Source organism: Triticum aestivum, chromosome 7B (assembly GCF_018294505.1).
Source record: "Triticum aestivum cultivar Chinese Spring chromosome 7B, IWGSC CS RefSeq v2.1, whole genome shotgun sequence".
In the NCBI taxonomy this organism is placed as follows: Eukaryota; Viridiplantae; Streptophyta; class Magnoliopsida; order Poales; family Poaceae; genus Triticum; species Triticum aestivum.
In genome coordinates this window covers 653,078,157-653,140,760 of record NC_057813.1, presented here as the reverse complement: position 1 = coordinate 653,140,760, position 62,604 = coordinate 653,078,157, and the positions used below count along the sequence as shown (strand labels likewise).

At 44.6% G+C, this 62,604-nt stretch overlaps 2 protein-coding genes across 2 annotated transcripts; both read right to left on the bottom strand.

The window, feature by feature from the left end:
• Positions 1–20,533: 20,533 nt before the first annotated feature.
• LOC123159556 (uncharacterized) lies at positions 20,534–21,759 on the bottom strand. The gene has a single exon (XM_044577388.1). The coding sequence runs from the start codon at positions 21,630–21,632 to the stop codon at positions 20,700–20,702; it is 933 nt and encodes a 310-aa protein (XP_044433323.1). The 5' UTR covers positions 21,633–21,759; the 3' UTR covers positions 20,534–20,699.
• A 14,071-nt stretch (positions 21,760–35,830) lies between these two features.
• On the bottom strand, positions 35,831–37,165 carry LOC123163093 (uncharacterized). The gene has a single exon (XM_044580851.1). The coding sequence runs from the start codon at positions 37,038–37,040 to the stop codon at positions 36,105–36,107; it is 936 nt and encodes a 311-aa protein (XP_044436786.1). The 5' UTR covers positions 37,041–37,165; the 3' UTR covers positions 35,831–36,104.
• Between the last annotated feature and the right edge of the window lie 25,439 nt (positions 37,166–62,604).

The window sequence follows — 62,604 nt, the reverse complement described above, 5'->3', positions numbered from 1 at the left end:
AGGAAGATAACTATTCAGATGGGGATTCAGAAGGAGCCGACCACGCCTGTTTACCACCTGAGGTGTTTGCTCTAACCTGGCATGCCGATGTTGGTCATATCATGCATATGGCGCCTTGCATTGCTTACATTATCCATCTTATATGTCATCAGCTTAGTTGAGATTTGCTTTGTGTGAATGCCACATGTTTGGCTTCTATATCATACTCCCACCATTCCTAAATATTTATCTTTTTAGAGATTTCAACAAGTGACTACATACGGAACAAAATGACTGAATCTACACTCTAAAATATGTCTATATACATCCGTATGTGGTAGTCCATTTGAAATATCTAAAAAGACAAATATTTAGGAACGGAGGGAGTATATGGGAATTATGCAATGCCATCTTCTTTAGCCAAGCATCATATACGTGAATCATGCAATGCCATCCTGTTTAGCCAGTCATCGTATATGTGAATTGTATCGTGCCATATTTTTTCCATAATGTATTCCATTTGTCAACAATGTTTATACATTCATCTACTCTTCCTGTGCATCATCCATTTGAGTCGGTCATGGGAAAATCTGGAGTGAAAACAAGGTCTTCTGAGCAGTCAGTGCTACCTGTCGATGCAGATTTCTTGCTAGTTATAGATAGCTCCTCAGAGGAGGATTCAGAGACAGATGACCAGTCATATCCCCCCCCCAGAGGTGCATGCTCTAACTTGGCTGGGTTATATTGCTCATATCATGCATATGGTGTCTTGCATTGCCATGCCATCTGCTTAGATTAGACATGCTTTGTGTGAATGCCTCGTGTTTGCTTTCTATATCAGATATGTGAATTATGCAACGCCATGTTTTTCAGCCAGTTATCATATATGTGAATTATGCACTGCCATGTAGCCAGGCATCATATATGTGAATTATCTCATGCCATCTTTTTTTCATTACGTATTCCATTTGTCGACAATCTGTGTATATTGAACTACTCTTCATGTGTAACAGCCATTTGAGCCGGTTATGGAAAAATCTAGAGTGAAAACAAGGTCTTTAGAGCAGGCAATGGTACCTGTTGAAGCATATATCTCGATGGTTACAGGGAGCTCCTCACAGGAGGATTCAGAGACAGATGACCAGTCCTATATCCCACCTAAGGTGTATGCTCTAAGTTGCAATGTTTTATATTTCTCATATGATCCATATGGTGTCTTGCATTGCTTAGTTTAGACATCATATGCACAATATTGAATTCCATCTGCTTAGTTTAGATATCATGCATGTGAGTGCCAGCTGCTTAGTATATGAATCAATTATGTCAATTATATCATGCCATCTTGTATACTTAGACAACATGTATGTGAATTATTTCATCACAACCTATTTTAGAAAGACATCATATAGTTGTGTCATGTCATCCTATTTAGGTACTCATCATATGTTGAATTATGCCATTATATCCTGTTAAGTTATCCATCATATATCTGAAACTGTTTCATTATATCATGTTTAGTTAGGCATCATATATGTGAAATTGTGTCATGCTGTCTTGTTTGGTTAGAAAACATATATGTGAATTACCACATTTGTCTATCATACAATGTCTGTACATTCAATTTCTTTTCTTGTTTATCAGCCATTTGAATTGGAGGGGTGATGGCAGTATCTAAGGGAGCAAAAACCCGTTCTTCACAAAAGACAGTGCTACCCGTCGATGCAGATAGAACCATGGTTGTATTGGCCCACAAACTAGCCCCACCACACATAATCGAGACTGTTCCAGATTGCACACTTACACCATTGGGCAGAGAACCAGCTACAACCCATCTAACCACAACCCCAGCGGATAGTAACCCACTTCTAGTTGACAAAGCACCATGTCCACCACAGAGTACCCCCACACGAGCAGTTTGTAAAGCTACCGCAGTGCCCAAAGCATGAAGACCACCACAGCTAACCCAAACTCCACGTTTAAAGCAGAAGAGCAACTTTTCTTAGGTCAGATTCCGTAGCTATGGTCCATACTCCTTTATTGTTGCATCATTGTATTTACTCATAACAACTACTTTCGAATTTGAAGGATCCAAGTGAAACTCCAATGGCGCAACAGGTATGTTTTAAACCTATTTCTTTAACTGGATTTCTGCTCTAACTTCTTGCTCTATGTTGATTTCTGTTTAAATTGTATAAATAGTTATGTTCTCATGTGATGCACATTACAAGTGTTGCCAATGTTGTGTAGTTTCTCACACTTATATTCTGTCTATGCTGCTTTGTCTTAAAAATATATGAGTTGAACTGTGTCTCTATCTTGATTAGGCAACATAAACTAGAATGATATGGACAATACAGTGACCATAGTACATATGTATATGTTTGTTTCATGCTATTATCCTGTCCACCTTATGTAGGACCTTGAGAAGAGGTGTCTAGAGGGGGGTGATTAGACACTAAGTACCAAAGTTGCAGTTTTAAGCAAATTTAAGTTTAAGTGGAGATTAGGCACAAGTTTAACATTCACAACACATAGCAAGCAAGCATGCAAAGAGTATATGAGCAGCGGAAAGTAAAGCATGCAACTTGCAAGAATGTAAAGGGAAGGGTTTTGGAGGATTCAAATGCAGTTAGAGACACGGATGTTTTTGGCGTGGTTCCGATAGGTGGTGCTATCGTACATCCACGTTGATGGAGACTTCAACCCACGAAGGGTAACGGTTGTGCGAGTCCACGGAGGGCTCCACCCAAGAAGGGTCCACGAAGAAGCAACCTTGTCTATCCCACCATGGCCGTCGCCCACGAAGGACTTGCCTCACTAGCGGTAGATCTTCACGAAGTAGGCGATCTCCTTGCCCTTACAAACTCCTTGGTTCAACTCCACAATCTTGTCGGAGGCTCCCAAGTGACACCTAGCCAATCTAGGAGACACCACTCTCCAAGAAGTAACAAATGGTGCGTTGATGATGAACTCCTTGCTCTTGTGCTTCAAATGATAGTCTCCCCAACACTCAACTCTCTCTCATAGGATTTGGATCTGGTGGAAAGAAGATTTGAGTGGAAAGCAACTTGGGGAAGGCTAGAGATCAAGATTCATATGGTAGAAATGGAACATCTTGGCCTCAACACATGAGCAGGTAGTTCTCTCTCAGAACTGGTAAGTTGGAAGTGTAGGTTTGTTCTGATGGCTCTCTCCACGAATGAAGAGGAGGTGGAGGGGTATATATAGCCTCCACACAAAATCTAACCGTTACACACAATTTACCAATCTCGGTGGGACTGAATCAACAAACTCGGTCAGACCGATTTAGTAAACCTAGTGACCGTTAGGATTTTCGGTGGGACCGAAATGCAACTCGGTAGGACCGATATGGTTAGGGTTAGGGCATAACATAATCTCGCTGAGACCGATTACACAAACTCGGTGGGACCGATTTTGGTAATTAGCAAACCAAAGAGTTGGTCAGGCAAACTTGGTGGGACCGATTACTCATACTCGGTGGGACCAATTTTGGTAATAAGTTAACCAGAGAGTTTGCATTGTAATCTCGGTAGGACTGATTGCTCAAACTCGGTAAGACCGATTTTGATAATGGACATACACAGAGAGATTACAATCCCATCTTGGTGAGACCGAGATCCCTATCGGTGAGATCGATTTGCCTAGGGTTTGTGGCAGTGGCTATGACATCTGAACTCGGTGGCGCCGGATAGAAAGAATCGGTGTGACCGATTTGGGCTTTAGGTTTAGGTCATATGTGGATGTGAGAAAGTAGTTGAGGGTTTTGGAGCATATCACTAAGCACATGAAGCAAGAGGCTCATTAAGCAACACCTCATCCCTCCTTTATATTATTGGCTTTTCCTATAGACTCAATGTGATCTTGGATCACTGAAGTATAAAATGAAGAGTCTTGAGCTTGAAGCTTTAGCCAATCCCTTGTCCTTAGCATCTTGAAGGAGTTCCACATCCTGTAATCCATGCCACTTCATTGTTGAACTTGTCTGAAATATACTAGATAAAAGTGTTAGTCCAACAAGAGATATGTTGACATTAATTACCAAAACCACCTAGGGAGCACTTGTGCTTTCAATCTCCCCCTTTTTGGTAATTTATGACAACATACATCAAAGCTTTAGCTAAGGATATAAAAAATAGCAAGTAAAGCTTTGGAAAGACATGTAACAAGCATAGGCTCCCCCTACATGTATGCGATCATGTGAAATATAGAATATAGAAGCATGTGAGAGCATAACCATGGCAGAGTAAGCAATGTGTTACATGTATCTTGGCCATATGCATCAGAGCAAAGAATATCAAAGAAAATACCTTCATGCTCATGAGTCCTTCTTGCAAACAGTATGTACATCAGCAAGAAATCCTCATACACATGATTGCGATGCATATACTTACCTTGTAGTCTTGAGTTGGCTTAGGATGGAATGAACCTGCACAAACAAGGTTAGATAACACAGGTACATCCACTAACTAGGGCAAACAGAAGAAACCACAAGAATACCAAGACTGGGATGACATGAAGAGAGTGAGTACTAAGTACCACATTGGATTAGACATGTCCCCAAGAGTAAAGATATGCAATGAATTTACATGATTTCTTTCCCTTAGATGTCTTGCTCCCCCTTAATCTAGCATGGGATACTGGGAGAAGATAGGGAACAGAAAATCAGAGCTGAAAGAATATGAATGAACAAAGCTAGTGCAAACTAATGCAAATAAGCACATATGAACATGTCTTTTACCCTCAATAAGACATGTGATATCTCTCCTCTTGAACACCAAGCATCTAGGATCCTTGAGAAATACTTTCTACTTGAGTATTTTCTCCCCCTGGAGATCTCTCTCTCCCCCTGTGGAAGTGATATTCTCTGATGTGATCTCTCTCTAAATGATAAGCTTTGATGTGATCTCTCTCTCCCCCTTTGACATCAATTTCCAAGAAGGGCTTCTGGAATTTGTCGTGAATGGGTTTGATCCTTGAGTCACAGCACAAAGCATTTGTAAAAATGTGATGCTTGTAGAGGACAGGATTCATTGAGTGGAGTTGGAACAGACGAAACACAGAATAAGTGGCGAACTATTTTTCCTGTGGTGAAATCAGTGGCACCGAGTTGTATGCTTCGGTTGTACCGAAAGAATTCGGTTGGACCAAAAATAACTAATCGGTGGAACCGAGTTCATCGCAGAGAAAACACTTGTCACCTCAGCTCACTAGACTAATAGGTTCTCACAAAGATTTGCAAGGAATTAACTAAATGATATGCAATGAATTGGATGCATAAAATGCAGAGCAAACAAAAAGAAAAGAAAGAAACCTAGATGAAGTTTTTTTAGGAAAGGGGAAACAAATATGCATGAGAAAAATGCAAAAAACACAGAGACGAACACAAGAGAACTTCATCTAGAGATGGTCGGCGACAAAGTCACCTATGTTAGAGTATATTGACTTAGGAGTCAAGTGAGGTCACTTGATCATAGGTCATACTCATTGTTTAAGCTCAAAATGGGGTTACCATTTTTCGTTTAAGCATCTTGATGTATTCTCATCTTGTCGAGTTGCTTTAGCTCATGACTCGGAGTAAAGCTTCTCTAAGATGGAATAACATACCTTGGTTGGTGGTGTTGATCATGTAGTTGAACTTGTGTGGGTTACTCAAGGTTGATGTAGCTAAGAGTTGGGAGAACCACTTGGAATTTGAGTCCATCTACCTACATGGGTTAGTTCTTGCAAGGAAGAGCACTTGTGTATCCAAAAATGACAATCATGAAGCTCAACATAGAATTTGTCAAAGGATATGTTTGAATGGTTTCGTGCTTCCTTGTCTTCAACCACCTTTGTATAGAGACTTGGTGATGTAGAGATTTCTCAAGATGTGAGTTGGTTACAATCTCATTGAATTTGATTCAACCAAGTACCTACATGGGTTAGATAACATGCAAGAAGCAAATATGTCCAAGATATAAGATTTTCATCATAAGAGAAATATCAAGGATTAGTCATAAGATCATGTCTTGCATGTATCCAATGGAGTTACTACTCCAAGTTTGAAGCATCAATGATGTTCAATTCTCCTCTTAACCTGCAAAACACTTTCTCATCAAGAGGTTTAGTGAATATATCCGCTAATTTCTTTTCGGTGCGAACATGCTTAAGATCAATGTCACCATTAGCAACATGATCTCGAATGAAATGATGACGAACTTCAATATGCTTAGTTCGAGAATGTTGCACAGGATTATGTCCAATTTTGATAGCACTTTCATTGTCACAAAGCAATGGAACATGTTTCACATATATCCCATAATCTTTAAGAGTTTGGGTCATCCAAAGTAACTGAGCACAACATGAACCAGCGGCAATGTATTCCGCTTCGGCGGTGGATAAGGATACTGAGTTTTGTTTCTTGGAGGACCAAGACACAAGAGATCTACCAAGAAATTGACAAGTACCCGAAGTGGACTTTCTATCAATCTTGTCTCCGGCATAGTCCGAGTCGGAGTAGCCAACAAGATCGAAAGAGGCCCTCTTAGGATACCAAATGCCAAAATTTGGTGTATGAATTAAGTATCTCACTATCCTTTTCACAGCCTTAAGATGACATTCTTTAGGAGCAGCTTGATATCTTGCACACATGCACACACTTAGCATAATATCGGGACGTGAAGCACATAGGTATAACAATGAACCAATCATAGAGCGATAAACCTTTTGATCAACTGGTTCACCATCTTTGGTCAAATCAAGATGTCCACTAGTAGGCATGGGTGTAGACATACCTTTGCACTCTTGCATATTGAACTTCTTGAATAAGTCCTTAGTGTACTTCGTTTGAGAGACAAAAGTACCTTCCTTAGTTTGCTTGATTTGCAAGCCAAGAAAGAATTTGAGTTCACTCATCATTGACATCTCAAACTTCTCCGACATTAGCTTTCCAAACTTCTCACTAAAATGAGGGTTAGTTGATCCAAATATGATATCATCAACATAAATTTGGCATACAAATAATTCTCCATTAACCCTTTTAGTAAAAAGAGTAGAATCAATTTTCCCAATTTCAAATCCCTTTCCAAGAAGAAACTTAGTTAAGCATTTGTACCAAGCTCTAGGAGCTTGTTTAAGACCATAAAGAGCTTTGTGAAGTTTGTAAACATGATTTGGTTTCTTAGGATTGACAAAGCCGGGAGGTTGTTTAACATAAACTTCCTCCTCTATTTCATCATTTAGAAAAGCACTTTTAATGTCCATTTGGTACAATGTGATATCATGGTGATTAGCATAGGCAAGTAAGATGCGAATAGACTCAAGTCTAGCAACGGGAGCATAAGTCTCACCATAGTCCATACCTTCGAATTGTGTGTAGCCTTGGGCGACGAGACATGCTTTGTTGTGAACTACTTGTCCATCTTCATCTTGCTTGTTGCGAAACACCCATTTGGTACCGATGATGTTGTGGTTGTTGTCGGGCTTCTCAACCAATGTCCAAACTTGGTTTCTCTCAAAGTTGTGTAGCTCTTCATGCATAGCATTTATCCAATCCAGATCTTCCAATGCTTCTTCGACCTTCATAGGTTCAATGCTAGAGATGAAAGAATAGTTTTCACAAAAGTTAGCTAAATGAGTTTTAGAGCGAGTGATTCTCCCGGTTTGAATATCATTGTAGATTTGCTCGACGGGATGGTCTTTAGCAATTCTTGCTCGAACTCGTGAAAGCTTTTGCTTGGTTTCTTGGTTGAACATATTCTTCATCTTCTTCATCTTCTTCTTCTTCTTCTTCTTGATTGTTGGCGTTGTCGTTCTCTTGTCGTGGTGGAGAAGGAGGTTGTTGACGTTCTTGATGGACTTCCTCGTTTTCTTCATCTTGGTGTGTCCCACTTGTGGATGCTTCCGTATCAACTCTTTGTTCACCTTGTCATGAAGTAGAAGCTTCCACTTGGACGGACGAGGTACTCTCCTTCACCTCCGTTGGACGAACCTTGCCAATAGACAAGTCTTGGATTGCTTCCGAAGGATCTTTGTCTCCTACATCAATTGGCAATTGCTCTACTTGCGAGCCGTTAGATTCATCAAACTTCACATCTACCGTCTCTTCAACCTTTCGGGTGAAATTGTTGTAGACACGGTATGTGTGAGAGTTTGACCCATAACCTAGTAGGAAACCTTCATGAGACTTAGAAGCAAATTTAGAACGATGATGCTTATCAAGAATGTAGCACTTTGAGCCGAATACTCGAAAGTATCCAACTTGGGGTTTGTTACCAGTGAGGAGCTCGTATGCCGTATGGCCGAGTAGCTTGTGAAGATACAGGCGATTTGTTGCATGACAAGCTGTCTCAACCGCTTCAGCCCAAAAGTGCTTCGGTGTCTTGTACTCATCAAGCATCATTCTCGCCATTTCGATGAGCATCCGGTTCTTCCTCTCAACAACTCCATTTTGTTGAGGTGTGTACGTAGCCGAGAACTTGTGTGAAATCCCTTCTTCGTCAAGAAAGGTGTCCACATTTGCGTTCTTGAACTCTGTTCCGTTGTCGCTGTGAACCTTCTTGATCTTAAGTTCAAAATGATTTTGGGCCTTCCTAGCGAAGTTTTTGAAGATCTTTTGGACTTGCGATTTATCATCGAGAAAGAACACCCACGTAAATCTTGAAAAATCATCAACTATAACTAGACCAAAAGAATTTCCACCGAGACTCTTGTAAGAGTTGGGACCAAAAAGATCCATGTGCAGTAGCTCAAGTGGCCTCCTTGTGGTCATGATGTTCTTCACGGGATGCCTTCCTCCAACCTGTTTACCTGCTTGACAAGCACTGCAAAGTCTATCCTTATCAAATATGACATCATTAACACCAAGGATATGATTCCCTTTAATAAGCTTGTCAAGGTTTCTCATGCCAACGTGACCTAGTTGTCTATGCCATAACCATCCTTTTGAGGATTTAGCAATGAAGCAAGTTTTAGGTTGAGCCTTTTTAGTGAAATCAACAATGTATAAATCACCTCTACGTATGCCGGTAAAGACCATTTTATGATTGTCTCGATGAAACACTTGGCAATCTACTTCAGTAAATAGGACATTGAAACCGAAATCAGCAAGTCTAGATACTGAAAGTAAGTTGTAGCCAAGAGATTCAATGAGCATAACATTCTGAATGGAGTTGTCATGTGATATGGCCACCTTACCCTTTGAGTTGTCACCGAAAGTGACATACTTTCGAGGACTATCATTTTCAGCAAGCTCACGAAACATGTCTTTATCTCCGGTCATGTGATCGGTACATCCACTGTCAAGGACCCATTCCTTTCCTCCTGCCATATATCCCCGAAGATTTGCCATAAGACCAAAATGTCTCATTGCATCATCAAGATCAAAGTCATCATCATCATCCACATCATAGTATCCATGTTCAACATTGTCATGTGGTGGATCAATTCCTAGTGAGAGTGATTCATTAGTATGACTTTGACAATAATCTCCTCTATGAATTCTAGTATCTTCGGAAATGATATTGCTAATAATTCCAACATTTCCTTTGGCACGCATAAGATTAGTAAGTTCAAATAGACGATCACCAAACATAGGATCATTGGAATTCATCTTAGTCAAGACAATAGACTTATGAAGAATTTCATCTAGATTTTTCAAAGAATAATCAGGAAATCGTTCCTCAAGAAATTTCCATATAGTGTAAGCACACTCAAGAGTAGGCGGTTTTATAATCAAGTTTCTAGGCAAGCCTCTAGTGATAAGAGTAACAGTTCTAACATTCCTAATCATGTCAATAGACTCATCAAGGGTAGGATGCATAGGATCAACATAAGGTGCACAAGGACTAGCAATGTACTTGTTCAAATGATATTGATTGAAAATTACAAGCATCTCATTTTTTCACTCCTGGAAATACTCTCCATCAAGTATAGGCACTCTATGTCTAAGACTCCCCAAAGTACACTCATCCATCTTCCTCCAATGGTGATTAAACCAAAGAAATGAAGACCAATGCTCTGATACCACTTGTAGGACCTTGAGAAGAGGTGTCTAGAGGGGGTGATTAGACACTAAGTACCAAAGTTGCAGTTTTTAGCAAATTTAAGTTTAAGTGGAGTTTAGGCACAAGTTTAACATTCACAACACATAGCAAGCAAGCATGCAAAGAGTATATGAGCAGCGGAAAGTAAAGCATGCAACTTGCAAGAATGTAAAGGGAAGGGTTTTGGAGGATTCAAACGCAGTTGGAGACACGGATGTTTTTGGCGTGGTTCCGATAGGTGGTGCTATCGTACATCCACGTTGATGGAGACTTCAACCCACGAAGGGTAACGGTTGCGCGAGTCCACGGAGGGCTCCACCCAAGAAGGTTCCACGAAGAAGCAACCTTGTCTATCCCACCATGGCCGTCGCCCACGAAGGACTTGCCTCACTAGCGGTAGATCTTCACGAAGTAGGCAATCTCCTTGCCCTTACAAACTCCTTGGTTCAACTCCACAATCTTTGTCGGAGGCTCCCAAGTGACACCTAGCCAATCTAGGAGACACCACTCTCCAAGAAGTAACAAATGGTGTGTTGATGATGAACTCCTTGCTCTTGTGCTTCAAATGATAGTCTCCCCAACACTCAACTCTCTCCCATAGGATTTGGATCTGGTGGAAAGAAGATTTGAGTGGAAAGCAACTTGGGGAAGGCTAGAGATCAAGATTCATATGGTAGGAATGGAACATCTTGGCCTCAACACATGAGTAGGTAGTTCTCTCTCAGAACTGGTAAGTTGGAAGTGTAGGTTTGTTCTGGTGGCTCTCTCCACGAATGAAGAGGAGGTGGAGGGGTATATATAGCCTCCACACAAAATCTAACCATTACACACAATTTACCAATCTCGGTGGGACCGAATCAACAAAGTCGGTCAGACCGATTTAGTAAACATAGTGACCGTTAGGATTTTCGGTGGGACCGAAATGCAACTCGGTAGGACCGATATGGTTAGGGTTAGGGCATAACGTAATCTCGGTGAGACCGATTACACAAACTCGGTGGGACCGATTTTGGTAATTAGCTAACCAGAGAGTTGGTCAGGCAAACTCGGTGGGACCGATTACTCAAACTTGGTGGGACCAATTTTGGTAATAAGTTAACCAGAGAGTTTGCATTGTAATCTCGGTAGGACCGATTGCTCAAACTCGGTAAGACCGATTTTGATAATGGACATACACAGAGAGATTACAATCCCATCTCGGTGAGACCGATTTGCCTAGGGTTTGTGGCAGTGGCTATGACATCTGAACTCGGTGGCGCTGGATAGAAAGAATCGGTGTGACCGATTTGGGCTTTAGGTTTAGGTCATATGTGGATGTGAGAAAGTAGTTGAGGGTTTTGGAGCATATCACTAAGCACATGAAGCAAGAGGCTCATTAAGCAACACCTCATCCCTCCTTGATAGTATTGGCTTTTCCTATAGACTCAATGTGATCTTGGATCACTGAAGTATAAAATGAAGAGTCTTGAGCTTGAAGCTTTAGCTAATCCCTTGTCCTTAGCATCTTGAAGGAGTTCCACATCCTTTAGTCCATGCCACTTCATTGTTGAACTTGTCTGAAATATACTAGATAAAAGTGTTAGTCCAACAAGAGATATGTTGATATTAATTACCAAAACCACCTAGAGAGCACTTGTGCTTTTACCTTACTACTGAACCGGTTTACCAAAATGAGTTTCATATACTACAAGCTAAACATGTGATGTGTCTGCTTGTTTCTCTTGTAGTGTGCAAACAGAATGTTGGAGAAGAGCACCCCGCTATGCAATGGTACAGAAAGTAATGTATATAAGGTTCAAGATAGTGAGACAACCCTGTTGGTCTCCAAGAAAGGTGATAAAAATGATCTTGTAGACAGTGAGAAAACCCCACAGTCTTGTGTTGATATAGTGTTCGAGTTACTAGCCAGTACCGCTGGCACAAGCTCTTCGAACTCGCTGCCTGAATCACTTCGGCTTCTTCAGTCTCAGCTACAAGCTGAAAGGCATCAGTCAGCTGTGTTGTGGCAAGAAGCCGAAGGACTGAGGAAGTCCCTGCAGAATTCAGATGCGTACTTTCTTGTGCAACAACAAGCGCTGGAGGATTTAAGCGCCAAACAAGAGAAAGTTAATAACCTTGCTAAGCATCTTGCCAGCATTATGGGTACCCAGGATATTGTTTCTTGAGCTCTTCTGAAGTGGTTTCAGTTCTGGACTTGTTTTGCTGCTGCGTTTATATGCTGCTTTGTTCCCTATATTTGCACTGGAGGCGAACTTTGATGCCCAGTGGATGTAATATGTGTAATAGCAGTGATAGCCTAGCATAAGTTGCTTGCTTATTTATTTCCTTGTTGTCTTGTTTATTTGTTTGTTTGTAGTCAGTGCAGTTCTTTTTCCGCGGTTTGCTAGTTTCCGCAATAACCTATTTTTTAAAACTAGGCCACAATAACCATGGGCTACATATTTAGTGTAGTGGCACTGGGCCTCCTACCGGCCGTAGAAACAATGGGCCTTCTACGGGCCCTAGAAACAATGGGCCTTCTACGGGCCATAGACACAATGGGCCTTCTACGGGTCGTATCATCAATGGGCCTTATATGGGTCGGACGATCGATCGGCCAAATATGGGCCAATAATAGACCGCATTATGGTCGTAAACGGGCTAGAGTTGGAATCGTCCGTTCATGGGCCGACCATAACGGGCCGTCATTAATAGGTTGTATTTGATGATGCAATGAAAATAGCCCAAGGTATTAACGGGCCACAAACGGGCCGACTGTAACAACGGGCTGAATTTGGCCCACAAGCAGAAAATGACAGTAACTGGCCGTAAGTAACCGAATGCTGGAAATGAGCCCAAGAAGAATAAATGGGCCCTGAGAAGGCCGAAAGATAACATGGGCTGCAAACGGCCCAATGGAATAATGGGCCGTTAATGGGTATAAAGTGATACATTGTTCATTACGGGCCAGTTTCAGCACGGGCCATTAATGGGCCAAGAGTTACAAAGGGCCTCTTATGGCCGAAAGTCGTCATGGGCCATACATGGGCCGGAAGTTAAAACTGGCTGGAATCATATTGGACGGCCCAGATGACGCTACTGGGCCTAATTCGGATAGGCCGTAATGGGCCATGTGTTTGCGGGTTGTAAATGGGCTATATGCGAACAGGCCGTTAAGAGGCTTTCCGTGGGCTGGCCCGCCACCTTATGACCAAGTCAAACGGGTCGGCCTTTTCACAGGAATGGGCCTCTGTTGGGCCGTGCCACATGTCGACGTATCATAGGCGCCTTTTGTCCAATGAGTGGATGACATCTGTCCCAATGATGAGCCGACACGTGTTTCCTCCAGCCAATGATGATTTTACACGTGGAAAATCCCCATTGGTCGGGGCTCTTAACGGGTTATCGGATCCAAAACTCGACCCGATAGCTTAACAGCGTTCCGTTACAGTGGATGCCACGTGTCGGTCACCCTTGACGAAAGCACTTCTGTGACGCGCGATTTATCGTCATGGAAGTGGACACTTCCGTGATGATAATTTTGGTAATGTCATGGAACACTTCTACGACAACACAAGTATGACTATCTTGATTCTATCATAAAATCGTCATGGATGTACATGCATCACAGAAAACGTGACCTACTGTGACAAACACGTATCATCACAGAAGTGTATTTTTTTGTAGTGAGTGGTTATGTTTTTACACTTGGTGGTGGCGTTGTTTCCTAGAAGTCTTACAAGCAGACCATCTTAACGAGGTCACGTATGGAAGCAGAACTCACAGCATTAGACACTGCCACTGTTGAAGCAGAGTGGCTTCGTGAGCTATTGATGGACTTACCTATGGTTGAAAAACCAATACCCCCTATCCTGATGAACTGTGATAATCAAAATGTGATCGTCAAGATAAACAGTTCTAAGGATAATATGAAGTCCTCAAGGCATGTGAAGAGGAGACTAAAATCTGTTAGAAAACTGAGGAACTTTGGAGTTATTACGTTGGATTATATCCAAACGTCAAAAAACTTGGTAGATCCCTCCACAAAGGGTCTATCACATAATGTGATAGATAACGCATCGATGGAGATGGGTTTGAGACCCACCGCATGAGTTGTCCATAGTGGTAACCTACTCTATGTGATCGGAGATCCCGTGAAGTAGAAGTGGGAGACAAGCTGTTGATCAGCTGAGAGGAGAGTATCCCTATTTTAATTATCCCACTCCGTAAAGATGCAATACTCTCTTGATCTGCATGGCAGGTTGATATTTATGTTAATATGTTCCAAGTGGCTTATTTGAGTAAGCAGAGATGTTTTCCTGCGGAGCATCTCCTGAGGAACACACCTATATGAATTTGACTGTTAACATCGCAGTCTGTGAGAATTGGGTGTTCTCTAATAAATTCATGAAAGGCCCTGGAGTATGACGTATACGCTCCACCCGTGGGGAAGCCTTGCAGCAGCCCAGTATCGGTCAAGAATTTGTGTGAAACTAGTCTCGCAGAAAAGGCATAGTCCACTATTCAAGTTGTGATCTAGTGTATCATAAATCTCTGCATGGAAGTTCAACATTACAGTCTCCACTGAGCAGCGGTATATAAACAATATTTTGCAACTAAATGATGAGATGTGCCAATGAGACTCTGTGGGGATTGTTGGAATTTTGCTAGTAGGCCTTTGGCCAAAAGCCCAACTAAAATTCTGAAATTCTCTTGGCCCATTCATGCACACATGTGAGTGGAGTGAGTGAGACTAAAGTTTAGTCCCACGACAGAAGTTGAGTGAGAGTTGCACCTCTTTATAAGGTGAGCTCTTCTACCATTTGTATGAGCATGAGAAGAGGAGACCTACACGCACGCTCCTCCTCCTCGCTCGCCTCGCAACGCCATGCCTCGTCACGACGCGCCGTGGGTTGCGGGATTGAGCCGAGCCGAGGACAAAGCTATGCATGTTGTCTATATTTTTGCTGCTCGGGAAAATTAATGAGTAATTAATTAATAATTAACAGACGCATTAATTACTGAACCGTTTTCGATTCTTTTGGATCGTGACTTAGACGTGGGGTTTACTCCCACGACCTACCTGGCCCGCACTATATAGTCAGGCAGATGTCTACCCTAGCCGCCGCCACTTTGTATGGTTTCGCACCACCGTTCCAGATCATTGCGCCGCTACGCAAGTTTTCTCCATCCCTCCTTTCGGCGTGCACCGCGAGAAGGGACATCAGGCCTCCGGAACCCCGCCTCTCGTGATCCTGTATGGGAGAGGGGCGATCGTGTTTTTGGGGACTGCACTCGCGCGACTGCTGGCAGCGACGACTTCGCCAATGACGACTTCTTCCCCAACAACGGCAACCTCGTCCTCAACGACATGGGCGACAATACCAACATCGGCGGTGCTGCTTCCGCTGCACCGTATGTGATTCTATCCTTTCTGTTCGAGATCATGGTAGAATTTATGTTTCTAGTATGTGCCCTAGATGTGATTTGTTCATCTACTATGCTAGTTCGCATGATTAGTTTAATTTCTGCTAGTGCCGTTATGATTTATCTTCTGTTTATTCAGATTAAAACTCTTAGTAATTTGCTCATATTTCCAACAGTACCTCGACTACTCCATCACCAACTTCCTGGCCGCCGTGCTCATCGCCCTCACATTTGGCCAGATCAGTGGCGACACGCCGGAGACACCCAATTTGGATTGAGGAGATGAACAACTCACTGGTGGGTGATGCTCACACGGGTTCTTGGATCCAACACGATGGTGGGGCTGGCGATCGTGACATTCGCGGGGGTGTGCCACTCGCTGTTCGCGCCGGCGTTCAGCCTAGCGGCCAACGACCAGTGGAACACGCTCCGCGACGGCGTGCCGCACCTGGTGGACTACAATCCTAACGCAGAGTCACAGGGAAAGCATCGCCTTCTGCCACCGCCCGGCGTCCAAGCCCCAAGTCCAAGTCGCATGCGCATCCCACATGTGGATGGATGACTACCGCTTGTATATATAAGAGAAGATCGTGGCATGGTGAGGAAGGAGGGGCATGGTTCATGTACAAAGGAAAGGTTAGGCCGTGCCGCGGATCGCTGAGGTGGCGCAACCAAGACCCTCCCTCACATCGCTGACGGCCATCCCTAGGCACACATTCATTTCATTTACCACATGAAAGGGAGTTAAGTGACACCGGTTTCTCATGGGCATGTCATTCAATTGTGTATATATTTTTATTTCCTTCATTTGCGCTCTCTAAATACTTGTCATTTCTCTGGTAGGTTAGAGAGTACCATGGATATAACATCATTTTGAAAATTCGGATTTTGCTAATCCATGTGTACTGAACCTGCTTTTGAAGCTATCATGTATCATTTTTGTGAAGGTAATGCCACTTAAATGCTAAAACTTTGCACAATATAGCTGACTAATCTAGATTAATGAATACTACTTGAGTTTTGTGAGGAGGCGCCCATAGGGATTGTCATCAATTATAAAAACCAAACATGGGGGCATCATGCACTGATCTCTCTTTCTCCACCTCATCTTTGCTTTTGATCTCTAGGTGGGGCTGTGCGTTTGATTGGATTTTGTGGGTGCCCTGGTTGGGGGAAGGAAGGTGCATCTATTTTTGTTTTTTTTTCAATTCTCCCTTTTGGATTGAGTTGTTGCTAGCTTCGAGGAAGTTCCTTTACTTAGAAGAAATGCTAGTTTGAAATATATGGTCATTGGGATTCAAAAAATGTGGCAAATAGCAAAGTCACTCCTTTGTACTTGTATTGTTTTATTTTACTCAAGTGCCTTCATACAAGATATTAAGTATTTTTTAGTTTTAGCCCATTCCTTACTAAAACACAACAGTACTATAAACTTGCATGTACCAGTGCTTCATGTTGTTGTACTCTGAATCTGACGAAATAATATCACGTACAGACAAGAAAGTGGAAGGGGCGCTTACCTACCTTAGGCTACCTGTGCTACATATGGCTGTAATGAATATTTTATATGGCTACATCCAAGAGAGCAAGTTGTCCTATTGTTATAGCATACGCCCATATTGATATGCATGAATGAGACTAAGGATCAAATATGACAGCTAAATGTGCGGAGACAAGATAAGTGTGCACATGCCCGCCTCAGGAGGCGCCCCAACCTCTAGTAGTAACATAGAAGGGAATGCTAATTCGATCATTCTTGCTCTTCTGTATATGATCGTTGAGTGACATCTACCCCTAATAATAAAGACGCTATTGCTTCTGACGTTACGTCATTAAAATTGCCCCCAAACTTCTAAAATATTACCCACCAATGCCATCAATAAGTGACAAAAAACATTTTGCAGGGAATCCCGCCTGGGCCGGCCCAAACATAGAAACCTACTATACTACGCTCTGCGCGTTGGAGAAGACACAACGCGTCCGTTTGGCCGGCCCATTTGCGGGCCCTTGTTTTTTAGTATCGCTTTCATTTTTATTTTTCTGTTCTGTTTTTGTTTTCTTCTCCTTTAAATAGTTTTGAACTTCAAAAAACATTTGAACTTCAGGAAAACTGAGAATTTTGAAATAAAATGTTCAAGCAAACATAAAATGTTTGTGAATTCAAAAAATGCTGATTTTTCTAAAAATGTTTGCATTTTTGAAAAAATTGTTGGTAAAATAAAAAATAGTCCATGATTTTGGAAAAAAAAACTTCGTGTATTAAAAATTATAAATGAAATTGAACAAAAGTTTGCTAATACAAAAAATGTTCATGCATTTTCAAAAATGTCCTAAATTTTTTAAACAGTTGGTGAATTAGAAAAGAGTTTATTGATTCATAAAATGTTTGCTCATTCTGAAAATATTCATGTATTTCAAAAAATATTCTTGAATTTTTTTTAAATATACAATTTCAAAAAAGATGTTCGTCTATTCTAGAATTGTTCACCGATTCAAAAGAAAATGCTTAAAAATCATTTGCAGTATAAAAAATGTTCACAATTTAAAACAACTGTTTGTAAATAGAAAAATTTGTTCAACATTTTTAAAAATGTTCCCGAATTTGTAAAAATGTTCACGAATGATCGATGGTGTGTATTTAAACAGTAATGCTTCTAAGTCTTGGTGACTATATACCTGCGTGATTTTTGGAGAATTAACTGCCGGGGTGGATCGGAATATTGTAATATGTTTAAAAATTGTTTCTTGAAATTTAGAATAATTCTTTGAATTGCCAAGTTTTTTGACAACCACGATATTTTGTCGAAAATTTGAACATTGCTTCAATTCGTGAATAAATTAAAAAAAACATTTTTCTTGCATATGTGAACACATTTTTTAAATCATGCGATGAGATGTGAACAAAATGTGATCATCGCCATAGGAGATTATGAATTTTTTTCTCCCATTGCAGCGCATGGTTCCTTTTGCTAGTCTTTCCCTAATAATAAAGCACGGATTGGGTTCGTCGGGTTCACCGTCGCGTCAATTTTTGAAAACAGTCCCTGAAGTCTTTGATAATTAACCCGTGCTCCAGATTAAAGTTAGTAAGCAAAGAAAATGATTCGCTCACACGCGAATGGACGGACGCAACGCCCAGTCTCCGCCTACCTCAATCCCGACTACAGGTCATCGTCCCCAACCCACCACGAGGACGAAGATGCCGAACTCAGGCGGTGGCGCTGGTCCTAGCCTCCACGGGGATCGGATCGTCCTCCGGCGACCTCGCTTCCTCTTCCTCAACACCTCAGCCGCCTGGGCCACGGGAGATAGTAGCTCCGCGCCCCTACACCTGCCCGATCCTCCTACTGCTCCTCACGCTGCTTTTCCCCTCCCCCGCCCGCGCCAGTGCTACCTCACTGTCCCCGCTCGCGGCCACCACCAATGCCTCCTCCCACGCCTACGCATTCGCGGGCCGCGAGCCGGTGCCTCCCCGTCGGCGGCGAGGTCTGGCCGGATCCGCACAACCCACAATATTAGTAGAGAAAAGGAATAGCTTGATTATTCTATGACTTTGTCGTGGATAGGTAATTTGCATCAGAGGTCTATAGGATATCCGCCATTAGTTTCCCATTAGAAAATTGAGTTACTAAAGTAAGGAAGATGTCCAAAGAGAGGTAATTGATGGCATGATATCCATCTGAAGATCCTCATCACTGAAGTAGTACTCCACCAGTCCACCTGCAGTTTTGGAACATAAACACGGCATCAAAGTGCTACATGGCACCAAATAAAGAGTTCAGGTCAGGGTGTTATACTGCAGCTAAGCAATATAGTTTGAATTTCTAAGTTTGAGGAGGATTTCGGTGTTTCTAAAGAAAGGAACAAGGATCGGTGCTATAAGATTGCTGAAAGACTCATAGACATGTATCATGAATCGGGTGCAGTATGCTTTATACAAGTCTTTTCCTTATTGACTAAACCTTAGTAAATGACTATTTCCAGTTTTCTCATGTAACCTGAATTGCTGCTGGTTTAGATTTCAGTTCAGCAAGCTGTGACACACATGGTCTGCCTCCATGTCGTCCTACCTGCTTCAGGGCCCTCTACTTCTTCCCCCTAGATTGCTATTATGATTAACAAATCTGACGAGGGCAATTTAATTGGTGACCTCCACCTCTCCACTTCCCCTGTAAGGACCTCCTTGATCTTGTACCTAGCCAAATCCAAATCCTAGCAAATACACTTCAGAGCAAGGTACTATTGTAGACCTCCTTCCAATCCATGTGCAGGCATTGTCTCATTGCTATTAATACACTTCAGAGCAAGGTATCAGAAATAGTACGTGCATGTTGCATAGAGATGTTATGTGGCATGCATGAATTCTAATTTAAGCTTAAAGTTAGGCATGTCTAATCTCACACACCACAGAATTTCTTTACTGTTCACTACATCTTTTATCTCCAATTTGGATAGAGTCCAAGTGATAACTCTTTAGTCTGATTTATCTTGAAAAGTTTGCTAGAGGCTATAGATGACCTTGTGGGTTTTCTTCAATAATTTTTTTGGAGTGCAACAGTATGAACTTGTTTCCCCATCAGGGCCTGTATTTTCTTTTATTTGATAGATTCTATAGTCATGTACTTCCATTTCATGTTTCCATGTTTGCCATTATATGTGGCTTTCTTGCTGAACTCTATTTGGATGAACTTTTGTTGTTGTGTGATGTGGCTACATGGATATGTCTGACCTGGTTTGAGATGTTCTTTTATGCTGACTCAAGCACTCAGCTACGTGTGGTCAGTGATGACAATCGACAGAATCTCTGTTAAAAAGTATTTGTAATTACTAGCAGCATTCCATAATTTGTACAGGGTTGTCCTGTTGCCGCAACCTAGGAAGGACAAACAGGGTCAGTCGTCACCACAGATAAAAATATTGTCGAGCCCTACTTTTTGCAAGTTGCCTTTTTTCTGCTTCTTTTAGAGGAAAGACAACAATTTCAGTCATTACAGTCCTGTTGCACGAACACTACTAGATCGCGGTGCGTTGAGATCGTAATTGCTACACTCAAAGGTTACATTGACCTTATTTCTAATGTTTGCAAAAAATTATATGAAAAAATGTTACATAATGGCACGTGGAGCAATTTATACTTAATATTTTGTCCGGTACAACGCACGGGCATTTGTACTAGTAGTACCATATATGCCTAGTAGTACAATGATAATGATCGCACAGCTAGGAAGCACCACAAAGTATATGACTCATTATACGGTGCCGGCCGATCGATCAGACATTTGCCTCACCGGAAGGTATCTTGGCATAGCCATCAAAAGCTAGGACCACCTCCTTGCTCTCCATGGCCTCATAGCAGTACACAGTGGCCGCCGCCATGTAGAACAGCTCCACCGTAGCAGACAGAAGAGCATACCCAAACAGCAGGCACAGCCCCACCGCCATGCTCTTCTTGGCGTACACGAGCGCTAGCGCGTACACCGGGCTCACAGCGGTCGACAGGAGGACCATCACCGCCGCCAGCAGGGCGCCCTCCTTCCTGCTCACCCGCGTCATGAGCCGCCACGCCCGCAGGAGCGCGCGCACGCCGCGGCACCCCCCGTCGGCCACCGACACGGCGACGCCCACCACGGCCACCACCCCGAAGTACATGAAGGCCAGGAAGGCGAGGACGAAGAGCGCGCCTTGCACGGAGAGCGCCCCCGCGTGGCGCATGACGGTGGCGAGGTAGGTGCCCAGTAGCGCCATGAACGTGAGCTGGAGCGCGGTGACCACGCCCATGGTGACGAGAGGGCCCCTCAGATTGCCCCACTCGGTCACCCTTCGGAGGAGCTCCGCGAGCGAGTAGCGGTCGCCGGAGTAAGTCGTGGAGGCCGCGGAGAAGGCGAGGATCTGCTTGGCGAAGACGAGAGCTAGGGTGACGAAAAAGAGGCCGACGGCGATGAGGACGAGCTCCCTGGCCTCCTGCCGTATCTCCTCGAGGAGCCTGGCGAACTCGGCGCTCGAGGGGTCGGTGGTCTGCATCTCGGTGACGTGGCGGAGCATCTCAGCGGTGAGCGGCTGGATGAGGACCACGTTGACCGCGGGGACGAGGAAGGCGATGATGGCCAGGAGGATGAGGATGGGGGCGAAGAGCTTGGGGTTTCGCGTGGGGAGGACCAGCGCTTCCATGAGGAAGGTGAAGCATGAGGTGGTCTTGGCACCCATGGCTAGCTGGTAACTTGAGAGTTGTGATCTGGTTGAAGCCTCAAGCCTGATGGAGGAGATGGAGGAAGAATGGATCAAGGCCTGAAGCCGGAAGCAGATGTGTAGATTTGTACTTGGGCGATGATGTGTGTGTTCACTGTTCACTGCCTCATTGGTCAATGGAAGACTTTGAAAATTAAGGGCATGCAAGTCGTTGCATGGCCAACAGGCAATTGGTTGGTTTTTCCAACAAATGGCGCCCCACCAATATCACTTTCAGGATTACTTTCGCTCGCTGCCATCTCCCGTGCTCCTTCTGATTAGCCTTAAACCGTTATATGTTTCCACATCAGTAACTAATCAGTGCATACACTAAAGAACAATACAAGTATTCTTTTTATGAGAACTACTTATATGAGTATGTTCGACAAAAGAAAAATCTCCTTCTGAAATTACCACCCAGCGATTTATGAAATTCTCGACGCGCCTAGAAGACTCTCTCAACTTTGATGTGTAAAAATTCCAAAAAAAAATTGAGTTTCTTTTATATTTTTTCTATTTTACTATTCATAGACGGGTGCAGCTGAGCTTGGGTGTAGAAACGCCCCACATGGCAACTAATATATTTTTGTGTGGAAAGCAAAAGAGCAAAAAAATGTTAAAATATGCAGAAGTATTAGTTTTGAAGCTCTCCTTGAAATGAAGCTAACAATGAAAACGAATCATTAATCTGATAAATGATTTGAGCTATAAAATGTATTGTCTTATTTGAGAATTGAGTTTATTATATCCGATGATATCATCTTTTTGGCCCCCTGTTTTGTGTGGATTTAGTAATTCTACATGTATTAGAACGCGCACCTACCAATTCTTATGTCTTCAGTGTTATGTATGGATTTAAAGCGACCTGTATGACAATTTAAAGGTTGGACGCGTCTAGAGGACAAATCGTTTGTTGAAAAGTCCAATTAAGCACACACCACTTGTATAAATTGCCCAACCCCACATCCTAAAATGGAAAAACCCGGCCCAAATTCCACATTGCACTCTCTCCCCCACTTGCCACATACAACAGACAAAGTTTGGATTTTCTTATGTGTTTTGTCATTTCAAAGGGCAGCAACTTCTAAATTGAGAGTCAAAATTATGATCCATATCCACCATTCAATTTCTTGCAACAAGCTCTTCGAAATTGATTCTTCATAAAAATTTGCACGCATTTAGAATACTACTAAAAATATTTAGATTTCGACAATTATCAGCATACACGAGAACCGAGGAGAAAAACGGGTTTGACATTTCGTTTAGAAATTTATCAATACCTGATCAAGATTCATAAGTTTGATAAAATTTAAAAAAATTCAAAGAAAATTATCAATATCTCCAGAAAGACTTAAGTCTGGTGCTTAAATTTATCACATGCTAAAGTAATTAGAACACTTTGGTATACTGAGTTGGAGAACAAACACATCCAGCTCGAGCTTGATCTGAAAATGACCCAAGAGAACCTAACGAAGGCGAAGGAGGAAGCTAAAGGTATGTTTGGTGAGGCCTCCGACGACTGCCTTTGCCTCTCGTTTGTTTCAGAGTCTGATCTCACTGTAACTTTGCAGAAAAAGTGAGGGATGCCCTGAAGAAAAAAGACCTTGACTTGGCTGAGATGCAGAAAGCGGCTTTAGAGAAGACCAAACTCGCAGATGAGAAGCTGGCTTCAGTCACCAAGCTTGAAGAAGAAAACACCAATCTGAAAGTTGCTCTGGATGCTGCCAACAAGGAGGTCAGTCGACTAAAAAGTGACAAGATTGCCCTGAACGACAAGGCCAGTGAGTTGGTGGGAAAAAAGAACGATCTGGAGGCTTATCTGGGTGGACTCGCCAAGAAGCTATTCCTCATGCTTGAAGGTAATCTTTTGTATCAAACAGACATTTTAACTGTGATCTCCGACTGTTGTCTTGACTCGGTGGTTGTGCTTGCAGAATTTTGCTAGAACTTTGAAGAGGAGACTGGTCGACTGGAAATAAACCTGGATCCCATCAACTCTCCCGTGAAAGATGAAGTCGCCATGAATGTGCTCCGGCTTGAATCTCGCGTCGCTGCTGTCGTCGACTATCTCGCAAGGCTGAAGGTCGCAACTTCTCGCATCGACGCAACACTCTGGCCAAGAGAGACACTCCAGAACGACCTCGAGTCTCTGGTGACTCGACTGAACGAGGTCCCAAGTTGAGTGCAGGAGTGGAAGAAGTCTTCTGCCAGGTGTGGCGCGGATGTTGCTCTGTCTCTGGTCCGCGTTCACTGCAAGGATGCACGAGAGGACAAGCTGGTGGCCCTTAGGGTGGCCAACACCAAGAAGCATGATTTCTGATCTTTCATGGAGACCTTCATCGCCGCTGCCACTCGGATTGCAGATGGAATCGACCTGGATGAGTTTGTTGCACCTTCCAGCCCTCCACAGGAGGGGTAAAAAACTTCTGAGCTTGATACTTTAAATTTGCCTCGGTATGCCGAGTGAGTTTTGTAACCGACAAACCTTAACAGCCTTAGCACCTGAGAACTTTCTGTTCCGTTAGGTATTATCCGAACTTGGATTCGACGTTGGATATGTTTGCATTTGGTTTGAGGTGTCTTTTGCAGGCTAAAGCGGAGTGCTCATTGCAATCGACTTGTTCCCTGATATACTTAGGCAAGCACTGGGCTGCAGCTAAGCCCCCGAGTGGGAGGTTTGCTCTCCACTCGGTGGGATTTTCAAAAACTTAGGCGAGCACTGGGCTGCAGCTAAGCCCTCGAGTGGGAGGTTTGCTCTCCACTCGGTGGGATTTTCAAAAACTTAGGTGAGCACTGGGCTGCAGCTAAGCCCCCGAGTGGGAGGTTTGCTCTCCACTCGGTGGGAATTTCAAAAACTTAGGCGAGCACTGGGCTGCAGCTAAGCCTCCGAGTGGGAGGTTTGCTCTCCACTCGGTAGGATTTTCAAAAACTTAGGCGAGCACTGGGCTGCAGCTAAGCCTCCGAGTGGGAGGTTTGCTCTCCACTTGGTAGGATTTTCAAAAACTTAGGCGAGCACTGGGCTGTAGCTAAGCCCCCGAGTGGGAGGTTTGCTCTTCACTCGGTAGGATTTTCAAGGTGTATCTCTGGAGAAGGAGGTAGCAGTCGACCTGCACCTCGTCTTCCTTGCAGAGCACACGTTGTATTTGTGGCGTAGCTCGGAAGGAGAGAGTAGCAGTCGATCTGCACCTCGTCCTCCTTGCAAAGCGCACATTGTATTTGTGGCGTAGCTCGGAAGGAGAGAGTAGCAGTCGACCTGCACCTCGTCCTCCTTGCAAAGCGCACGTTATATTTGTGGCGTAGCTCGGAAGGAGAGAGTAGCAGTCGACCTGCACCTCGTCCTCCTTGCAAAGCGAACGTTGTATTTGTGGCGTAGCTCGGAAGGAGAGAGTAGCAGTCGACCTGCACCTCGTCCTCCTTGCAGAGCGCACGTTGTATTTGTGGCGTAGCTCGGAAGGAGAGGGTAGTAGTCGACCTGCACCTCGTCTCCCTTGCAGAGCGCATGTTGTATTTGAACTTAGGCGAGCGTGATGCTGCAGCTAAGCCTCCGAATGGAAGGCTGGCTTACCACTCCGTAGGATTTGGTTTAACTTAGGCGAGTACTTGGACTGCAGCTAAACCTTCGAGTGGAAGGCTGGCTTACCACTCGGTAGGATTTTGTTTAACTTAGGCGAGTGCTTGGACTGCAGCTAAGCCTCCGAGTGGAAGGCTGGCTTACCACTCGGTAGGATTTTGTTTAACTTAGGCGAGTGCTTGGACTGCAGCTAAGCCTCCGAGTGGAAGGCTGGCTTACCACTCGGTAGGATTTTGTTTAACTTAGGCGAGTGCTTGGACTGCAGCTAAGCCTCCGAGTGGAAGGCTGGCTTACCACTCGGTAGGATTTTGTTTAACTTAGGCGAGTGCTTGGACTGCAGCTAAGCCTCCGAGTGGAAGGCTGGCTTACCACTCGGTAGGATTTTGTTTAACTTAGGCGAAACGGATTTCGCAGCTAAGCCTTCGAGTGGGAGGCTGGCTTATCACTCAGTTAGGATTTTTTTACAGACTTAGGCGAATCAGATTCGCAGCCAAGCCACCCACTGGGGGATTGCTTTATGTGGACAAAAGTAATAACAATTACTGGGAAAATTATAAAGCTCTTGTCTTTGATAAATAAACTACAGAAGTACTTTTATTACAACTCATCCGAGTGAATACTTAAGTGTAAAAGGGGCAGAGAAGCTCCGCGTTCCAAGCTCGGGGCTCGTTGATCTGATGCTCGACATTGTAGAGACGATATGCTCCATTGTGGAGAACCTTGGTGACGATGAAGGGACCTTCCCAAGAAGGAGCAAGCTTGTGTGGTTTCTGCTGATCCACTCGGAGAATCAAATCTCCTTCCTGGAAGGCTCGACTCTTCACGTTTTTGGCGTGGAAGCGACGCAAGTCTTGTTGATAAATGGTCGATCGGATTAGGGCCATCTCCCTTTCTTCCTCTAAAAGGTCGACTGCATCCTGCCATGCTTGTTCTGCTTCAGCCTCGGTGTAGAGCTCGACCCGAGGAGCATTGTGGAGAAGGTCACTCGGCAAGACCGCTTCAGCTCCGTAGACCAAGAAGAACGGAGTTCTTCCAGTCGACCGGTTGGGCATGGTCCTTAACCCCCAAAGTACCGAGGGAAGTTCGTCGACCCATGCACCAGCCGCATGCTTGAGATCACGCATCAAACGGGGTTTCAACCCTTTGAGAATCAGGCCGTTGGCTCGTTCTGCCTGTCCATTCGACTGCGGATGGGCAACTGAAGCATAGTCGACTCGTGTGCCTTGAGACATGCAGAAAGCTCTGAATTCTTCGGAATCGAAGTTTGACCCGTTGTCAGTGATGATGTTGTGCGGGACTCCATATCTGAATATTAATTCTCTGATAAAGCTGACAGCAGTACCGGCATCGAGGTTCTTGATGGGTTTGGCCTCAATCCACTTGGTGAACTTGTCGACTGCTACCAGCACATGGGTGAAACCGCTTCTGCCTGTTCTCAAAGGGCCGACCATATCCAACCCCCATACTGCAAAGGGCCAAACGAGTGGTATGGTTTTTAAAGCTGAGGCGGGCTTGTGTGACATATTGGAGTAAAATTGACATCCCTCGCACTTGTCGACTATCTCCTTTGCCATTTCATTCGCTCTTGGCCAATAAAATCCGGCTCGATATGCTTTGGCCACAATGGTCCGGGAAGACGCATGATGGCCACAGGTCCCCGAGTGGATGTCATCAAGGATTATTCGACCTTCGTCTGGCGTTATGCATTTCTGACCAACTCCAGTCGCGCTTTCTCTGTACAGCTGCCCCCTTATCACAGTAAAGGCTTTAGATCGGCGGACGATCTGTCGAGCCTCTTCTTCGTCCTCCGGGAGCTCTTTCCTCAAGATATACGCGATATACGGTACTATCCAATCGGGAGTGATCACCAAAGCTTCCATGACCAGGTCGACCACCGCAGGAACTTCAACCTCAGTCGGATCCGTAACACTCTTAGGTTGCGGGGCTTCGTCGGTAAAAGGGTCTTCTATGACCGATGGAGTATGGATATGCTCCAAGAACACATCACTGGGGATGGCTTCTCTCTTGGATCCTATCTTCGCCAAATCATCAGCCGCTTGATTTTTCAATCGGGGTATATGGTGGAGCTCTAACCCTTCGAATTTCTTTTCGAGCTTCCTCACTGCATTGCAGTATCCAGTCATGGCTGGGCTTCTAACGTCCCACTCCTTCATCACCTGATTGACCACCAAATCTGAGTCGCCATAAACCATAAGGCGACGGACGCCGAGTGAAATGGCCATGCGCAACCCATACAAAAGTGCTTCATATTCTGCTTCATTGTTGGAGGAATCAAAGTGGATCTGGAGCACATATCTGAGCTTATCTCCTCGGGGGGAAACCAAAACTACCCCAGCACCAGAACCATTTAACATCTTAGAGCCATCAAAGAACATGGTCCAATGCTCCGAGTGAACTTGAGTCGGCTGCTGTTGTTCGATCCACTCGGCAAGGAAATCTGCTATAGACTGGGACTTAATGGCTTTCTTTGCCTCAAATTTGATATCAATGGGAAGGAGTTCAATCGCCCATTTAGCCACTCGACCAGTTGCGTCTCTATTGTGCAGAATCTCTGACAATGGTGCGTCGCTGACGACTGTAATGTCATGATCAGAGAAATAATGAGCCATGAAGCGGGCATAGGCTGGTCTTCCCAAAATAGCATGGTAAGCGCTCTGGAAATCCACGACTTCAAATGTCAGCTTCTCTTTGCGAAAATGCTTCGAGTCGCCGAACACTACATCCAGAGCTATTTGACCGAGTGACTCAGCCTTCTTTCCAGGAATGACCCCGTGAAAACTCATGTTGCTGGAGCTGAGCCTGGACATCGGAATGCCCATCCCCTTGAGCGTCTTTGCATATAGTATATTCAACCCACGGCCGCCATCCATCAATACCTTCGTCAGTCGAGTGCCTTCGACGACTGGGTCGACCACCAGCGCTTGCCTCCCAGGGGTGGCAATGTGAGTGGGGTGATCGGATTGGTCGAATGTAATGGGAGTTTGCGACCATTTCAGATAGCTTGGTGTCGCCGGGGCGACCATATTTACCTCTCAGTTGATCACTTTCAGTCAACTTTTGCTCTCTACATCAGCAAAAATCATCAGGATGGAATTGACATGAGGCTACCCTCCATCACTGTCCTCCTTGTCCTCGGCCTTGTCCGACTCCTTCTCTTTGTCCTTGGGCTGTTTTCCTTGAAACTGCTGGATTAAGAGCCGGCACTGGCGAGTGGTGTGTTTCGGGTAGATGAAGTTACCCTCTTCATCTTTCTTCGTGTGGATGTGACACGGTAGATCCATCACGTCATTTCCTTCTTTATCCTTTACCTTCTTCGGGTTCCAAGATCCTTTGGGCTTCCCTTTGAATTTGCCCTGAGTCACGGCCAGAGCCTCTCCAGGAGCGGCTGGCTCGGCCTTCCGCTTCTGCTTCCGACTGGAGTTTCCTTTTTCCGATTGACTCGGCTTATACTTGCCACTCCGGAGCCTGTCCTCTTCTTCACCGTTTGCGTATTTGGTGGCAATCTCCATTATTCGACTGAGGGTCATATCTCCGGTTCGACCAAACTTCAGGCTCAACTCTCTGTTCTTGACACCATTCTTGAAGGCGCAGACCGCTTGATGGTCCGACACATTCTCCACGGTATGATGCAAAGTGATCCATCTCTGGATGTAATCTCTCAATGTTTCACTCGACTTTTGTACGCAGACTTGCAGCTCCGTTAATCCGGCCGGTCGCTTGCAAGTTCCCTTGAACATCCTGACGAACACTTGGGAAAGATCTTCCCAGGTGTAAATGCTGCTAGGAGCTAACTGATTCAACCACACCCTGGCCGAACCCTCTAGCATGAGTGGTAAATGCTTCATGGCCACCTCATCATTACCACCACCAATCTGCACCGCCACTCGGTAGTCTTCAAGCCAAGTTTCAGGCTTGGACTCTCCGGTGAACTTACTTACCCCAGTCGCCAACCTGAAGTTGGGGGTACCACTGCGGCTCTGATGGCTCTGCTAAAGCATTCTGGACCTGAAACATGGACTCGGCTGCTAGTGGGCACATCTCTGTCATGGCCACCTCTATGAGCTCTGTTCCGATCGACCAAACCTTGCACGATGATGGATCTCGCGTCAAAGCCTGGTTCTCTGGGGTCGACCGGAGCTCTCCGCCCAACACTGAGCTGGCGCCTGTCATCTTGCTACCGATGGGTGTTAGACCCACTTCTCGGGGGAGGAGTGGGCACTCGACGCCTATCATCTCGATCAAATCGGTCATCATAGTGGTCCCGCCGGCCTTCACGTCCCACGCGCCTCGGAGGTGACCTTGGGCTGTGAGCCGACTGAACAGTATTCGCAGCGACGGATTGATTGTGAATCCTGTTGCACGACTGTGACACAACTGAATTCTGATCTCCTGCCGCCCGGAGCAAATCCCTGATCTACATCAAGCCTCTTCCAGCCTCCGACTGAGATGGCTGAATTGACTCCGCTATACGGGCTGCAGCTGCTAAATTCTGAATCGGGGTTCGATATACCTGAGTCGGTTGCGGAAAGAGCAGACGTCGGCTGGAGTCAGGTACTCATTGACGCGCGCGCTCATCGAGTGCTCGCTGGAGGTTCTCCAGTCAAGTGCGTTCAGCCAAGTTGGCCAAACGCGCCTCTTCCAAAGCACGAGCCTCAGGAGTTTCTCCTGTGATGGGAGTATGCAGGGCATCCATGTTCCGGCGGCAAAGATCTTCTCTTTGCTGAGAAGTGAGTGGCTCGGGCTGATATTCTTCGTGGGCCCGAGCGGGATCGCCTCCATCGTCCATCCCGTCGATGCGGGGGAAACCGGGAGGGCTACGAGGCCCGTTGACCATCAGGACCTCCGCCGCTGGATCACTGCTATCGCACTCGGATGCAGTCTCTATGGAGCCAGTTGACAGATCGAACAGGCCGTAGAGAGGTTCGTTGGGCTCAATTGCCGCGACTTGGGTGGTGGCCGATTGGCGAGCCACTGCGTGTCTCACCCACCGCTGAAGCCTCGACCGACCGGAGCGCTTGCGCTGGCGGGAGACAGGGAGGGAGGACGACACGGGAGTCGACCGGTATGGGGTCGATGGCTGCCGCAGCAGGACGCCGCGGGCACACGCCCGAAAGTGCGTCGCCCCGCGGATGGGGAGCGCGTCGATGTCGAGTGGTGCCTCCTGGAGCCAAGCGGAGTCGTTGGCGATGAAAGCGAGCGCACTGCGACGGATCTCGCGGCCCTCGACCAGAGCTCCGCCAGAAACCATGATGAAGGCAATCGGAGAAATTGCAACTTCTCCAAAAAGTCGCTAAGACACCTGCCCCACGGTGGGCGCCAACTGTCGTGGTTCTAAGTCTGACAGTAGAATGGGGGATAGGAATGGAGAGACAAGATCCTAGCTATGGAGTAGTTGTACACACGAGTGTTTTACGAGTTCAGGCCCTTCTCGGAGGAAGTAATAGCCCTACGTCTCAAAGCCCGGAGGCGGTCGACTGGTTTCTGTGTATATGAGTTACAGGGGTGCGAACCCTTTACACTGAGGAGGGGGTGGCTTATATAGAGTTCGCCAGACCCCTCCGGCCCTCAGTTATGTAGGGTTTAAAGTACATTAAGACAGGGGTTACTGGTAACGCCCTCATAAAGTGCCATGAAGATTATTAAAGCTACTTAATGATAGACCGTTGCGTGTTGAGTGACTTTAGGTCTCCTGGCCGTCGAGTGGTTAGCTTCATGGTCGAATGGCTATCTTCATCGTCGAGTGTCCTTGAGTTCGTCGAGTGAAGTCCCTCTTGGTCGACTAGAAGGTAGCTTCTTCTAAGGATGTCCTTGGGTAGAGTATCCTAGATAGGTCCATGACCCTACCCTAGGTACATGTCTTCATCAGGTGGCGCATCCCCCACCTTGCCTGATAGAATAAATCTGAGGCACTCCGTCGATCATCCGAGGACCAAGCAATCACACAAGCACGACACCAAGATTTGTTAACGAGGTTCACCGATATGGCTACATCCCCGGGGCTTGACTACGGGCGCTCCTCCCCGTGACACCATCACAATACCACACCAGGTCGCCCTGGACGCCGGCACATGCCGCCGACTTCCCCTGCGTTCCTGTGTTATTAGGCTGGCATAGGTTACATCGTGTGTCTATCCTCACTATATAAGAGAGGCCTAGGATACAAGTGTCCTACTAGGACACGACTCCACATCCTATGTAAACACGGTACAACTACAAGTCCAACTGTAACCTACCTTGTACACAATATTCGACACAACTCCAACAAACTCCACCTTGGCGAATATTCTCCACCACCTTGAGTTCGTCCATGCGTCAAACTTCCATGTACATTGGACTTGAGTTTATCCCATGAGCACCGCTGCTACTCCAAAGACTCCATGTGACTCCACCTGCAACTTGTAGTCCCTTCTTTTTCTTGACCACAGTCAACACTCGAGCAAAAATCAAGTTCCACATTACTCTAGTTTGCGCTCCCAACTTCCAGAGTATCAGTTCAACGCCATCACACACTGATCACTGACCTGCATGAAAATGAACAACTCACATATTGGGTGTCACACATAAGAGTTACCTGAACTCAACATCACCACTCCTTTCTTGACTGCCTGTCTGAAACTTGAAAGAATTTCACCGTTGCTTGTAATCATCCCGAGTCAAATTCGCAGTTGTCTCACCACATGTATGACCACCAGAGCCCTGGCCCGTCTCCATGTCCCGTGCGTACCGCACGCCTCGCCGCTATTACCGCGTCGAGCCTCCACTATCCTGGTCGAGTCTCAAGGGTCGCGAACCCACACCACTCAACCTCCACTACAGAGTACCACCGATCATCACCGACCGATGACGACTTTCACGCTTCCATCAGACCACTGGGCTCCAGTCCGAACTACGTGTCTCTCGCTTTTTTTTCACCTGCTGAATAGGCTCCGACCCCGTCGACTTACGCCGTAGCCCCTCAATCCAGCTCCACCTTCAACATGACTCCATGGTAGATGATCAGTCCACCCCTACGCCTCATCGACTTCAAGCTCCGTGTATACACCACCTTGAATCAATCCCGCGCCATGGTCTTGTCGAAGCCGCACAAGCCTCGGACATGTGCACCGCGTGTTTCCACGCCCAGAAGTCGGTCACCATCAGCATCACGCTCCTACGTCGTCTTCGCCGATCCCACCACCGTCTTCTGTACCAACCGACTTGCGTCGATCCGTCAGACTGTCCAGGCCAACTGCCCTATCACTACTAGGAAAAGGGCTATAGATGGAATTGACACTAATGACGCACCAGACACGTGGTGCGCCATTACTATATACTAATGGCGCACCATGTGTTGGTATGCCATTAGTGTCCAAATACTAATGGCGCACCACATCGCGGGTGTGCCATTAGTAAAAAAAATTAAATTTTTTTGTCAAAACTACTAATGGCGCACCGTGGGAGTGGTGCGCCATTACTAGTTGAACTAGTAATGGCGCACCATGCCACGGTGCGCCATTAGTAACTTGGCCACCACTTCCACTGAATGCACACCCCCCCCCCCCGGTGGATCGCCTTTTCAGTTTTAAAAAAAATAAAAGAAAATGATGAAAATGTCAACAAAATAAAAGAAAATAAGTTTTCCATGTGATATGTGGTCTATTTGTTGGGAAAATTTGCAAATATGAATTTCGACTTCATTTGCAAAATCTCTCGAGAATTTGTAAAAATGGGCATAACTTTTGCATACTAACTCGGATGAAAAAGTTTTTTATATGAAAAATCATCTACTCGAAAAGTTACATCCGAATTTAACCTGGGGAACCCCGTTAAACATTTTCAAAATCCTCAAAAACCTAACAGAAAAAAAGATACGGGGCTTTTAAGATCTGGAGAGGCAAAAAAATTCAAAAAAATTGAAACTCACTAATGGCGCACCTGCCCATGGTGCGCCATTAGTATCTTCCCGCTTTCAAAATTTAAAATAAGTCAAAAAAATAAAAAAAAGTAACTAATGGTGCACCTGCCCATGGTGCGCCATTACTATCTTCCCGCCTTCAAAATTTAAAATAAGTCAAAAAAATAAAAAATAAAGTAACTAATGGCGCACCTGCCCATGGTGCGCCATTAGTATCTTCCCGCCTTTAAAATTCAAAATAAGTCAAAAAATAAAAAAAAAAGTTACTAATGGCGCACCGGCCTATGGTGCGCCATTAATATCTTCCCCGCCTTCAAAATTCAAAATAAGTCAAAAAAATAAAAATAAAAATTAGTAGTGGCGCACCTGCCCACGGTGCGCCATTACTATGTCGTATATATGGCTGGGCGCACCTCCTCCACTCCACCTCTCCTCCACTCCATCTCCTCTCCTCTCCTCCACTCCATCTCCTCCTCTCCTCTCCTCCAATCCTTCTCCTCCTCTCCGGCGACCTCCTTCTCCTCTCCGGCGACCTCCTCCTCCTCTACGGCGACCTCCTCCTCCTCTCCGGCGACCTCCTCCTCCTCTCCGACGACCTCCTCCTCTTCGGGAACCTCCTCCTCCCTCCTCTCCTCCCCTTCCCTCCCCTCACGGTTTCTCCTCCCTCCTCTCCTCCCATTCCCTCATGGTTTCTCCTTCCCCCTCTCCGATGCTTCGGTGAACTCCTCTCCGGCGACCTCCTCCTCCTCTCCGGTGATGTAGGCGAGCGCCTCTCCGGTGACCTCCTCCTCCTCCTCTCCGGCGAACTCCTCTCTGGCAAAAGAACACGGCAAAAGAACGTACAAGATCCAAAAACAGGAACAAAATTTGAAATAATATCGTGCCAAAAAATGAGCAAAAAAAACTAGCAAAAAATGGGCAAAAAAATCACGATCCAGATTCAAATTTAAAATTCAAAAATAGCAATGGCGCACGGTGGGGGTTAGACGATGCGCCACTACTATTTTCCCGCCTTCAAAATTCAAAAATACTAATGGCGCACCGTGGCCTATACTAATGGCGCACCAGTGGTGCGCCATTAGTATACCAGATACTAATGGCGCATCGGTGGTGCGCCATTAGTAAAAATTACTAATGGCGTGCTAGTAATGGCGCACTAGTGATGCGCCATTAGTAGACAAAACTGGTGCGCCATTAGTAGGCCTTTTCCTAGTAGTGTATGTGTCTGACTGCAACAACACGCTCAAGGCTCCCAAATCGTCTTTTATGAATTTCCATCTCAGCTGACATGACTTCTCGCAACGCCTTCAAGCATCTCTGTTGTGCCAACAAATTTTCCACCCTTGTCTGTCATAACCCAAGGTTTTCTGTCCCGTGAACTTCTCCACCTCAAACTTGGTACCCGTTGGCGCCATAGTTCTTTGTATGGCTGACCCTGCAAAAAATTATCCGAGCTTTCCACACAACGCCCCAAACACACGGACAGAACCTCTGCGTGCTACTAAAGCAAAACCAAGAGAATTAAAATCTTTGGCCTTCACGTGGTGGATCGGCTCCCTTGCACAATTTTTTTTAATGCTGGCTAGTTGCCTTTGCCTTGCCAACGCCTACGCAAGTAGTCCTTCTGATGAACACGCTTGACGGATCTTTGCCGCTGACTGATTTGCCTGCCTGTCCGTGTACTATGGAGACTCGGTCTCCTTTTGTTTCCAAAACAAATCTTCAATGCAGCCTGCATAGGCCACCTGCACGCCCGGCTTGCTGGACTCTACCTATGAGTGCAACAAAAACACACTTGGGGCCTCCGCCCATGCGTGCGTACTCCTGGCCCGTTAGCCCGACTGCTTGCTGGACTGCTCGCGCAAGTAGGGCTCCTGCCGCCGCATCTCAATCGATCTGGTCGACTCCAAGAGACCGACAACTCCTGCTGTTGCGGTTTGCTCGACCGCGCCTCGACCGAGCGACACCTCCTGGTCCGTGCGTGACACGCTTGCAGCCGCCATCGAGTTACTCCCGATCGGATTGATCCAATCCGCTGCCCTTGTACTCGCCCAACTCTCGAACAATCTTTCCTCTAGATCAACAATTCAGCAACCTTCGAACAACCTAGCTCTGATACCACTTGATAGAATAAATCCGAGGCACTCCGTCGATCATCCGAGGACCAAGCAATCACACAAGCACGACACCAAGATTTGTTAACGAGGTTCACCGATATGGCTACATCCCCGGGGCTTGACTACGGGCGCTCCTCCCCGTGACACCATCACAATACCACACCAGGTCGCTCTGGACGCCGGCACATGCCGCTGGCTTCCCCTGCGTTCCTGTGTTATTATGCTGGCATAGGTTACATTGTGTGTCTACCCCCACTATATAAGAGAGGCCTAGGATACAAGTGTCCTACTAGGACACGACTCCACATCCTATGTAAACACGGTACAACTATAAGTCCAACTGTAACCTACCTTGTACACAATATTCGACACAACTCCAACATTGCCAATGCCGGACTCGGCTACCCTGCTCAGCAGATCTGCCACGGGGTGCGCCCCCGGTGTGTACTCATCGCCCCCAATCGCAGGCAAGGGGAACCTGCCCGAAGAAGGCAACGTTCCTGAGATGTACTCACACCAAAAGAGTGGATAATCCCAAAAATCAAGCGAGGGTAAATCAAGAATACCTGTCCACTCAGATCTAATCGGAACTAGAATCCATTCCCGGCCACGCAGATCCATGGATGATCCTCTCCGCCGCAAAGCGGAAAGCACCCAAAAGTGAATGGCGTCCTTGAGAACAAACATCTGCCTGGCTGGAGGGGCCGATGGCTGCTGATTTTGCCTACTTTTCTGTATATATGATCGAGGACTGACATAGTAACATATACACGTAGTAGTACAATGATAATGAACAGCTAGGAAGCACCACAAAGTATATGACTCATTATACGGTGCCGGCCGATCAATCAGACATTTGCCTCACGGGAAGGTATCTCGGCATAGTAGCCATCAAAAGCCAGGACCACCTCCTTGCTCTCCATGGCCTCATAGTAGTACACCGTGGCCGCCGCCATGTAGAACAGCTCCACCGCAGCAGAAAGAAGAGCATACCCAAACAGCAGGCACAGCCCCACCGCCATGCTCTTCTTGGCGTACACGAGCGCTAGCGCATACACCGGGCTCACAGCGGTCGACAGGAGGACCATCACCGCCGCCAGCAGGGCGCCCTCCTTCCTGCTCACCCGCGTCATGAGCCGCCACGCCCGCAGGATCGCGCGCACGCCGCGGCACTCCTCGTCGGCCACCGACACGGCGACGCCCACCACCGCCACCACCCCGAAGTACATGAAGGCCAGGAAGGCGAGGACGAAGAGCGCGCCTTGCACGGACAGCGCCCCCGCGTGGCGCATGACGGTGGAGAGGTAGGCGCCCAGGAGCGCCATGAACGTGAGCTGGAGCGCGGTGACCACGCCCATGGTGACGAGAGGGCCTCTCAGGTTGGCCCACTTGGTCAGCCTGCGGAGGAGCTCGGCGAGCGAGTAGCGGTCGCCGGAGTAGGTCGTGGAGGCCGCGGAGAAGGCGAGGATCTGCTTGGCGAAGACGAGCGCCAGGGTGACGAAAAAGAGGCCGACGGCGATGAGGACGAGCTCCCTGGCCTCCTGTCGTATCTCCTCCAGGAGCCTGGCGAACTCGGCGCTCGAGGGGTCGGTGGTCTGCATCTCGGTGACGTGGCGGAGCATCTCGGCGGTGAGCGGCTGGATGAGGACCACGTTGACCGCGGGGACGAGGAAGGCGATGATGGCCAGGAGGATGAGGATGGGGGCGAAGAGCTTGGGGTTTCGCGTGGGGAGGACCAGCGCTTCCTTGAGGAAGGTGAAGCATGAGGTGGTCTTGGCACCCATGGCTGGTGGTAACTGGAGAGCTGTGATCTGGTCGAAGCCTCAAGCCTGATGGAGGAGATGGAAGCAGAATGGATGAAGGCCTGAAGCCTGAAGAAGATGTGTAGATTTGTACGTACTTGGGCGATGATGTGTGTGTTTAGTGTTCACTACCTCGCTGGTCAATGGAAGACTTTGAAAATTAAGGGCATGCAAGTCGTCGCATGGCCAACAGGGATTGGTTGGTTTTTCCAACAAACGGTGTGCCCCACCAATATCACTTTCAGGATTACTTTCGCTCGCTGCCATCTCTCGCGCTTCTTCTGATTAGCCTTAAACCGTTATATGTTTCCACATCGGTAACTAATCAGTGCATACACTAAAGAACAATACAAGTATTCTTTTTATGAGAACTACTTATATGAGTATGTTCGACAAAAGAAAAATCTCCTTCTGAAATTACCACCCAGCGATTTATGAAATTCTCGACGCGCCTAGAAGACTCTCTCAACTTTGATGTGTAAAAATTCCAAATTTTTTTGAGTTTCTTTTATATATTTTTTTCTTTTTTACTGTTCATCGACGGATGCAGTTGAGCTTGGGTGTAGAAACGCCCCACATGGCAACTAATATATTTTTGTGTGGAAAGCAAAAGAGCAAAAAAAATGTTAAAATATGCACAAGTATTAGTTTTGAAGCTCTCCTTGAAATGAAGCTAACAATGAAAACGAATCATTAATCTGATAAATGATTTGAGCTATAAAATGTATTGTCTTATTGGAGAATTGAGTTTATTATATCCGATGATATCATCTTTTTGGCCCCCTGTTTTGTGTGGATTTAGTAATTCTACATGTATTAGAACGCGCACCTACCAATTCTTATGTCTTCAGTGTCATGTATGGATTTAAAGCGACCTGTATGACAATTTAAAGGTTGGGCGCGTCTAGAGGACAAATCGTTTGTTGAAAAGTCTAATTAAGCACACACCACTTGTATAAATTGCCCAACCCCACATCCTAAAATGGAAAAACCCGTCCCAAATTCCACATTGCACTCTCTCCCCCACTTGCCACATACAACAGACAAAGTTTGGATTTTCTTATGTGTTTTGTGATTTCAAAGGGCGGCAACTTCTAAATTGAGAGTCAAAATTATGATCCATATCCACCATTCGATTTCTTGCAACAAGCTCTTCGAAATTGATTCTTCATAAAAATTTGCACGCATTTAGAATACTACTAAAAGTATTTAGAATTCGACAATTATCAGCATACACGAGAACCGAGGAGAAAAACGGGTTTGACATTTCTTTTAGAAATTTATCAATACCTGATCAAGATTCATAAGTTTGACAAAATTTAAAAATTTTCAAAGAAAATTATCAATATCTCCAGAAAGACTTAAGTCTGGTGCTTAAATTTATCACATGCTAAAGTAATTAGAACACTTTGGTACTGAACCTGATGTAGGCGGACTAGTCTATTGCATCGTTTCAGCCCATGATAAACTTATGTATCATCAAAGTTTTAGTTACCGGACAGTAAATTTGGTTATGTCTCGGCAACAGCAAATCTCTGCAGCCCAGAAAAAATTGCATTACCGAATAGAAAATCCAAAACTTTTTGCTACGAATAAATTTGGAATAATTTTTTTTCGGATTTCAAATTCATTAAGAAAAACCGTCCGGTAACTACTCGGTATTTTTTGGAAATCAGAAATCTCGGGGACCAACGAGATTCTTTTGTATCTGGAATCAGAACCTTGCGTGACACAATTTCTATTACTACACATCTGTCCAAATTGATGTAGAAAGCCCACACTTCGGTTTTCAAGTGTACTAGAACATGGAGGCGCACGTTGCCGCGCCCGCCAATATTAACAAAAGAACAAAATGTTTGAGAAAATTTAGTCATAGAAAAATTTCAAGAAAATTGAAAGGTTCAAAATTACTATGTTGAATGTGGATCTGGGATGATAATTTTGAATAATTCAAATTATGGAACGGATCGACGACTCACGTGGTCGTCGCTGGCGCGCGACAATCACTTGCACCATCGGTGTTCTCCAAGAGCACGAGGAGATCTTGTTGGAGGTATTAGAGTTACAGGGCATCCTATTAGGAATGTCAATTTGGGAAATCCATGGGCTTCAAATATCAAACAAATTTGAGTTATTTCCGCCTGTCTTCAGCATGTGTATTCAGGCCAGTGGCAGATCTTTTTGAAGGTGGAATGATCGAGAGTCACCTGCTAATACCTCTGCTAGAGTGATGGCACTTGAAGGAGGACAATTCCAAGATGAGGTCTTTGGTGAACAAGATGCTAGATCTAGGAAGAAGAAAATAATTGTATGTATTCATCCATCTGTTTATTATGATCCTTGGCGTTGTGAGCAACAAGGGGCTTTTTCTTTCCCGTTACAAAAAAACGGATCATAACAACAAAAACAAGCATTTGACTTTGTTGCTTCTGAGCCCTAGACATCTCGTGTTGGGTTGATACTTTCTAGTTCAAGTATACAAAACCAGGCACAATAACTTACTGAATGTATATGGCGACAGTGTGAATGTATACCCTTAACTGTGTGAAAGTGTTATTCTGCTGCTGCGATGCAGATAGATCAAGCCGTTCTGAAACCTGCTAGAAAGAAAATATATTTTATTAGACACAAACAGTCATCGGCTCCTTGATCGTGCCACATGGAAGCAGAATGGATGAAGGCCTGAAGCCCGAAGGAGAAATGTAGATTTGTACATGGGCGATGATGTGTGTGTTCACTGTTCACTGCCTCGTTGGTCAATGGAAGACTTTGAAAATTAAGGGCATGCAAGTCGTTGCATGGCCAACAGGCAATTGGTTGGTTTTTCCAACAAATGCTGCCCCACCAATATCACTTTCAGGATTACTTTCGCTCGCTGCCATATCTCTCGTGCTTCTTCTGATTAGCCTTAAACCGTTATATGTTTCCACATCGGTGCATACACTAAAGAACAATACAAGTATTCTCTTTGTGAGAACTATATGAGTATGTTCGACAAAAGAAAAATCTCCTTCTGAAGTTACCACCCAGCGGTTTATGAAATTCTCGATCTATTCATAGTTTGATACCAAGGTTGCACCGTGCTAACGTGTTGCAAAATAGGCTGCTGACTAGGTGTTGTTAGGCGGTAATAAATGGTGTTTTTTTTTGGAAAACATAATTGCCATCTGGCAGTTATATGAATTCGTCACTACATTTGACTATATTTGCGTTAAATTTACCTGGTAAATTGTTACAAAATAATCACAACTAGCAATAATTTAAAACGGTGCCCAGGCTCATCTGCTCCCGGTTGAACTACCCATCAGATCTCTTGTCTGTGAAAAATGTGGTTTCCGCGGACGGGGCGGCCCTATTCTCTCCTCGTTCTGGCCATGAGGGCCGGGAGTACAAGACTCCGTCCGGCAATGATGAGGGAGGAGGCAGGGGATCGGAAGTCTCCACGGCAAGCGAAAGCGCAGAGGGGAGGAGCCAAACCCTAACGAAAGAGGGGACTTGCTTTTTTTTTCTGCACCTTAAAAAGTACATGCATGATACTCCCTCCGTTCCTAAATATAAGTCTTTGTAGAGATTCCATCATGAACCACATACGGATGTATATAGATGCATTTTAGAGTATAGATTCATTCATTTTGCTCTGTATGTAGTCCATAGTGAAATCTCTACAGAGACTTATATTTAGGAACGGAGGGAGTAGATGGGAACAAACCTACGATAGGCCCACAATAAAACGGATCGGACTACAGGTGGGCCGACAATCGCACGTTAGGCCAACTCCACCGCGCGAACCCATCTTGTTCGGCCCCGTCCGTTTGGGGTAAAAGGGACAAACCAGGCGGCCCAGCGCGCGACGGCCCGAACCCATCTTGTCTGTTTTGTGTCCGGGCCGACCCATTTCGAGCGCAAACTTGCGCCTGGTTTGGGTCGCGGCGGATGGCAAACGGACGCGCGCTCGTCCGCGTCGGGGCCGCGTGGTAGGCGGCCACTGTAACACCCACGATGCGGCTATATCTCTCACGTGTCGAGGCACGACTTAGAGGCATAACCGGATGGTGGTTTTGTCGCAAGAAGGGTCATCTTCACACAATCCCATGTAATGAATAAGAATGGGATAAAGAGTTGGATTACAATCGCCACTTCACACAATGAACATATAATTCATACATCATTCAGAGTACACACATAGTCCGACTACGGACGAAGCTAAAAGAAAAGAAGATAACCCAAGTGCTAGATCCCCGATCGTCCCAACTGGGCTCCACTACTGATCAACACGAAACGAAACTTAGCAATGACCAAGATCTTCGTTGAAGTATCACTTGCACTGGCATCATCGACACCTGCAACTGTTTTGGTAGTATCTGTGAGTCACGAGGACTCGGCAATCTCAAAACCCACGAGATCAAGACTATTTAAGCTTATGCGTAGGACAAGGTAATGAGGTGGAGTTGCATCAAGTAGTAAGCAAATATGGTGGCTATCATACACAAATAAGAGCGAGAAGAGAAGCAACAGAACGGTCGAGAAGATAGAAGTGATCAAGAAGTGATCCTGAAACTACTTACACACAATCATAACACAAAGACCGTGTTCACTTCCCGGACTCCGCCGAAAAGAGACCATCACGACTACACACGCGGTTGATGCGTTTTAATTAAGTTAAGTGTCAAGTTCTTTACAACCAGATATTAACAAATTCCCATCTGCCACATAACCACGGGCACGGCTTTCGAAAGTTTATACCCTGCAAGGGTGTCCCAACTTAGCCCATTATAAGCTCTCATGACCAACGAAGAATATACTTTCTCCCGAGAAAACCCGATCAGTCTCGAAATCCTGGTTACAAGACATTTCGACAATGGTAAAACAAGACCAGCAAGACCACCCGACTGTTCCGACAAATCCTGATAGGAGCTGCATGATAACCCACAAGTGTAGGGGATCACAACAACTTTCGAGGGTGAAGTATTCAACCCAAATTTATTGATTCGACACAAGGGGAGCCAAACAATATTCTTGAGTATTAGCAGTTCAGTTGTCAATTTAACCACACCTGGATAACTTAGTATCTGCAGCAAAGTATTTAGTAGCAAAGTAGTATCATAATAAAGGTAACAGTGGCAAAAGTAAAAATAATAGTTTTTGGGTTTTTTGTAGTAGTTGTAATAGTAGCAACGGAAAAGTAAATAAGCGGAGAACAATATGTGAAAAGCTCGTAGGCAATGGACCAGTGATGGATAATTATGCCGGATGTGATTCCTCATGTAATAGCTATAACATAGGGTGACATAGAACTAGCTCCAATTCATCAATGTAATGTAGGCATGTATTCCATAAATAGTCATACGTGCTTATGGAAAAGAACTTGCATGACATCTTTTGTCCTACCCTCCCGTGGCAGCGGGGTCCTAGTAAAAATTAAGGGATATTAAGGCCTCCTTTTAATAGAGAACGGGACCAAAGCATTAACACATAGTGAATACATGAACTCCTCAAACTACGGTCATCACGGAGAAGTATCCCGATTATTGTCACTTCAGGGTTGTTGGAACATATAACATAATAGGTGACTATAGACTTGCAAGATAGGATCAAGAACACACATATATTCATGAAAACATAATAGGTTCAGATCTGAAATCATGGCACTCGGCCCCTAGTGACAAGCATTAAGCATAGCAAAGTAGCAACATCAATCTCAGAACATAGTGGATACTAGGGATCAAACCCTAACAAAACTAACTTGATTACATGGTAAATCTCATCCAACCCATCACCGTCCAGCAAGCCTACGATGGAATTATTCACACATGGCGGTGAGCATCATGAAATTGGTGATGGAGAATGGTTGATGATGACGACGACAACGAATCCCCCTCTCTGGAGCCCCGAACGGACTCCAGATCAGCCCTCCCGAGAGAGATTAGGGCTTGGCGGCGGCTCCGTGTCGTAAAACGTGATGAAACTTTCTCTCTGATTTTTTTCTCCCCGAGACGGAAGATATGGAGTTGGAGTTGAGGTCGGTGGAGGTCCAGGGGGGCCACGAGATAGGGGGCGTGCCCTATAGGGGGGGGGGGCGCCCCCTGTCTCGTGGACAGGGTGTGGGCCCCCTGGTGTATTTCTTTCGCCTAGAAATTCTTATTAATTCCAAAAAGTGCCTCCGTGGATTTTCAGGACATTCCGAGAACTTTTCTTTTCTACACATACAACAACATCATGGCAGTTCTGCTGAAAACCGCGTCAGTCCGGGTTAGTTTCATTCAAATCATGCAAGTTATAGTCCAAAACAAGGGCAAAAGTGTTTGGAAAAGTAGATACATTGGAGACGTATCAATTCCCCCAAGCTTAAACCTTTGCTTGTCCTCAAGCAATTCAGTTGATAGACTGAAAGTGATAAAGAAAAACTTTTACAAACTCTGTTTGCTCTTGTTGTTGTAAACATGCAAAGCCAACATTCAGGTTTCGGAACATATTATGAACTAACCATACTCACAATAGCACTTAGGTCTCACAATTACTCATATCAATAACATAATCAGCTAGCGGGACATAATAATGAAACTCGGATGACAACACTTTCTCAAAACAATCATAACAATATATAACAAAATGGTATCTCGCTAGCCCTTTCCGAGACTGCAAAACCTAAATGCAGAGCACCTTTAAAGATCAAGGACTGACTAAACATTGTAATTCATGGTAAAAGAGATCCAGTCAAGTCATACCCAATATAAACCAATAGTAATGAATGCAAATGACAGTGTGCTCTCCAGCGGGTGCTTTTTAATAAGAAGGGTGATGACTCAACATAAAAGTAAATAGATAGGCCCTTCGCAGAGGGAAGCAGGGATTTGTAGAGGTGCCAGAGCTCGATTTTAAAACAGAGATTGAATAACATTTTGAGTAGCATACTTTTGCTGTCAACGCAACAACTATGAGATGGCTGTATCTTCCATACTAAATGCATTATAGGTAGTTTCCAAACATAATGGTAAAGGTTTATACTCCCCCAACCACCAACAAGCATCAATCCATGGCTTGCTCGAAACGACGAGTGCCTCCAACTAACAACAACTCTGGGGGAGTTTTGTTTAATTATTTTGATTTGCTTTGATCTTTTTGGATCATGGGACTGGGCATCCCGGTTACCGGCCCTTTCTCGTGAATGAGGAGCGGAGTCCACTACTCTTGAGAATAACACACCTAGCATGGAAGATATAGGCAGCCCTAGTTGTAACATGAGCTGCTCGAGCATACAAAACAGAATTTCATTTGAACGTTTGGAGTTTGGCACATACAAATTTACTTGGAACGGCAGGTAAATACCGCATATAGGAAGGTATAGTGGACTCATATGGAACAACTTTGGGGTTTAAGGATTTTGAATGCACAAGCAGTATTCCCGCTTAGTACAGGTGAAGGCTAGGAAAAGACTGGGAAGCGACCAACTAAGAGAGCGACAACAGTCATAAACATGCATTAAAATTAATTCACACCGAATACAAGCATGAGTAGGATATAATCCAACATGAACATAAATATCGTGAAGGCTATGTTGATTTGATTCAACTACATGCGTGAGCATGTGCCAAGTCGAGTCACTCAATTCATTCAAAGGAGGATACCATCCCATCATACCACATCATAATCATTCTAATAGCATGTTGGCACGCAAGGTAAACCATTAAAAGTCAAAGCTAATCAAGCATGTCACAAGCAACTATAATCTCTAAATTATATTGCAAATATGTTTACTTCATAATAAGCTGAATCAGGAACGATGAACTCATCATATTTACAAAAACAAGAGAGGTCGAGTTCATACCAGCTCCTCTCATCCCAATAAGTCCATCATATGTCGTCATTATTGCCTTTCACTTGCATGACCGAATGATGTGTATAATAATAAGAGTGCACGTGCATTGGACTAAGCTGGAATCTGCAAGCATTCAACTCAAAAGAGAAGACAAGTAATATGGGCTCTAAGTTAAATAAATAATCATGCATATGAGAGCCACTAAACATTTTCAATATGGTCTTCTCGACCCCCAAAGGAAAGAAAAGGAAATAAAACTATTTACACGGGAAAGCTCCCAACAAGAAAGAAGAAGAACTAGAAATCTTTTTGGGTTTTCATTTTAATTTCTACTACAAGCATGAAAATTAAACTAACTAATTTTTTGGTTTTTCTCAAGGCTTATCAAACACACAAGAAGAAAACTAGAAAAAGAAATTTAAACTAACATGGATAATACAATGAAAGAGTATGAGCACCGATAAGTAGTATGTGAACATGAATGTAAAGTCGGTGAGAAATACGTACTCCCCCAAGCTTAGGCTTTTGGTCTAAGTTGGTCTAATACCAGGGACCGCCTGGCTGATATCCATAAGTGAAACCGGGGTCGTACTGAGATGCAGCGGCAACCGCCTCCTGAGCTGCAGCATGTTGGCGAGCTGCCTCCGCTCTCCTCTCGTGTTCAGCTGCTTCCTCCCTGGTGACAACATATCTTCCTTTTGCCTGATAATCAAAAAGGTAGGGAGCAGGAAGAGTAACATGGACGACGTTGCGTCTGTCATAGGTTAGTCGATATTGGAGGAATTGTTCATTCCTCCCAAGAAATTGATGACCGACCATAGCTTCATCATCCAAATAAACAGGAGGTATTATCATATCTCCCTCTCGTGGGGCTATACCAAGATAATTAGCCACACGGGTTGCATAAATTCCTCCAAATAAATTTCCCTTTCTACTATTATTCTACAACCTACATGCAACTATTTCCCCCAAGTTATAACCTTTATAACCTAACACAGCACTCTTGAGGATACTCATATCAGGGACACACATGTGACATGCTTCATCCTTACCATTAATACATCTATCGATGAAGAGAGCAGAATAATGTATAGCAGGAAAATGAATGCTCCCTATGGTAGCTTGTGCTATGTCCCTAGATTCTCCCACAATAATACTAGCAAGAAAATCTCTAAATTCGGATTTGTGAGGATCATTAATATTACCCCACTGCGGGAGTTTGCAAGCAGTTGTGAAATCCTCTAAATCCATGGTATAAGATGTCTCATAAATATCAAATATGACACTATGGGAATTACACGTACAGTTATATTTAAACCTCGGCACAAAGGAATCGGTCAATTGATAATACTGAGGACACTTATCTTGTAAGAAGTCCTCCAGCTCAGCATTACACATATATGCGTCAAATTCCTCCTTAAAGCCCGCTTTGACCATAAAATCATCGGATGGCCACTCACAAGCTCATACATTCGCGTTCCTCAGCAATTCAACATCTTGCTCACATATAGCAATCCTGGGCCCTTTCTTCGCCGAGGAACCACCTTGGTACATTCTCCTAAGCATATTTCTTTTTTTGAAATAATTCTGAAATTTAAGTAACTTCAAAATAAAAGTGAATAAAACTTAACAAGAATGGCAGCAACTACTCCTACAAGTGCCTAGAGCCTATATCATGCATCAGAAATGCTTGGGACCTCATAAATTTAACATGGAAGCTCAAGAACAGGGTCACCAAGGCAGCAAGGATTTGCAATGAATAAAGCATTAGAACAAAAACTAATTGGACCAATGGAGGAGTCACATACCAAGCAACAATCTCCCAAAGCAGTTTTGTGAATGGAGCTTTGAGCAAGGAGATCGAAAATCGCAGCAAAATGAGCTAGAACTCGTGCTTGAGCTGGATGGGGATTTTTTGGTAGAAGATGAAGTGTGTGGGTGCTGGCATAAGTGGAGGGGGGCCACCAGGGGCCCACGAGACAGGGGGCGCACCCTATAGGGGGGGCGCACCCTCCACTCTCGTGGCCTGGTGCTTGCCCCTCCTGCAGTGATTTCAGTGCCTAAAATCCTTAAATAATCTATAAAAAAACCATACTAAATTTGCAGGGAAATTGGAGCACTTTTATTTTCGGGATATTTTTTATTGCACGAAAAATTCAGAAAACAGACGGATAATACTATTTTTGCTTTATTTATTGTAAATAACAGAAAGTAAAAAGAGGGTACAGAAGCTTGTGCCTTCTAGTTTCATCCATCTCATGATCATCAAAATGAATCCACTAACAAGGTTGATCAAGTCTTGTTAACAAACTCGTTCCAAATAACACGGACTCGGAGAAATTTCGAATAACACTAAGTTACCTCAACGGGGATATGAAAAATCCCCAACAATAAGAATATCATACTTTTTCTTGACAGTAGGGAGAGGAAATTCGAAACCTCCAATAATGATAGTTGGAACTTTTCCAATAGAATTGATGCTATGAACTTGAGATTGTTTCCTAGGAAAGTGTACCGTATGCTCATTACCATTAACATGAAAAGTGACATTGCCTTTGTTGCAATCAATAACAGCCCCTGCAGTATTCAAAAAGGGTCTACCAAGGATAATAGACATACTATCGTCCTCGGGAATATCAAGAATAACAAAGTCCGTTAAGATAGTGGCATTTGCAACCACAAAAGGCACATCCTCACAAATACCGACAGGTATAGCAGTTGATTTATCAGCCATTTGCAAAGAAATTTCAGTAGGTGTCAACTTATTCAATTCAAGTCTACGATATAAAGAGAGAGGCATAACACTAACACCGGCTCCAAGATCACATAAAGCAGTTCTAACATAGTTTCGTTTAATGGAGCATGGTATAGTCGGTACCCCTGGATCTCCAAGTTTCTTTGGTATTCCACCCTTAAAAGTGTAATTAGCAAGCATGGTGGAAATTTCAGCTTCCGGTATCTTTCTTTTGTTTGTAAAGATATCCTTCATATACTTAGCATAAGGATTTACTTTAAGCATATCAGTTAAGCACATACGTAAGAAAATAGGTCTAATCATTTTAGCAAAGCACTCAAAATCCTCATCATCCTTTGTCTTGGATGGTTTAGGAGGAAAGGGCATGGGTTTCTGAACCCATGGTTCTCTTTCTCTACCGTGCTTCCTAGCAACAAAATCTCTCTTATCATAACGTTGATTCTTTGATTGTGGGTTATCAAGATCAACAGCAGGTTCAACCTCTACTTCATTGTTTTTGCTAGGTTGAGCATCAACATGAACATTATCCTTAACATTATCACTAGGTTCATGTTCATCACCTGATTGTGTTTCAGCATCAGAGATAGAAATATCATTGGGATTATCAGGTGTGTCAACAGTAGGTTCACTCACTACTAGAAAAATCGCTACTAATGGCGCACCTAATTTGGCCATTAATGGCGCATCACCGGTGCGCCATTACTAGCACGCCATTAGTAATTTTTACTAATGGCGCACCACTGGTGCGCCATTAGTATAGGCCACGGTGCGCCATTAGTATGCCTCCCAGGGGCCATGTATACCCAGGTGCTTTGGATACTAATGGCGCACCACAGCTGGATGCGCCATTAGTAATCGCGGCATACTAATGGCGCACTGTCCTGTGATGCGCCATTAGTGATGCGCCATTTTGAATCTAGATCTGGATCGTGATTTTTTGCCCATTTTTTGCTCGTTTTTTTTGCTTGTTTTTTGGCACGACAATATTCTCAAATTTTGTTCCTGTTTTTGGATCTTGTTGCCATGGTCTTTTGCCGGAGAGGAGTTCACCGGAGAGGAGGAGGAGGAGGTCGCTGGAGAGGAGGAAGGAGAAACCATGAGGGGATGGGAGGAGCTCACCGGAGAGGAGGGAGGAGGAGCTCACCGGAGAGGAGGGAGGAGGAGCTCACCGGAGAGGAGGGGATTTTTTGCCTCACCGGAGAGGAGGGAGGTGGGAGAGGAGGGAGGAGGAGCTCACCGGAGAGGAGGGAGGAGGAGCTCACCGGAGAGGAGGGAGGAGGAGCTCACCGAAGAGGAGGGAGGAGGAGCTCACCGGAGAGGAGGGAGAAGAAACCATGAGGGGAGGGGAGGGGAGGGGAGGAGGGAGGAGGAGGTCGCCGGAGAGGAGGGAGAAGAAACCATGAGGGGAGGGGAGGGGAGGGGAGGGGAGGGGAGGGGAGGGGAGGAGGGAGGAGGGAGGAGGAGGTCGCCGGAGAGGAGGAGGAGGTCACCGGAGAGGAGAAGTATGGTGGAGGAGAGAAGGGAAGATGAAATGAAGAGAGGAGGAGAGGACCAGCCATATATACGGCATACTAATGGCGCACCGCGGGCAGGTGCGCCATTAGTAAATTTTTTTATTTTTTTGATTTATTTTGAATTTTGAAGGCGGGAAGATACTAATGGCGCACCACGGGCAGGTGCGCCATTAGTAATTGTTTTTTTATTTTTTGACTTATTTTGAATTTTGAAGGAGGGAAGATACTAATGGCGCACCATGGTCAGGTGCGCCATTAGTAACTTTTTTTTATTTTTTTGACTTATTTTGAATTTTGAAGGCGGGAAGATAGTAATGGCGCACCATGGGTAGGTGCGCCATTAGTAAGTTTGAATTTTTTTGATTTTTTTGCCTCTCTAGATCTTAAAAGCCCCGTATCTTTTTTTCTATTAGGTTTTTGAGGATTTTGAAAATGTTTAACGGGGTTCCCCCGGTTAAATTTGGATGTAACTTTTTTGAGTAGATGATTTTTCATATAAAAAACTTTTTCATCCGAGTTAGTATGCAAAAGTTATGCCCATTTTTACGAATTCTCGCGAGATTTTGCAAATGAAGTCAAAATTCATATTTGCAAATTTTCCCAACAACTAGGCCACATATCACATGGGAAACTTATTTTCTTTTATTTTTTGACATTTTTATCATTTTCTTTTATTTTTTTAAAACTAAAAAGGCGATCCACGGGGGGGGGGGGGCATTCGGTGGAAGTGGTGGCCAAGGTTACTAATGGCGCACCGTGGCATGGTGCACCATTACTAGTTTAACTAGTAATGGCGCACCACACCCACGGTGCGCCATTAGTATGTTTGGACAGGCGCACTAGTTCAAAAAAAATTGGTACTAATGGCGCACGGTGGGCAGGGTGCGCCATTAGTAGTTTCAACACTAATGGCGCACCACATGTCTGGTGCGCCATTAGTGTCATTTCCATCTATAGCCCTTTTCCTAGTAGTGACTAGAAGCATGCAAAGTCCTATCATTTTGCTTTTTCTTCTTTTTAGAAGAACTAGGTGCCTCTAAATTATTTCTCTGAGAATCTTGCTCGATTCTCTTAGGGTGGCCTTCAGGATACAAAGGTTCCTGAGTCATTCTACCAGTTCTAATAGCCACTCTAACAGCAAAGTCATTTTTATTATTTAATTCCTCAAGCAAATCATTTTGAGCTTTAAGTACTTGCTCAGCTTGAGTAGCAACCATAGACGCATATTTGCTAATGAGGTGGAGTTCACCTTTAACTCTAGCCAAGTTATCGCTTACGCGTCCTATCTCGAAAGCATTATTCTTTAACTCTCTACCAACATAAGCATTAAAACTTTCTTGTCTAGCCATAAAGTCATCAAATTCATCTAAGCATGGGCTATGAAATTTAGTAGAGGAGATTTCAACTTTAGCATATCCATAGAGAGAATTTACCTTTACTACCTGTGTCGGGTTATCAAGACAATGTGGTTCTTCAACAGGCGGTATATTAAGACCATGTATTTCTTCAATAGGTGGTAAATTCTTAATATCTTCAGCTTTAATACCTTTTTCTTTCATTGATTTCTTTGCCTCTTGCATATCTTCAGGACTGAGAAATAAAACACCTCTCTTCTTTGGAGTGGGTTTAGGAATAGGCTCAGGAGTTGGCTCAATTGGTTCAGGAATTGCCTCAGGAATTGGCTCAGGAAGAGTCCAATTATTTTCATTAGTCAACATATTATTCAATAGTAATTCAACTTTGTCAACTGTTCTTTCCCTAAAAACACAACCAGCACAACTATCCAAGTAGTCCTTGGAAGCATCGATTAGTCCATTATAAAAGATATCAAGTATTTCATTTTTCTTGAGAGGATGATCAGGCAAAGCATTAAGTAAGCGGAGAAGCCTCCCCCAAGCTTGTGGGAGACTCTCTTCTTTGATTTGCACAAAATTATATATTTCCCGCAAGGCAGCTTGTTTCTTATGAGCAGGGAAATATTTAGCAGAGAAGTCATAAATCATATCCTGGGGACTACGCACACAACTAGGAGCAAGATAAATATACCAAGTCTTAGCATCACCCTTTAACGAGAATGGAAATATCTTAAGGATATAAAAATAGCGAGATCTTTCATCATGAGTGAACAGGGTAGCTATATCATTCAACTTGGTAAGATGTGCCACAACAGTTTCAGATTCAAGGCCATAAAAAGGATCAGATTCAACTAGAGTAATAATCTCAGGATCAACAGAGAATTCATAATCCTTATCAGTAACACAGATAGGTGAAGTAGCAAAAGCAGGGTCAGGTTTCATTCTAGCATTAAGAGACTGATGCTTCCATTTAGCTAATAATTTCTTAAGATCATATCTATCATTGCAAGCAAAGATAGCTCTAGCAGCTTCTTCATTCATAACATAACCCTCAGGAACAACAGGCAATACATAATCATTGGGAGAACTTTCATCATCACTATCATCAATAATAGCATCTTTAGTAATTTCATTCTCCCTAACTCTAGCAAGTTGTTCATCAAGAAATTCACCTAATGGCAAAGTAGTATCACGCACAGAAGTAGTTTCATCATGCATAGCAGAAGTAGCATCATCAATAACATGCGACATATCAGAATTCTTAGCAGTAGAAGGTTTAGGTGTCGCAAGCTTACTCATAACAGAAGGAGAATCTAGTGCAGAGCTAGATGGCAGTTCCTTACCTCCCCTCATAGTTGAGGGATAAATCTTTGTTTTAGCGTCTTTCAAGTTCTTCATAGTGATCAATAGATATAAATCCCAAGTGACTCAGAGAATAGAGCTATGCTCCCCGGCAACGGCGCCAGAAATTAGTCTTGATAACCCACAAGTGTAGGGGATCGCAACAGCTTTCGAGGGTAAAGTATTCAACCCAAATCTATTGATTCAACACAAGGGGAGCCAAAGAATATTCTTGAGTATTAGCAGTTGAGTTGTCAATTCAACCACACCTAGATAACTTAGTATCTGCAGCAAAGTATTTAGTAGCAAAGTAGTATGGTAATAAAGGTAACAGTGGCAAAAGTAAAGATAATAGTTTTTGGGTTTTTTGTAGTAGTTGTAACAGTAGCAACGGAAAAGTAAATAAGCAGAGAATAACATGTGAAAAGCTCGTAGAAAATGGATCAGTGATGGATAATTATGTCGGATGTGATTCCTCATGTAATAGCTATAACATAGCGTGACAAAGGACTAGCTCCAATTCATCAATGTAATGTAGGCATGTATTCCGTAAATAGTCATACGTGCTTATGGAAAAGAACTTGCATGACATCTTTTGTCCTACCCTCCCGTGGCAGCGGGGACCTAGTGGAAACTAAGGGATATTAAGGCCTCCTTTTAATAGAGAACGGGACCAAAGCATTAACACATAGTGAATACATGAACTCCTCAAACTACAGTCATCACTGAGAAGTATCACGATTATTGTCACTTCGGGGTTGTCGGATCATAACACATAATAGGTGACTATAGACTTGCAAGATAGGATCAAGAACACACATATATTCATGAAAACATAATAGGTTCAGATCTGAAATCATGGCACTCGGGCCCTAGTGACAAGCATTAAGAATAGCAAAGTCATAGCAACATCAATCTCAGAACATAGTGGATACTAGGGATCAAACCTCAACAAAACTAACTTGGTTACATGGTAAATCTCATCCAACCCATCACCGTCCAGCAAGCCTACGATGGAATTACTCACACACGGTGGTGAGCATCATGAAATTGGTGATGGAGTATGGTCGATGATGACGACGGCGACGAATCCCCCTCTCCGGAGCCCCAAACGGACTCCAGGTCACCCCTCCCGAGAGAGATTAGGGCTTGGCGGCGGCTCCGTGTCGTAAAACGCGATGAAACTTTCTCTCTGATTTTTTTCTCCCCGAGACGGAAGATATGGAGTTGGAGTTGAGGTCGGTGGAGGTCCAGGGGGGCCACGAGATAGGGGGCGCGCCCTATAGGGGGGGCGCCCACCTGTCTCGTGGACAGGGTGTGGGCCCCCTGGTGTATTTCTTTCGCCTAGAAATTCTTATTAATTCCAAAAAGTGCCTCCGTGGATTTTCAGGACATTCCGAGAACTTTGCTTTTCTACACACACAACAACATCATGGCAGTTCTGCTGAAAATAGCGTCAGTCCGGGTTAGTTTCATTCAAATCATGCAAGTTAGAGTCCAAAACAAGGGCAAAAGTGTTTGGAAAAGTAGATATGTTGGAGACGTATCACTGCACATATCTCGTTCTCAGGGCACAACGGATGAGACATGGTGTATTTGCAACTTCTCTTTCTTTCTATCATCCTTTTATTACCGGAGTTCTTCATGGAGGCTCAACATGGTGGTTCCTCAAGGATTCTTTTCATTCTTCAGTTGTTCTTCAAGATTTCTCTCGAAGTTAAGATCCGCCAAGCTATACTCAAAAATAAACATGGTGCTCAACACATGTTTTTTTCTGAGTTCAAGTATTCTTCTTCTTGCATTTTGAAGTGTAATTCTTTCTACCTTATCTTTTCAGGTGGTGTTATATCATTCTTGACAATTTCCGTTCATGTTTCGCGATTCACATGTTGTCAAGAATGAGATATTTTAAAAACCATCATTTTTCTCTTCGATCATGAGATTTTTTCAACCCAGAAATTTCTTTGTTGGAGTATCTTGGGTTATATTTCACCTAAGGCCTTCCATTGGGGATGTTGCTATTTGTGGTGCTTATCAATGATCCAAGCTTTCTCCATATCCTTCTCGGTGAAAGAGGTTTTTCATCTCTTCGTTGATCTCAAGCAAGCAATTGTTTCCGTATGTGGCAGAATTTCACCTCAATTTTTGAGATGTTTTTCATAAGCCCACTACAAGCTTATTCGTTTCGTTGTTGGTTTTCCAACAACTCCGTTATAACCTTCTTGGAAGGGTGCTTCCCAAGCTCATTTGTGGCAGAAGTTGGCATTTTCTTCTCCATTCTGTTATTTCCAATGATCTATCTTCTATTCTTTCTTCTGGAGGCATTGTGATGTTGCTCTCTTCACTCCTCTTCTTGTATTGAGGATCCTGTTCTTTTCGTGCTTATCCATTTAACCGAAGTGTTGTGTCACCTCTTCATGTTCTTTTCATCTTATCAAGTCTTGCATCTCTTTTCAACCGGATTGCTGTCCAAATTTGATCTTCCTTGTTCCTTGTTTATCTCGTTTCAACCAGAGTGGTTCCAATTCCTTCTTGTCCATTGTACTCGTCATTCATAGCTTTGCAACCCACAAGGTTCTCATAATGTTCCTTGTTCCTCTTTTCTAATGGAGCTTTTCAATCTCGTTCATCTCTATTGATTTCTTTCTTTCAAATTGTTTAACCTCTCAGGGTTTGTTGGTTTCACTCGTTTGTCGGAGAAGCAACTTAGTTTTACGTCTTCTCTTCCTCTTCTGTTTCTCTCCGGTGCCATCCTAGATCTCGGGACGAGATCCTCTCGTAGTGGTGGAGTGTTGTAACGCCCCGAGACCGATGCTCTAGATGCCTTCCTTGTATTCCGAGATTCGTCGTGTGATTTGTTTTGTTTGTTGCATTCATCCTTGCATCATGTGCATTGCATCATGTCATCATGCAACCCCTTTTTAAAACTCACGTAAATAAATTGCATAGATCATTGATCTATTTAAATCGAGGGAAGGGTGACTTCTCTTTATAACATATCATCCCAATATTAGGGAGCTATAATAAAATTATTCCATTTATTTGGAATTAACCATAACCCACTTGCAAAATATCCCATGCCGTTGTTATCTCAATTCTTGGTCTCCAACCTTGCCCATAATTTCTTTCATCATTTTCCGGAGCTCCACCAAAAATCTCAACATTTTTGGACACTCCTAAATCCTAGACTCCATTCAAACCCCTTTGGCGCAAGTTAAATAATTTTGGGTTTAATTTCGCCTATTTTGTTGGAACCATTTTTTGTTGGGTTGGAAACATTCCATAAAGCCTTACAAAAATATCCCACCATTGTATTCTCCTCCATGGCCTCTTCTCTTGATTCTTTTTGGTCTCTCTCTATTTTTTTGTAAGGAGTATATTAAGAGAGAGGGGAGCAGTGCATGGCCGAAGCCCGCTTAAGGCCCACCTGCGGCCTAACCTAGCCGGCCCGAGAGGCCTACCCGATCTCCTCTTATCCCCCCTGCTAGCGCCGCCACTCACACGCACGCATCGAGCCAGGGAGAGGAGCCCCCTGCGCCCGATCCCCTAGCCGCCTCCACCGTGAGACCCCCACGCCCGACCACCTCCTCGCCGCCGTCGTGCCCCCTTCCATCAGCAGCCGCGCCCTCGTCCCGTCCCCTCTGCCTCCTCCTCGTCGCCTGCATCCGCCACCAGCCACCGCAGAACCAGGCCGCTGCCGCACCATCCCGCCTCCTCCTTGTCCAACCCCGGTGGCTCCACACCTGCATCTCCACCGGTGCCATCCGTCCCCGTCGCCCGAGCGCTCAAGGAGAGGAGCTCCTCGAGCACCTGCGCCCGCATCCGTCGTCCTCCGCACCCAGCAGGAGCCCCGCGCCGCTCGTTCCCTCCTTTTTGGTCAGAGTTTGCCGGAGCCCCAGCACCAGACCATCTCCGCCTTCGCCTCTTGCTACCGGCACGCCGCCGTACCTCCGCCTCGTCTTGTTGTCGTCCGTGCCAAGTTATGCCGGTGCCATGCCCAACCTTCTCCTCTGCTTCGTCCCGGGAGAAGAGGGACGTGCCTCGTCCCGCTCCTGCGCTTTGACCGCCAGGGTCACTCGCATGGGCTAGGCCCAGATCCCTGGCTCCTCGCTATCCTTCCGCCTTGTCAGCTTCTAGCCGGAGGAGCTCCGCCCTTTCCTTTGCCCTGCCTTGGAGCTGCCGCTGCTCTGCCCACTAGGACCCCATCTCAAGGCCAGGGACGCCCTGCCTGCTGCGCACCATGGCTCCTGGAGCTCCACCCGTGACGAGCATCTTCTCCATCATATCCTCCTTGGACGTCGACACCAAGTACCCTGGACCGCCAAGTTCGTCTACTGCTGTCAAGTGTACGACTACCATCACTGTTGACCCGAGCCCCTTTTGTCTCACTTTGTTTGGATCGGCAAGAACGAGATACGACAAGTACCTCTACCGACGACTCGAACGTCTACGAACCGTGTACCACGACGAACATGTACGGCTACACGACGGCCCGCCAAGACCCTGAACAACTACCGCCGCCGCCGTGTACCACTACTTCCTCTACCATCGCCGTGAACGACTACTTCCACGACGTCCGCGAACCACTACTTCCACTACGACCGTCCCGAGAACGTCTACTTCCCCTACATCGCATCGAACTCGATCCGCCCCAAAAATGCACGCTTCAAAGGTATAACCCGAGACGACGCCCGCGTACGAATGCATGTGTGTTGTATGAGATGCTCGAGTTTTGCACCATGATCGAATTGTCCTTGCGATGCCCCTCTTTTGCCATGCCACCGTCCCGTGGGAACCCCGAATTCGGGAGCACCCCACCATCCTTGCGTGACACGCTCATCCACACTTTCTTTTGCATTGGTATCTCACTCGAGTTACCGGGACCGGAATGTTGCCGTGGCACCATTTTTGTTTCGCCGCCGTGGCACATTTTTCCTTCCACCATGGCGACAAATGCCTCGTATCATGCTCATGTCAGCATTTTCATAAAAATTGCATAAACCTTGATTTTGTCATCCGCATCATGTTAACAACATTTAAATGGTTAAAACTGTGTTTGCATTAAATTGCTAAATGACATATGGGGATTTTTCGAAATTGTTGTTTGTTATTTCCGGCCTCATTTAAACTTGCATAAATAGGCGGTTTGCTCATGCTTCACCTCTTGCCATGTTTAATAACATTTAATATTTACGAGTAGCATAACGAGAGATAACTAAATAATGGAATGAGCTCCACTTAACTTGTAGTATTGTTTGTTGCACTTTGCCATGCCATGCCTCATTAAACCGGACATGCATCATACTTGATTGTGCATCATGCCATGATTATGTGATGGTTGTTTACCATGTTGTTTGCTTCTTTCCGGTTTGCTTCTCTCGTTAGCTTCGATTTCGTTCCAGAGTTGTGAGGATTCGTTCGACTACGTCCGTTTGTCTTCTTCATGGACTCGTTCTTCTTCCTTGCGGGATCTCAGGCAAGATGACCATTACCCTTGATATCACTTCTATCTTTGCTTGCTAGTTGCTTCGTTCTATCGCTATGCTGCGCTACCTATTACTTGTTTACCATGCCTCCCAAGTTGCCATGTCAGCCTCTAACCTTTTCACCCTTCCTAGCAAACCGTTGTTTGGCTATGTTACCGCTTTTGCTCAGCCCCCCTTATAGCATTGTTAGTTGCAGGTGAAGTTGAAGATTGCTCCATGGTGGACAGGATTATGTTGGGATATCACAATATCTCTTATTTAATTAATGCATCTATATACTTGGTAAAGGGTGGAAGACTCGGCCTTATGCCTGGTGTTTTGTTCCACTCTTGCCGCCCTAGTTTCCGTCATACCGGTGTTATGTTCCTTGATTTTGCGTTCCTTACACGGTTGGGTAATTTATGGGACCCCCTTGACAGTTCGCTTTGAATAAAACTCCTCCAGCAAGGCCCAACCTTGGTTTTAACATTTGCCATCTAAGCCTTTTTCCCTTGGGTTCTGCAGACTCAAGGGTCATCTTTATTTACCCCCCGGGCCAGTGCTCCTCCAGGTGCTGGTCCAAACCGAGCGATGTCCGGCGCCCCCTGGGCAACCAGGGTCTATGCCAACCCGACGTCTGGCTCATCCAGTGTGCCCTGAGAATGAGATACGTGTGACTCCTATCGGGATTTGTCGGCACATTGGGCGGCTTTGCTGGTCTTGTTTTACCATTGTCGAAATGTCTTGTAAGCCGGGATTCCGAGACTGATCGGGTCTTCCTGGGAGAAGGAATATCCTTCATTGACCGTGAGAGCATATGATGGGCTAAGTTGGGACACCCCTGCAGGGTATAAACTTTCGAGAGTCGTGCCCACGGTTATGTGGCAGATGGGAATTTGTTAATATCCGGTTGTAGAGAACTTGACACTTGACTTAATTAAAACGCATCAACCGTGTGTGTAGCCGTGATGGTCTCTTTTCGGCGGAGTCCAGGAAGTGAACACGGTTTTGGGTTATGTTTGACGTAAGTAGGAGTTCAGGATCACTTCTTGATCACTTCTAGCTTCTCGACCGTTCCGTTGCTTCTCTTCTCGCTCTTATTTATGTATGTTAGCCACCATATATGCTTAGTGCTTGCTGCTACTCCACCTCATTACCACTTCCTACCCATAAGCTTAAATAGTCTTGATCTTGCGGGTTTTGAGATTGCTGAGTCCTCGTGACTAACCAGATACTATCACAACAGTTGCAGGTGCCGATGATATCAGTGCAGGTGATACAACCGAGCTCATATGGGAGCTCAACAAAGATCTTGGTCGTTGCTATGTTTCGTTTCATGTTGATCAGTAGTGGAGCCCAGTTGGGACGATCGGGGATCTAGCATTTGGGTTATCTTCTTTTCTTTTGGCTTCGTCCGCAGTCGGACTATGTGGGTACTCTGAATGATGTATGATTTATTTGCTCATTATGTGAAGTGGCGATTGTAAGCCAACTCTTTATCCCATTCTTGTTCATTACATGGGATTGTGTGAAGATGACCCTTCTTGCGACAAAACCACCATGCGGTTAAGCCTCTAAGTCGTGCTTCGACATGTGGGAGATATAGCCGCATCGTGGGTGTTACAAGTTGGTAATCAGAGCCATCCCCGACTTAGGAGCCCCCTGCTTGATCGAATCGCTGACGTTGTTGAGTCTAGAACAAAAATGTTTTGAGTCTTAGGATTATATATATCGGAGAGTAGGATTCTTTTTACTCCTCAGCCCCTTCGTCGCTCTGGTGAGGCCTCCTGACATAGATGTTTTGTCTTTCCTCGCCTCAAATTTCACTAATTTTTTTTAGGATCACGCGGGTATGTTGGGATCGTTCCGATATTCTTATGACGAGAACATTGTTCTTGGTGCCTCCTGACATTTAGGGGTTGTGGCAGTGTCCCGGGGAGCTGCGCTTCGAGGTGTTGTCGTCATAATTTTATCGTTGCAGTTCTGGAATTTTGCCGACATCGAAAATCTCTTTTATGTAGTTGTTGGTGAGATAACCTCGACGCCACCCAGTACTGGGGCGGGAGTTCGGGAGTATTGCCATAGCTCGTATAATGGATGCTTTTCGAAGGTTGAGGCACACGATTTCCGAAGGTTTCTTGGTTATGTGTTGACGAATGGATACAACTTGGATGTAGGAATTGTTAGTTTTGGGTGAGATATATATTGCTTCCCCTGTATCCCCAACACCAGATTGCATAACCAGAAAGTTTTGGGAGTTTTATAGGTGGGAATTCAAGTAGCTCTAGTATTTTTTCCGACAGATGCATGATATGAGATTGGGGTTCGACGTCTAGTGGTCCGCCTATCCACGGTCGTTTTTACAGTGGTCTCGTTGTGTCTTAAAGAACCCTTGCCTATGCTGGTTCGGGGACACTTCGTATGTCATGTGCACTGCCTTGTACATGATGGTGCTGTACGATCGAGCCCGTGTGGGCCCCCCCACGAAAACTTCGGACGGAATCTCTATCATATGTTTGTTCCGGCTTATTCTGCAAACCAAATCCTTTGTTTTCTTTTATTTGTGGTATTCGAGTTGCTTCGAAGTCAAATGTTGAATCCATACCTTTCCTAAACGGTGCTCTCATATTGCTATGTGAATACTAATCCTTCTTGATCATCGAGATTGTCATGTCAATTTTTTCCTACCGGCGTGCTTCTCTTCAAGTGGATCCGATCATTTCAACATCCGCAAGATCAATTCTAAGTTTTCTCAACGGTATTCATTCCATCTGCCGCAAGTTGCCTTCGTTTACCCGCCCTCCCACCCCTTTTTCTTCAAGGACTCAGATTTCTTAATCGGGTATTCATTTTATTGATGGGAAGACTCTCCATTCTTTTCCGTCAATGTTCTTATCCGGTGATTCTCGGAAAGATACTAACGGAACTTCAAGTTCATCATTCTTCATTCTCGTATTCTTTCCGGTGGATTAATTTCAAGTTTCGATGTTGATCATATCTCTTCCTTTTTGGTTCACACATCTTCCCATTTGAATTTCTTATCCAAGGCTCTCTTATTTATTCAACTTGCCCAGTTCATATCCGGAGTGCTCAAGATATCTCAGAAGATTTATGTTTCCATTCTTAATCCGTTCAAGCTATCTGGAGGTTGTTATCCCATGCAAGCCATTTAATTCAACCGGTGCAATCTTTTTTTTAAATCGTTCAACGGTGTTTTCTTTTGAGTGGGCCCTAACCCACAGGTCTTTTCCCAGGATCTTACCTGACTCTTCTAATTATCAGGAGCGATTCTCAAATTCATTTCCAAGTTTGATGTAAGAATGAATTTTCATCAGTCACATGCCTTCTCCAAGGTCGTTTTCAAATTCTTTTCATCTTTGGCTTAACCTTTTTCTTTTAATCCTTCCGGAGTGTCTCAACAATTCATGGTGGTGTTTCTCGTCGTCATTCTCGAATTTTGAAGACCGAAGAAGAGTTCCTCTTAAATCCTTACCCGTTCTTCCAAAGATGCGTAGTTCAAGCTTGATGCCATCCTCATAATTGTTTTCGATTGTGAGAATTCTTTTCTTACCATCCGGAGCATTTCATGAGTTGTTTCCATTTATTTCCTCCGAAGGTCATCATGTCATAATTCTTCATTCTCGGCATGTAGCTATCGTTCTCCAAATCTAACCGGTGCATCATTCAAATATCCTCTAATCAGTTCATGATCTCTTCATTCTCATGTATCTAAATCCCCTCAAGTATCTTCATTCGTTTTCAAATTCTTTCCGGTGAATTGTGCCCTTGCTACTCTCTTTTCCAATTTTTACGGTGGTTCGTTCAAGATTTCACTTCCTTTGTTATCATATCAATTCATTCGTTGTTTCCAAATCCCACCGGTGGTTCCATCAATACCTTCTCAAGCTTGCGCTATATCTCTTTTAATCCTTTCTACGGGAATAAGTAGTATGCCAAATCCATTGCTTGTCATCAATTTAATTTGATGAAGGATAAGCATACAATAAATCTTATTCTTATTTCCGCGGGGTGATTCAATTCTCTTCTTTCGGAGATTGTTCATGACGAAGTAATTCTCGTTTCTAGTGTTTCATCTTTTCTTTTTCCGGAGTTCCAAGTTTTCTTGGTTATATCGTCGTGAAGATCCTTCTAAATCATCGCAAGGCTTCACCTTGTATTTGCAACTTCTCTTTCTTTCTATCATCCTTTTATTACCGGAGTTCTTCATGGAGGCTCAACGTGGTGGTTCCTCAAGGATTCTTTTCATTCTTCAGTTGTTCTTCAAGATTTCTCTCGAAGTTAAGATCCGCCAAGCTATACTCAAAAATAAACATGGTGCTCAACACATGTTTTTTTCTGAGGAGTTCAAGTATTCTTCTTCTTGCATTTTGAAGTGTAATTCTTTCTACCTTATCTTTTCAGGTGGTGTTATATCATTCTTGACAATTTCCGTTCATGTTTCGCGATTCACATGTTGTCAAGAATGAGATATTTTAAAAACCATCATTTTTCTCTTCGATCATGAGATTTTTTCAACCCAGCAATTTCTTTGTTGGAGTATCTTGGGTTATATTTCACCTAAGGCCTTCCATTGGGGATGTTGCTATTTGTGGTGCTTATCAATGATCCAAGCTTTCTCCATATCCTTCTCGGTGAAAGAGGTTTTTCATCTCTTCGTTGATCTCAAGCAAGCAATTGTTTCCGTATGTGGCAGAATTTCATCTCAATTTTTGAGATGTTTTTCATAAGCCCACTACAGGCTTAATCGTTTCGTTGTTGGTTTTCCAACAACTCCGTTATAACCTTCTTGGAAGGGTGCTTTCCAAGCTCATTTGTGGCAGAAGTTGGCATTTTCTTCTCCATTCTGTTATTTCCAATGATCTATCTTCTATTCTTTCTTCCGGAGGCATTGTGATGTTGCTCTCTTCACTCCTCTTATTGTATTGAGGATCCTGTTCTTTTCGTGCTTATCCATTTAAGCGAAGTGTTGTGTCACCTATTCATGTTCTTTTCATCTTATCAAGTCTTGCATCTCTTTTCAACCGGATTGCTATCCGAATTTGATCTTCCTTGTTCCTTGTTTATCTCGTTTCAACCAGAGTGGTACCAATTCCTTCTTGTCCATTGTACTCGTCATTCATAGCTTTGCAACCCACAAGGTTCTCATAATGTTCCTTGTTCCTATTTTCTAATGGAGCTTTTCAATCTCATTCATCTCTATTGATTTCTTTCTTTCAAATTGTTTAACCTCTCAGGGTTTGTTGGTTTCACTCGTTTGTCGGAGAAGCAACTTAGTTTTA

Excerpts from the sequence above, each read along its gene's own strand:
- LOC123159556 (XM_044577388.1), bottom strand. The coding sequence starts at position 21,632 with ATGGGTGCCAAGACCACCTCATGCTTCACCTTCCTCATGGAAGCGCTG.
- LOC123163093 (XM_044580851.1), bottom strand. The coding sequence starts at position 37,040 with ATGGGTGCCAAGACCACCTCATGCTTCACCTTCCTCAAGGAAGCGCTG.